This window comes from Aedes aegypti, chromosome 1 (genome assembly GCF_002204515.2).
Source record: "Aedes aegypti strain LVP_AGWG chromosome 1, AaegL5.0 Primary Assembly, whole genome shotgun sequence".
Taxonomy (NCBI): domain Eukaryota; kingdom Metazoa; phylum Arthropoda; class Insecta; order Diptera; family Culicidae; genus Aedes; species Aedes aegypti.
In genome coordinates, this window is record NC_035107.1 from 116,193,686 (window position 1) to 116,265,774 (window position 72,089).

Consider the following 72,089-nt stretch of genomic DNA (forward strand, 5'->3'; position numbering starts at 1 on the left):
TTAAGTGAATTCGAGTTTCTTGAAAAGTGTCCGAAGGTTACCCGCGACGGCGCGAACATTTGGTCCTTCGAGCCGGATTAATTTCGGAATCGGACACTTTCTCGAACAATTGTCGATTGAATTCGTGGGACCAGTCAGAAGTCCCTTGTAGAGTGTTGCTGACTAGTGAACTGAAAGACTATCAGTGCGCGAAAGCCGTCGGCAAAATAATTGCACGGCTCGGAAGACTGTTTCAAGTGCAAAAATTCCTCCGGAAGAGCTTCGGAGTGATCAAAGCCTGGGAAGACGACCAGTGAAAACTTCCAGCGCCATCGTTGATTGGATTGGCGGGACTCCTTTCATTGCGGGCTATTGTGAAGTCAATTCGGCGCCATTGGGAAGATCATCACGATTTGGGAGCAACGAATCAGCGGTCATTTTGTGCGGCAGCCTAGTGGATGTTTTGAAGCGCCGCAACAACAGGAAGTTGGCCTGGAATTGGACTCCTCGGAACGTACAAGGGAAGTAGTGCATGTTGTAAAGTGGCCAATTGTTTGTGGCTTAATAAATTGATTAAACAGTGCATGCGAGTGTTGTCCTCTTTTTATGGTGCATAGCCCTGAGTACTCCGCTATCTTAAGTTGGTCTTGGAAGTCTGCTGGGTTGGTTCGGATTGTAATTTTTCTCTTGGGTCGCCGTCCCCCTCGCTGCAGTCTGTCCGTTGAGCAGTCAATCTGTCTCTTGAGGTCGCGATCTGTGGAACGTCGAGTCGATCGGGAGTGCCAGTGCCAGTGCAGTGTAGTGAGTGTTATATTTGATTAATTACGTCAACCGTAGTTAGTCACAGTGCTGTACACAGTGGTTCAAAAGGAAATTTTGTGCTGATCAAATCATGTCGGATCTGAGAGAACTAACGAAGCGCGAACGTCGATTACTAGGTACGTTGAGTGGTGTAGAGAAGTTCGTGAGGAATTATGAGCAAGCACGTGACGAAAGGCAAATCCCTGTTCGACTGCAAATGCTGGAAGCAACCTGTAAAGAGTTTTACGTGGTACGTGAACAAATTGAGCTGATTTTAGAAACAGCAAGTGTCAAAACGTCTGATGATGAGGACACAAAGCTAGAATTGGACGAGAAGAATGAGCGCGCGCTTAGCGAATTTGAAGACCGTTACTGCATAGCAAAGGCAAGTTTACTATCAATGCAACCTGCACCCCCAGATCCATCTGTTTCGGCTGCTGATAGAGTTGGTCAACCCGGCAACCGCTCCGATTCGTCGTTTTCGAAGGTGAAGTTACCTGAAATTCGCCTTCCGTCGTTTGGTGGGAAGATTAAGGAGTGGGTTACATTTCGTGACAGCTTTCGTAGCTTGATTCACGATAATATGCAGCTCAACGACATGGACCGATTCAGTTATTTGAAGTCTACCCTGTCAGGAGAGGCCCTACAAGAGATCGAATCGATAGAACTTTCGTCGGCAAATTACAGCGTAGCGTGGAAGGCGTTAGAAACCCGTTACGAAAACAAGAAATTGATTGTGAAAGCGCATTTAGATTCGATTTTTGCGATGGAAAGCCTAAAGCGGGAAAGTTATGATGGGTTGAGTAATCTAATCGGGGGATTCGAGAAAAATCTCCAAATGCTCCAAAAGATCGGTGAGCAGACAGATCGCTGGAGTACAATTTTGGCATACATGGTTTACTCCCGACTGGATCCTGCCACTTTGCGACAGTGGGAAACGCATCACAATTCCAAAAATGTGCCAACGTATGAGAATATCATCTCGTTTCTGCGTAGTTATTGCTCAGTTCTTCAGTCAATTGCTCCAACGAAGTCTCTCAACTATTCCGACCAAAATTCGTCAAAGCCGTCCGTATGCCATACCGTCATCAAATCATCCAATAAGTGCCCATTCTGCAATGGATCGTGGCATTCCGCGTTTTTATGCGGCAATTTTCAACGTCTGCTGGTTCCAGAGCGCAACGAGGCTGTATTCAAGGCAAAATTGTGCCGAAATTGTTTGAACCCTGGTCACTTTGCACGCAATTGTGAGAAAGGTGCTTGCCACCACTGTCAGCAAAAGCACCACTCCCTACTGCATGCCGGACCAGCAAGATCCTCCGTTCCACAGTCGCAGTCAAGTCCTCCGGAACAAAACAGACAACAACCACAAATTCCGAACCAACAGACCCACGATGCTAGTACAGCTACACCAAGCACCTCGCGAGGACAAAGCACTTCATCACAAGCCACAAACACAAACACAGCCACAAGCCAAACACACGTAGCACTTCCGATCACACCCACACAAAATATACTTCTTTCAACCGCGTTAGTCAAGATCAGGGATCGCAACGGCAATTCCATGCTGGCGCGAGCACTGCTGGACTCGTGCTCTCAACATTGTCTAATGACAAAGGAGTTTTCGAGTAGACTTCAGTTCAATGAATCTCCGTCGTATTTGTCCGTCCAAGGAATTGGCTCTTCTTCAAGCACTTCAACATGCTTTGTCAGCGCGGTAGTTAGCCCGAGGTTGGACCGCATTTCACCATTTGTGCAAGAGATGCAGTTCTACGTTCTTCCACGTTTGACAGTATCATTACCGATAGCAGCCTGCGATACCAGCAGTTGGACTATTCCAGAGTCATCAATACTAGCCGATCCACGTTTCTATGAACCAGGTCCTGTAGATGTGATCATTGGTGCAGAGTTCTACATGGATCTCTTAAAAGACGAGCAACGAAAAGCGACTGAATACGGTCCCACATTACAGAATACCGAACTGGGATGGATCGTCTCCGGAAAGGTTCCGGGCAGTACTCGCGGTGAACAACAATCGTTAACATTTGTTTGTTCCACGTTCGAACTTCAAGATCAGCTGGCGAAATTTTGGGAACTGGAAACCTGTCGAAGTCTGAGTACGTTTTCTCTCGAAGAGTCGGAGTGTGAGAAACATTTCGATAGGACTACAGTGCGAGACGAAAGTGGCAGATACATCGTCACGCTGCCGAAGAAGGAAGCGATTATCAATAGGCTAGGTCATTCCGAATCCACAGCTATAAAGCGTTTAATAGGGATGGAACGACGTTTCGCTGCAAATCCTGAGCTGAAAGCAATGTATCTCGATTTCATTCGTGAATATCTTGAGCTTGGGCACATGAGAGAAGTCAGTAAGGAAGCTGAAGTAGGAGTACGTCGGTATTATCTACCACATCACGCTGTTCTCAAACCGGACAGTACAACCACGAAACTGAGGGTAGTTTTTGATGCCTCCTCTCAAACGTCGACCGGAGTTTCATTGAATGATGCCCTAATGGTGGGTCCGGTTATACAAGACGACCTGACAAGCATATCTCTTCGGTTCCGAATACATCGCATCGCCATCAATGCCGATGTTGCCAAGATGTACCGAATGATCGGTGTGCAAACTCAAGATTATCCGTTGCAGAGTATCAAGTGGAGATACGAATCATCTGAACCAATTCGCACCTACGAGTTAACCACAGTGACATACGGTACCTCGTCCGCACCATACTTGGCCACAAAGTGCTTGCAGCGTCTTGCTAAAGATGGAGAAGCCACACATCCAGTTGCGTCTAAGGTGATCAGGGAAGATTTCTACGTCGATGATATGCTCTCCGGCGTTGATACCGTTGAAGAAGGTCGAAGGTTGGTTGGAGATGTCATCGAGTTGACGAAGTCAGCGGGTTTCACACTCCGTAAGTGGAACTCAAATAGCAAGGAACTTCTTGAAGCTATTCCGGAAGCATTAAGAGATAGTCGAGCAGTGCTGGAGATAGATTCGTCGGGAACCGCAGTAAAAACTCTGGGACTTGTGTGGGAGCCAAGCTTGGACGTATTCCGATTCTCCTTCCCATCATTCGAATGGTCAGCAATAATCACAAAACGTGTGGTAGTGTCCGATGTGTCTCGGCTGTTTGATCCACTCGGTTTAGTTGGTCCCGTTATCATTCAGGCCAAAATCTTTATCCAAGAGCTGTGGAAATTAGGCAGTGGTTGGGATGAGCCACTAAGCTTAGAAACACAGGCACAATGGCAAGAGTATCGACGTAACTTGGCAGGGCTGGAAAACCTAACCGTTCCCCGATGGGTAGGAACAGGCGGTCATACTGTTACCACCGAACTACATGGATTCTGTGACGCATCTAACAGAGCCTATGGAGCCTGTTTTTATATCCGTACGATTTCCGAAACGGGGGAGGTATGTGTGAGATTGTTGACGGCGAAGTCACGAGTAGCACCTCTCGACAACTTGAAGAAAGGGAGCAAACGACTCACCATCCCACGGCTAGAACTTTCGTCGGCCCTTCTACTGGCCCATCTGTTTGAGAAAGTCAAGGACAGTATCGGTATCGATGCGAATTGTTTCTTCTGGACGGATTCCACAATTGTCAAGTGTTGGTTAGCGTCGTCGCCGTCAAAATGGAAGCAGTTCGTCGGAAATAGAGTTTCGGAAATCCAGCATATCACGAAGTCTGGTAGCTGGAATCATGTGGCAGGTCTAGATAATCCAGCAGACATCATTTCCCGTGGCATGATCCCTTCGCAGCTGCAATATGAGTCGCTCTGGTTCAACGGCCCACTTTGGTTAAGTTCAGACGAGCACAACTGGCCTTCAGATCCGCAAATTAATGAAGATGATTTTGATCCTACGGATCTTGAAGCTAAGACTGTGTCAGCAGCTCTTCCAGCGTATTCTCCGTCTGACATTTTCAGTTTTAAATCATCGTACACGGATCTTCTACGCCTAACGGCATGGGTTCGTCGATTCCACCACAATTCGAATCCAGCCAATAGAAACGATCGTCATTATGGTCAGCTCACCACAGTCGAATTAGAAGAAGCGCTCAATACGTTGGTGCGACTCTCTCAACGCGAAAGCTTTCCGCAAGAGGTAGCAGATTTATCATCGGGAAGGGAAGTTCAAGAGTCGTCGAAGATCTCAAATCTCCATCCGGAGCTCAAAGCAGATGTGCTCTGTGTTGGTGGCAGGCTTCGTCACGCATCCGTAGCGACCAGCCGGAAGCATCCCTATATTCTAGACCATCGACATCCATTTTCGTACATTGTGGTAGAGCACTACCATCGAAAGTTGCTGCATGGTGGGCAGCAGCTCATGATATCATCCCTACGAGAACGTTTCTGGCCAACCAACGTCCGAAATTTAGTACGGAAGGTCATCCATGATTGCGTGCCTTGTTTCAGAGTAAAGCCCAGAATTCAAGACCAGCTAATGGCAGATCTGCCACCTGAACGAGTTACTCCATGTTCTCCTTTCCAACGGGTTGGAGTCGACTATTGCGGTCCATTTAATGTCGCCTATCCACATCGTCGTAATCGTCCGGTTAAAATCTTCGTCGCCGTTTATGTCTGTCTGGTGACTAAGGCAATTCATTTGGAATTAGCATCAGATCTATCTGCTCAGGGGTTCATTGCCACCCTGAAGCGGTTTGCATCAAGACGTGGAAAGCCTGAAATTATCATGTGCGACAACGGCCGGAACTTTGTCGGTGCGAGACGACAATTGGAAGAACTGTGTCGCCTGTTCAACAACCAACAGTTTCAGCAATCCGTCGTCAGAAATTCTGCAGAAGACCAGATTCAATTCCGTTTCATCCCTGCACGTTCGCCAAACTTCGGTGGACTGTGGGAATCGGCAGTCAAGTCCTTCAAACTGATCTTCAAGCGAACGATTGGTTTGCACACACTGTTATACGATGAGATGCAAACGATTCTGACACAGGTGGAAGCAGTGTTGAATTCTCGACCCTTAACGCCGCTCAGTAACGATCCGGACGACTACGAAGCTTTGACGCCGGGACACTTCCTGATCCAGCGTCCCCTCACAGCGATTCCAGAACCCGATTTGGATGGAATCCCCGAAAATCGTTTGGCAGCTTACCAGAAATCTCAACGGTTCACACAGCAGGTGTGGAAAAAATGGTCACAACTCTACTTGTCTGACCTTCACAACAGGACGAAGTGGACAGTGAGAAGGAATAACATCGTGGTGGGAACCATGGTGATTCTGAAGGAAGAAAATCAACCTCCTTTGGCATGGCAACTAGGGCGCGTGACAGAAGTTCACGCTGGTGGCGATGGGAATGTACGAGTCGTGACTGTCAAAACAAAGGATGGTAGCTATCGCAGAGCAATCTCCAAAATTTGTGTACTACCGATTAAAGACAATATTAATCAACCAAATGGGGAGAACTAGGACTCCTCCATCGGCGGAGGTCGATAATTTCGACCTCCGCATACCAGTTAAGTTGTTTGTATTTATCATATTTCGTAAAAAGTAATCCGCTCATCTTTCCCCCAGCTCCGATTCGCCCTAGTTCTGGGCAGTCCAGAAAATCCTAAGCCGCCAATCATATGTTGAAGCGAGGTCGGTATTGTCTTCGGTGGTGGTCCTAGGTTGCATGTAAATGTCGATTCGTTCAAAGCATGAACACAACACAGCGGCGTTCAATCGCCAGCGCTACGGCGCCCGCATTTTTTGATAATCATGGGTAAATACGTTTGATCGTTTGAGGTGAATTGCAACAGCATCGCAGGACCATGCAAATTCCTACGACTTCATCATACATTGCTCAAGAGTCATCGGTGCCATCCGGCACCTGCGGAGGCCTAGGAGGCCTCCGCTCCAGGCAAGTTTTCTTTCAGTGTGATTAAAAGGGTAAAAAAGCACCCTCTCATATTTTTCAGCGACATCAACCTAGGCAGCAATCACCATCGATAGCCACCGAATGCAGAAACTACCAAATCCAACGTATAATGTACCGTCAGTACCACGTCCGTCCACTTCCGTCTAGATGGGTCCAGCAAATGATATCGTCCGATCTGATCATTCAGCAGCCGAATCTCGTCGCAAACCGCCATCACCAACAACCCAACGATACTCAAACAAACTATGACAGAAAATTTCATCAATGCCATCCGGCATCCGCGGAGGCCATGGAGGCCTCCGATCCAGGCAAGTCGTTAAGTCTTACAATTAATATGGTAAAAAAGCATCCGTTCATATTTTCCAGCGACTCGACCAGCGATCGTTGCAGCATCGGAGAACGCAGCTACTATGTCAGACTCTGCTATCATTCAGAAACTATGTACCAGTGTCCATTGACTGGAAGGAGACGAATCAAAATCAATTCCATTCGGCCACCCAGCAGCAGCATCAACCCTGTAGTAAACAAATGGTGCAAATATAGGTCAGGGTTATCGACGTTTGAAGCAACAAGCAACAGCGAAACTGGGTCAGGGGGACATGCACAACAGCAGTAACTAACACCAGTAGAGTGATATACAAAACATCATCCAGTTAGCTAGTGTAAGAAAATCCTTAGCAGACTAAAGCAAAATGTGAAATTTAAATTGTACGTAGAGAAGTTTGGCCGTGTTAGTTAGAGCAGGAAGATTGAAATCAGTATTTCAAGGCGGCCGGCGTATGATAGAGCGAGACGTGAATTGTATTCGACAACTTAAGTCAACATGTGCATCCCTAGATTAGGACAAGAGCGTAAGAGTTTTCTCTTGCTGTTCTCTTGATACGCACACAGCGAACAAACGGCCAGCTGTGCTGTGCTATAGTTGTGTTATATGTAAGCAGATAAACAGAAGATAACTGCAATTCAGTAGTGAATAAATCCGTCGCGGTGTGAAGATCGTTTCCCGTGTTTTTCCCCGAATAAATTGTTGTCATTTAGTGTTCGCGAATAAAGTGATCTTCGTCTTTAAGTGAATTCGAGTTTCTTGAAAAGTGTCCGAAGGTTACCCGCGACGGCGCGAACATATTTTTTGACATGAAGGTCAAAAGCTATTTATTTAAGTACCATTGATACACAGCTTGATTTTGTTCAAAACATGATCGAAATAATTTGTTTTGCTTAAAATTTGAGCTCCCTTGCGCCTATAGTAAACCTATTATTCCTATTGTTCCTAGTGCTACTACTACTAAGAGAAACTATTTTTTATTATACGAAATAATTAATGAATTAAGAACTTTTTTTACATCAAACGAAATCATCTTCGGTAAGTAGGCCTTGACCGGGCTACAGGTCTTTTTTTCTGCGCTTGTCAATTTTTTTCTACTTTCAGGTAAATTTTTACCCCGGAGTTTTGCAATTTGGATTTCGTGTGTAAAGCATTTGAAGAGAAGGTGTAATTGGCGTGCTGTGCTGTTGGGAAACTTCAGATAGCAAGACTCTTCGTAGGTGCTGGTGTTTCAGCCTTTTTGGACTACTTTTACTGGTGTTGCCGAAGTTAATTGAAGCCTTATCCGAATTTGCCGCTCAAGAGTTGTAAACCAAGGATTTGGATTTCAAGTTTTCGTTACTTTTGCTGTTGGAGTTTCGTTCGCTGCAAAACCTTGAGTATAGTTTTATCTTATTTATTTATTTATTTCTTTTCCTTTTCTTGTATTTCTCGTTAGACATAGTTTTTTAATTTCTGTGATCAGTTTTCATTATGGAAACTGACGGGGATGAGGGGGACCCTAAAGAAAATACTGATTGTTCAGAATCCACTTCCTTGACCAAGCCTTTTCGTGTAAAAGTTTATCCCTCTAGTTTTTCTGGGCCTTTTGTCGTATATTTCCGAAAAAAGGAGAAACCCATTAATGTTTTACTGATTTCCTCGGAGATTTATAAAAAGTATAAATCTGTGAAGGAAATCAAAAAACTTTCTTTAGATAAATTGAGAATAGTTTTTGGATCACGAGATGAAGCTAATGCTCTCTTGGAATCCAAATTGTTTTTTAATTCCTATCGTGTGTATGCGCCTTGCGATTCATGCGAAATAAATGGAATTATATATGACGAATCATTGAATTGTGATGACATTAGGAATCATGGTTCAGGTTTTTTTCGGAACAAATCTATTTCTCCTGTCGAGATTTTGGATTGCGTCCGTTTATCGAAATTATTTATTGATGGTAATAATTCCAAATATGTACACTCTAATTGCATAAAGATTACGTTTTCTGGATCTGTACTTCCAGATTACGTAAATGTTGATAATGTAATTTTTCGCGTGAGACTTTATTACCCAAAGCTCATGCATTGTGACCGATGCCTTCTTTTTGGTCACACTTCAAATTTTTGTTCAAATAAACAAAAATGTTCAAAGTGTGGTGAATTTCATTCTTCATCCACTTGTAAAAACCTATCTAATTTGTGTATTTATTGTAAACAGAAACACAATTCTATGAAAGAATGTGCTGTTTACATTGAAAATCAATCAAAATTCAATCAAAAAATAAAAAATAAAAATCTTCTATCTTATGCAGAAGTAATGAAATCGACAGATAACATTACTTCCGCAAATACTTTTGAAATTTTGTCAGATGATGACGGTGTTGCTAACCAAGAAAATTTTGGCAATTATGTTTACAAACCTCCTAGCAAAAGAAAAAGATCGAACAATAAAACTTCTAACAATCATAATCAATTTTTTGAACCTCAACCGTCTACTTCTTTTGATGTTAGTTTTCCTCCTTTAAATGGTACTAATTCTTCTAAAAACATTCCCGGATTTCATAAAATAGAGACAGATCCTACATCTAACAGTAAAAATCAAAATACAAACAATTTATCGGAAGAGAAAGCAAAAGAGGATACTGATAATTCTATTTTGAACATTTTAGAAGAAATAGTAGATTTTTTGGGATTGAACAATTTTTGGAAAAAAATAATTAAATTATTTTTACCTATTTTGGCTACCTTTTTAAATAAATTGAATTCTTTTGGTCCTCTTTTATCTTCATTTTTCTCTCTGTAATGGCTTCAAATAATTTAAATAATATGAACATTTTACAAGGGAATTGCCGTAGCATTATTCCAAAATTTGATAGATTAAAAACTTTGATTTGCAGTTATAATATAGATTTGTTTTGTTTAAATGAAACCTGGTTAGATTCATCCAAATTCTTTCATGTTTCAAAATTTAATATAATTCGAAAAGATAGAGATTCTTCATATGGAGGAGTTCTTATTGGAATTCGTGATGATATAGAATTCAAATATTTAGATTTATCAATGCATTCACAAGTTGAATATGTTGCTATTTCTATTAAAAAAGAAAAGTGTGAATTTTCAGTTATTTGCTTTTATATTCCTCCAAATTCTACGTTTTCTTTATCGCAAATCAAAAATATATTGAATGAAGTTCCTCCTCCATTTTATATATTAGGCGATTTTAACGCACATAATTTTGCTTGGGGTAGTAACAAGACGGACGGTAGAGGTTCATTGATTATGGATTTAATCGATGATTTAAATTTGCATATCCTAAATGATGGATCTTTTACTAGGACTGTTGTACCACCAAATCATCATTCATGCATTGACTTGTCTTTATGCTCTAATAGTTTATCTTTAAAATCTTTTTGGAAAACTATTGACGATCCTAATGGTAGTGATCACTTACCAATTTTAATTGAAATTCAAAATCCTGTTCGTGGTAAATTAGTTAATGACTCTAATCTTCCTGATATATGTAACAATGTCAATTGGACGAAATTTACTGATCTTGTATCCTTTTCATTAATTCATCTTATTGATTCGGTATCTCCAATTGACAATTACAATAATTTTTCAAAATTAATAATTGATTGTTTACTTAAATCACAAAATAAAAAAAATGTTTCGCGACTTATTAAAAAAATCGCCCTTCTTTCTGGTGGGATAATGAATGTTCCATTGCTTTGAAAACTAAATCTGATGCTTTTAAATTATTTCGTAAATCAGGCTCCAGAAATCATTATTTTGCATATCTTAAAACTGAAGCACAATTCATAAGACTAACTAAATCCAAAAAGAGAAATTATTGGAAAAATTTTGTTCAAAATTTAGATAGAGAAACTTCTTTATCTACCTTGTGGACTGTTGCCAGAAATCTAAGAAATTATGATCCCGCTGTTCCTACTGTTTTAGAATATTCAGAAGAATGGATACATGAGTTTGCTTCAAAAATTTGTCCTGATTTTGCCCCACGATCCATTAAATTTAAAAATAGTTCACTAAATTATTTTCCTGAGCTTTGTTGTCCATTTTCATTACCCGAGTTCAATTTAGCATTATCAATTACAAAATACTGCCCCAGGTATTGATAACATTAAATTTATTGTGTTAAAAAATTTACCTGATGATGGAAAAATTCGTTTACTTTCAATATATAATACTTTCCTATCTCAAAATATCATTCCTAATGAATGGCGCTTTATCAAAGTTATCAGTATCCTAAAGCCTGGCAGAGATCCATCTTCAGCTGATAGCAGAAGACCTATTAGTTTATTATCTTGTTTGCGTAAACTTTTGGAAAGAATGATTTTGAATCGTCTTGAATTGTGGGCTGAAAACAATAACATTTTTTCATTATCTCAATTTGGATTTAGGAGAGGTCGTGGTACTCGCGATTGTGTTTCACTTTTAGCTTCACAAATTCAACTTTCATTTAATAAAAAACAGGACTTAGTTTCCACTTTTCTTGATGTTTCTGGAGCCTATGATTCTGTTCTAATTGACTTATTGTTTGAAAAGATGAATAATTTCAAAATTCCCAGTATGTTTTCTAATTTCTTATATAATTTATTTTCTTTCAAAATTATGAATTTTTTCCATAATGGAGACTCAAAATTATTAAGATATAGTTATTTTGGACTTCCACAAGGATCATGTTTAAGTCCATTTTTATATAATTTGTTTACCAGCGATATGGCATCAATAATTCCTAATGGCTGTTATTTGCTTCAATTTGCTGATGATAATGTTATTTCTATCAGCGGCAAAAGTAGAGAAGTCATTAGTCATTTTATGCAATGTGCCTTGAATAATATTGATTCATGGGCTCATGAGAACGGATTTTCGTTTTCTGTTCAAAAAACTAAATATATAATCTTTTCGAGAAAACATTCGAATATTTCCATTAATTTATATCTTAATGGAATCGAAATTGAACAAGTTGATGAATTTAAATACCTTGGCATATGGTTTGATTCTAAATTAAATTGGAACTTTCAAATTAAACAAATTCAAAAAACATGTTCGAAACGAATCAATTTTCTCCGTACTATTACAGGTACTTGGTGGGGTGCTAATCCATCTGATTTGATTACACTTTACAAAACTACTATTCGTTCAGTAATGGAATATGGTTGTTTCACTTTTGGAAGTGCTGCACAAACACATTTTATCAAACTTGAAAAAATACAATTTCGTTGTTTGAGAATTTGTTTGAAACTTATGAATTCAACTCATACTCAATCAACAGAAATATTGACTGGTGTTGTACCACTTAAAATTCGATTTCAAGAACTGAATTGTAAATTTTTGATGAATTGTTTATCAAATAATCATCCAATTATCAATATTTTGAAGTCCTTATTCGAGATTAACCCAACGAGCAAAATATTGGAATCTTACATTCATTGCTCATCTGAAAATATTGTACCAATTTCATATAATAGTTTTTATAATTTTGAAATTAATATTCACACTTTTCAACCTTTGATTGATTTTTCTCTATTCCATGAACTGAAACAAATTCCAAACCATCTTTATTCTTCTTTTGCCAATATTTTATTTATGCGTAAATTTGATGGAATTACTTCTTCACAATTTTATTTCACTGATGGATCTTTAGCTCAAGGTATCGCGGGTTTTGGAGTATACAATGAATTTTTGGCTCATTTTTTCAAATTAAAATCTCCTTGCTCCATATTCATTGCAGAATTGATTGCATTATACTTTACCTGTAACTTGATAAAGGATTGCCCACCAAATGTTTACATTGTATGTTCTGATAGCTTGAGTTGTCTTCGTGCTTTGAGTTCCATCTCTTTCAATTTCAAAACTCATCATATTTTATTCATGATGAAAAAAATATTATTCAATTTGCATAGTCAAGGATTTATCATTAAATTTGTGTGGATTCCTGCTCATTGTAGAATATACGGTAATGAGCAGGCTGATTCATTGGCTAAACTTGGTGTTGATCGGGGTATAACTTATGATCGTGATATTTTTCCTTCTGAACATTATACTAAATTAAAAATACATTCCCTTGATAATTGGCAAACTTGCTGGAACTCCAGTAATAAAGGAAGATGGTGTCATTCAATTTGTCCAAAAGTCAATCATTTTCCTTGGTTTAGAAATATACCAGGATCCAGAAATTTTATTTGTACATTTTCGCGATTGATTTCAAATCATTATATTTGTAACAATCATTTATATCGTATCAATATTGTAGATTCAAATTTATGTGAATGTGGTGAATCTTATGAAGACATTGATCATATTGTACTTCAATGTTCTAGGTTCATTCTACCGAGAAATAAACTATTTAATAATATAATAAATTATGGTCATCCAATTCCTGTATCTATTCGGGATATACTGGGTACAAGATGTTATCATATACTTAAACTCTTATTTGGTTTTTTGAATGAAATCTCATATATTGCTTGATACTCGTGCTTTGTGTGTGTTTTTTTTATCTTTATTTTCAGATATGAAGATGGATTCTTTTTTGGCAGACCCCCTCCCTCATCCTGTTTTGGAAGTCAACCCATACTTCATTTAACAATGGATTCATATTGCAGTTTGTGGCTCTGCTATGGTCATATTTTTGCCGTATGAGCCTTTAGTTTTAAGTTCATGTTTAACTTGTTTTGTAATGTTGTATGAAAAGATGAAGAGGTTTTGTGCCTCTTTGAGAAAGATTTCGGTACGAAATCACTCAAAGGGGTTTTTCCCTCTTCCAAAATTTTTGTTAAAATAAATAAATAAATAAATAAATACATCAAACGAAAGCTTTTGATCTACACTTTGAAGGAAAAATATAAAAGTTTTGTTAAAAAAGGGTTAGGTTAATATTTTGCCAATGCTGTGATGCTAGTGCTACTATAGGAACAGAAATTATAAATAGTGCTACTATAGGTACATGTATTCCTATAGCGGCAAAAGCAATAATAAATACATATTTTTTCCACAAAACCAAGATAAAAAGCTTTCAGATGATGTAAAAATGATGGCGCTAGCGTTATTTTTCGATTTTATACGAATATTTGTTCTTAGCTATGTGGCTATTGGTACATCGACCCTATTGAAATTTTATTTTGAAATTTATCGTTCTTGTAAAATTACGTTCAATAACACTTAAATTGTTTGTGATTTGGACAACATTATGTTCAATTTGACTGCAAATAACGTCACTTAACACGTTTCAGACTGTTAAGCCGAGAAAAACACCCATGCCAAAGTGAATCATGGAAGTGTCCAAGTGGTTCTGCATCCTGTGATGAAATTATTCTAAACGAAAATGCAGCATACCAAAAATCCCGACAAGATTATTATACTATCATGCCCGCATATATCCCGTAAACACACCTTACGATAGGTTGCACTTCCACAGTTATTAACTGAGAACTTTCTTTGCCAGGTTTTTTAGTCTATATTAACGAGATTTTTTGTTCTGGGCTAATTCATCTCGGGATCAAGGCCTTTATTTCCCTTCCGAAGGAAGTCGTCACCATGACTTTTATGCCATAAAGGACTACCTATCTCGGGGATTGGTTTCGATCTCAGTTCCTCGGCGTGAGAGGCGTGAGTTATCACCACTACCCCAGGCCCGTCCCCTTTGCAAAGGTTGCCATTTGTGCATTCCCATATTGTGTCTCAGGTGCGATGACACCTTCAGAATGGCTTTGCTTGGTAGCCACGGACTTCAACCACAAGTCTAAGGAAGGCCTCATGTTCCTATTATTGGTGCAAGGATTTTTGCAGAGAAATTGGATATGAATCGAGAATTTTATACTTTTGAATCATAGAAGGATTTCGTAACTAGGGTAATTCACCAATTCTTGAACGGTTAAAATGCTCGCTTATTGTTGAACACGCCATAAGGAATACACGGACTGTTCAACAATAGGCGACGTTTTTAGTCGTTCAACATTAGGCGAATTGCCCTATCGATTGATACGTAAAACCCACATATTTCATAATTTTATCAGCATATTTTAGCTGTTTTCCTCAACACTTGGAGTCAACAAAGGTTGATCATGATAATGCAAAACATCAATTTTTGGAAGCCTTTCACACACATTTTTCACGATTAAAAGGTCTATTTTTAACCCTCAAAATTCATAAACTATGTTTTAACTGATTTCCAATCCAAAAAACTTTTTTATTTTGTTTTCAGCGATCGCCGTTGAAATTTTCTTGGTGTGGTGAAGTAACTAATGGAGTGTAATGGAGTGCATCTCATTTATTTTGTAATAAAATAATATCGCAGTATATTAAGCAAAATATGCAAGAATATGTGAACCAAATTTACTATAAATGCTTCAAGGACCTAACTTGTACCTTGTATCACGCTATTGCCGGGCATATTGTAGAGCTCTATCTTCGTCGGTCTTGGGCGATACTTTTCCAGTTGCTCCAAACGTTTAGGGTCATCAAGTCCTTTTCCACTGCGTACACTGAATATTATTTTCGCAATTCTTTCTTCCGACATTCGCACTAAGTGACTAACCCCAGGGGAAATTTGTCGGCGAAGTGAACGTCAAACATAATACTGTTTTTTTTAAATTGGTCAATATTTGAACATTTAAATTTGGACCAATTTTTAAAATTAAAGTTTGAATATGGTAGAGCAGTAATTTGAGCGGGAAAATTTGCCAAAGTAGTAGCAAGGACACGCTCTATCGTGTTAATCGATTAACACACGATTTCAGGACCCTATGCTTGCCATTCTTAAGATGTATCCGGATAAGACATATGGTGATTGCTTCAAATACTACACACTAAATTATTGTTTGATGAAATTTGCCGAGCTGACATTTTTAGTAAACCGAATTGCTGATCTTCAGAACAGCACTCTCAAAATCAGCAGATTCATACTGAAACTCTGGGGGGTGCGGACTCGAACAATCAGGTTGTTCAAAATGAACACAATATTTTTCACTGGTGCTTACCATTGTTTGTTTTTTTGTCTCGACATTCAAAGTGCACACTTTAAATGCTTCACACAAAGCATCATCAATTAAGGCAATAAACCTAATAAACAGAATTAAAGGTTTCTGGTCGTATTAACTGACATATCTTAGAAAAGTTGTAAGAACCGGTGGAAAAAGTAAAACTTTGTCAACATTTATTGGTCTTTGTGTTATATAAATTCAATAACATTTTTTAGCGTGACGAAATTATGACCAAAAACTTTTAGGCATACTCAGATAATTTTTACGACAATTTTTGTTCGACAGCAAACCTGGCTGCTTGTTGATTTTCAGTTCGTATCCCCCAGAAAAACAGCTGAGACACAGTAATTTATTTTGCAAAAATATCTGCTCGGCAAGTTTCTGCAAAATATTGTTGATTTCAGCGAAAAAAATTGGTGTGTACGGCTATTTAAAGAAAATACTCCACAATATTGCATTCAAGGATACGCACAGCACATAGGATCATCAGAATGCTTATAAGTTTGACATCAAAATGTATAACACTCATAATTCTCATAATTCTTAATTGTAGCATCGATTGCGTTTGATAAAACTCAGGTCATTTTGACAGATCATTCACAGGTAAGACAAAGACAAGAAGTAATGCCATCCTTCTCTTGCCATTATACAATCTATCGAAATGACCTAAGTATTGTCAAGCTTAGTAAGGTTATGATTTCTGGTGCAATAAAGAATGATGTATTCACTTTACTTATTCTTTGAGACCATAGTTGTTACAGATTGTATGGATTCTATTTTTTGCGGTAACCGCTATTTTCAAATCCAATGAATCTTTAGTTAGTATACTCACTTAATTTAGAATGCCGAATCTCGGCTAATTTTAACCGAGATCCGCACAGCCGAGTAGCCGGCAAACAAATTTCCTGGGATCTCAGCAAATAAAAGACGAGTATCAGTAAATCGTGCTTTTTTGATTCGCCTTATCAATGTGTGCCACTGATAGCTCGTCGATTCTGCCCCGTTACCCCGAATGCCTTAATCATGAATTCCATTTATCCGAATGTACTATTGCGCCGAATCTCTCTGAGCTAAGAAGTGTCCTTTTCCTTTTTATATTTGAAAATTTTATCTGCTTGCGTATTTTTAGTATATCTTGATCCATAATATATCAAAAATAGAACATCAGAATATATTCGTACATCTTGGACGTTTACAGATTTCCGGGGTGGCCCATATTGCATAGGAATTTCTGTATGAAGTCACAAGGCCGTTTGGCCTTATAGACGTTTCGCATGAAACAGTTTCACATCGCAGGCAATCTCAAATAAGACAAATAATTCTTATTATGTCTAATGTATCCATTACATAAATGATCAATTATGTCAAACGTCTACGTTCAAGATTATGAGAAATATCACGATATTTCTCGGTAATTTGTAAGATAAAATGGTTCATGCTTCAAAAACAATTAGCTTTTGATCGAGTTACACACTTTACGGTTTTCCCTGCTTCAAGAAATAGAGAATAATTTTCCCTGAAAAATAAAACTATGATCAAAGAGAATGTGGATAATTCTACATTCTAGATGGTTTATAATGTTTATATTAAGAACCAGTCACAACACTTATCATTTGTTAGAAAACGTAAACCAAAAGAGTAATCAACCTTAATGACATACTTACGCGCGATTCTTAAAATTGAGAGGTGAAAACCAAACTCTTCCAGTCCTTGTTCTCTCATTTGATCTTATATGTCCGACCAAAAAAAGCTATCAAACTGCGGCGCGAACTACTTCTCGTCCTAACAATGCAATGTCATAAACACGGGAGGCGCAGATCCCGAAAAAAGAGTTAATCTGTCATGGTACGCTGACGGGTGTAATAAATGGGTTGAAAATGAGGAATGGAACAAAAAAGCGATCCGTAACTAGGGGGAACCCTTCAAAGCCTAGTGGCAGTCAGTGTGATGTTTCTTGGCGATTTATTAGATAAGTGTTTTCACGCTGACTCACCAGAAGAGAGGGACGTGGTGGTGTTGATGATTTTCTACATGGTAGTCATCGGGTGGTTATTACCGAGTTAATATTTAATAAATTCGATACACCGGTGCGCATCCTTTGAACTTTTCGTGTGCTGAAGGGTTGAAACATTGCAGTAAAAGCATTGCAGTGCTGTGCCGTTTGGGATGGTAACAGCTGGTTGTGAGGTTGGTTTCTTTCCAAAAAATGTGCTAAACGAATCAATCGATTTTTAAATTATCATAACAAAATGCTTTCGAATTTATTGACATCTCTACTTAGAAATCTAAAACGTATATATATCGCTTACTGCTCGTACAGTAAAGAAAAAATAATCATTCTTATTTGTTCCTTAATATTTGGTAGTTCCTTTGAGATTCGGTTACTTATAGATGTATAAAATAATATAAAATAAAATTCTCGCTTATAAGGTAGATTGTTTATGAATATAGCCAAAAGCAGGTCAACATAAAACGACGATTGCAGATCAATAATGCAGATAACAAAAATTAAACCGCCCAGAGCCTTAAAGTCATGTTACAAAAATGTGCTTGTTCTTTGTGCACCGCATGGTACTGCAAAATTGGAGAGACAATAAATTGATAATTTACTGTGGAGCCTTTTGTTGATTACCTCAGCATGGTTTTTGTCAGACTTACATGTTGAAAGGGCGGAATAACCAATGCAACCCTCTACCCATCAGTGGTGTGAGTTAACAAAAATTTTTCGAAAGAAGTCTTCCTGTGTACCGGATGGCTCCGATTTGCAAAGTTTGCTCCGCCCTTTTCACATATTAGTTTAGATTTGTCTGTGTTACAAATATAGACAAAATTTAATTGAATTCCGAAATTCAGGCTATCGATAATACATTTCAATAGTATTCCGAATAATGACATGGAATCAAAAATAGTTGTATCGATTTTAAAATGCATTCTTTCTAGTTATGGATATTTATTTATTTAGTTGATTCCCATTACTGAAAACATGTCGAATATTTTAACCATCTAGCAATATTCTAGAATATGGCCACTATCGGCATTCAACTACCAGAACATTTTAGAAAGAAGTTGAGATTGTATTCTAAATTCTATTTTCACCACTGCATAGCACATTCATACATCTATATCGTGATATATGGGGTTTATGGAGAGTATTGAAATCACACAGTTGCCACTAATTTACCCAATTATTGCATAATACAGGATATTTATCGCCTCCACATGCCCGTGGCTCCAGTTCCAACCCCAACCCCAATGCCGGAGCTATTTCGGCGCATCTGCTCAAACTCGTCCTGGGTTGTGCGTTGATAGGTTCGTTGCTTGTCTTCGAAGTCTCTCAGTCGTTGGTTGTAGCGGTCCAGTTGTTCTCGTAAAATGGCGTCCTCCTGGGCGGCTCGCTTTTCATCCAGCTCCAGACACCCGATACCGTCCAGTCGTTCCATGTCCAACCAACCGCGGAACCGTACACACACGCCGTTCATGATGAAGTGTGACTTGATGTGAACCTGCGAATGACAGAGAGGAACACCAGAGAGCAGCTGTCAGAATCCACATTCTTTGAACTAGTCACCAAATTCTAGAACTCAATCGGTAAACGTGCTAAGCGCTTAACCCTAAAACCCTGCTTTAAAAGGGATCATCTTCAGAAGCTTTCTATGCACGCTCTAATAGTTATCTGTTTGACATTCTTGAAACATTTGTCAATCCCTCTCGGCCCCGTTGCGTTGCCGCCACGCCTCGTTTAACGATTCATTGAAAAACGATCGCTCGTAAGGCGGCAGTCCCGTGACTGTCGCTGTACTTTTGTCACAACAATAATTTAAGATGCAGTCTCTACTTGGATTTCCCCGCGCATACGATCTTCTCCCGCACGTCATGGATCTTGTAGGTCGGCTGTCGCGCCCCGTGTAGATCCCCGGGACCTCCACGGTAGCTAACGTAAAACGTTTTCACTTACTGGCCGTTGACTGAACTCGTGTCGAACACGAGACGATCTCTATTTCCATGGCCCTTCTACATTTTCCGCTTGTGCCGCATAGTAGGCGACGGGAAACTTATTGTAAATTGACCCAATTAGGAGAAGTAGGCTGTGAAGGCTGCTGCACTTGAGTTCGGGAAGGCAGCAGTCTACATCCACGGTGCTTCATTTGTCGTTATTAACAAAAAAAATCCATCGAAGCTTTAAACGCCAGTTCATGCAGTTCTATATGCCTGTACTGATTCTTAAAAAAAAATAGTTGGACAAATTTTGTTGTTGTGTCCTTTTGAAATCGTAACGGTCAAAGTGGTTTATGCAATTTGTATTTCAATACCGAAAATCGTCTCTGAAAATTTACAATTATCTATAATAATTTGATATCATAAAGTATTATTTGCAGGCTCAAGCGCTATGCGACATTAAGGAGCCGATTCAATTTTCGTGCTACTTTCGGAATAAATTGTACAGTAAAGTCTTTTCTGGAGCTGGGAATTTCCCCGGTAGAAAAACTGCTTACAAGTAGTGTTGTCAAACATCCTTGATAAGCTCAAATCAAAGACGAAATAGAGACTTTCATGTCTCTTGTACTAGTCCAAAATTTTATGGCTCCTCCTCTTCTTACCTCTTCTTCTTGGCATTACGTCCTCACTGGGACAGAGCCTGCTTCTCAGCTTCTTAAGTGTTCTTATGAGCATTTCCGAATTTGTTAACTGAGAGCTTTTTTCACCAACCAACCAAAGTTGCCATTTTCGCATTCGTATATCGTATGGCAGGTACGATAATACTCTATGCTCAGGGAAATCAAGGGTATTTCCTTTACGAATAGATCCTGGACCAACCGGGAATCGAACCCAGACACCTTCAGCATGGCTTTGCTTTATAGCCGCGGACTCTAACCACTCGGCTAAGGAAGGCCCCATTTTATGGCACTAAATCTAAAAAGACAAAAACCTCAAATGCTGTGAAAAGTGTACTGTAATCTGTCAAACTTGCGAATGTGGTACGAAAGAAACCAAATGTAGTACTAGAAATGGTGCCAATTGCGAGCCCGACTATTATGTCATTATTTCGACTTCGCTCAAATCCGCTAGAGCAGAACTCCATGCGCTCTTGGAGCAAACTATAAATTGAATCGATTATTATGAGCCGAAGCCAGAGAGTCTTGAAGAAAGACTTAAAAATGACGTCAATCGTTTTCCGAGATTTCTAGAACTTCCTCCTCCCTCTATTACGCTTTTTCCAATACCTAATACATGTACCGTAATACTTTCGTAGACTCCTGCTGGCCCAAATTACTACTCGGAAAAAAAAATGGTTCGTCCGTAGATGCTATGTCTTACATCCGGAAGTGTGTATTGAATAAATATTCTAAAACTTCTTCATCGGAAGAAGTAAAGTCACCATTAGGCAATCAAATTTTGTTGACTTGGAAATCCTTAAATTTTACAAATATTTTGTTCAGCTGGCTGACTTCACTCAAACTGGAAACATTTGCACGAAGATTTTTCCAACCGGATCGTTCAGCAGTTCGAATAGTCTTCTTGTGAGTCTTGCGAGCCGACCTGAACGACTCTGATACAGTTGAACGGCGTATGTTTCACATTTTTTACGTTGTTTCCTGAGCTTAGTCAGATCGGAATTCCACCATGTAGTCTTCACATAGCACAGAGGACAATCTTCTTCAAAAGCTTCCATAGTGTAGGGCGTAGTAGTATCAATGACATCTTCCAAATGACTTAGATTTGCAATGCAGTATCCATGAAATTTGGTCGCAACTTATGCAGTAAAGCGAACCCCCTGGGCAAAGGCACAACCTTGTGATCAGCTTGATTGCTGTCAGGTCTCGGGGCTTAAATGTATCTTTACTCTGAAGAGAAAGATGCACACTAGTGGTGCCAATGGTGATAATAATCAAAAGTGTTTTCTAATGAACACTATTGATTAGCATCACCGTGAACCGATACTTTACGTGGTCTATGATGAAGCGGCCCTTGTTTGTTTTTTCTATACGTTTTTTATTTATACTTCCAGACACTCATCCGGAGCATTATTTTATCTATTTTAATGTGCATCAAAACTTCCTAACATTGAAGAAATCGTGCTGAACAGGAACACGCATGGCCGTACAAGGATACAACAGAGCCTTATTAAACCCGTTTCTTATACTAATAATATCACTATTTACTAATTTACTAATTAAATCATTCTCTTCTCGTCAACTAGCGTAAATTCAGGATTAGGTTTTTCATTATAGCATTGAATATATTATAAGAATGCCGTCAGACTAAAAAAACTTGTGACTAATCGCTATCTCTATTTATAGGTACCCGTAACCGTGAATAGGAATAGTAACTCATGAGAAAAATACTAGGATATAAGTGAGTATGAATCACTAACACCCCCAACAATGAAAAGGTAAGCACACATCATATTCGATTACCCTAAAACAGAAATAAAATTATCAGTGATTACTACAATTTTAATAATCTGATAGTGTCGGTTAGAGTTTTCAAACAACGTCAAGAACAAATTTCTTCTTATAACAGATCCTAGCAATGACATATTATCGGCGCGGTAAAAATTAGAAACAGTTTATTCGCCGAGGTTGAATTTTTGTAAGTGTAAGTGATTATAGTATAATCTGTTCTTGTGCGATGCGCTTCATTGTTGCAGGACATGGTTCTTATTATTATACGGCCTTCAGCCTTCGGCGAGATCACCTCAAGAAGATATATGAATAATTCCGTTGCTGGTTTTGATCATGTTACTAAGAAAATAGTGATAATGTGATAATATAGTGAGATGACGTTATTGTGTCGAATAATTTTGTGTGGTTAATGGTAGTAAGCTACTAAGATTGTGATTATTAGTGATGATAGTTTGTGATATTGTGAATATTAGTGATATAAGCAACAAGAATCCTACTTTTATTTTAATGAAGATTGTGATATTGAGTGTTGATGCGGTTTATTTATTACAGTGATTATTTTGAATGAGACGTTCTATACTTTAAACTTGATGAAGCAGTAGTATCGTGTTGTGGCTGGGTTATAAATGTGATGTTAATATCAAAATTGGTACAGCTAATGGTGATGTTAGTAGAAATTCTGTTGATAATTAGGATGGTGATATTAATATCAGTGAATAGTGCTATGAAGTAATCTAATAGTTATCAAGTGAAGTGATAGTGTGAAAAGAACGTTTCCCACCTTCTACCGCAACCTTCTGAGACAGATCGCAACAGTGTCTTCTTGGAAGCCATCTTTCCGTGTACGTCTGGTGAACTGCTTCAGAAGGATTACGTCCTCTTTCCTATCTAAAGTCTAGTTTAGAGCTTAGGACAGTATTCACTGTACGGCTAGCAACATAAAAAAAAAAAAAAACTTATGCAGTAAAGCGAACCCAGTTTGTTGACAGCGGATTTCTATAACGTTACATAGTAGTGTTTGATCCGTTGAACCTGTGAGTTTCAATTTCATGTTTGCTGAAAGTAGCAAAAACTGGGACCAGAAGGTTACCTAGATAGAAGTACCCCCTACGAAAGTGAGGTTATTGAACTAGCGTTACTTGAGCTGTACCATTTTTGCATGAGTCTGCACCAAGGTTCCGAATTCTCACTCACTCTCACGATAATAGATTTATCCATCACAGCAATTTACAGCGATAAGCTGGGATGCGATTTTATCCGTCAACCAAAGCGAAAAAAGATATTGCTCTGCGTTAATGCGTGCAAATATCAAATGCGGGAACACCAAATGTGGTGTCAAAGATAGATTTTTCTTGCTAGGGCGGCGGTGATTTCTATAATGGTTGCTAGGTGTTCTTTGATTGTTTTGTATTACCGCATTTGGAGGACATTTAGTCAAGATTTGCATCTCAAACGCAAACAGCAATAATTACACATTTCCACAGCTGTGAGAAGTTTGTTTTCTCTTTCTCCTATCTCTGGACAACTTTTCCTGTATTCATCGCCACGAGCAGCAGTTGCTTTTATGCACCAAACTTTCCAAACCAAACCACCACTATCGTTAAGTTATTGTGGTAGCATGGATAGCGTGCACGCATCGTGGTTGTTTTTAGCAATGTTCTAGGTTTGAATCCCGTCGCCGGCCCCAGTTTTTGCTTATCCACATAGTGATAATTCTCGGGAGCAGTTGGTGAGCGAAAATATGATAGAGTGATAAAGAAATTATCTCCAGAGTGGAATGATTTTCGGTTATCCTCCATCGTAACTGTAGGGAAAATAAGTATGCGCGAAAAAATATGTTCACGTGAGGAAGCGAAAAAGCTTTCTCCTTACGTGCCACAAATCGTAGATTTCGCGTCATGGATACGAAAAATCAGAACCCTGGTCTGTACAAATTGATGATTGTTGTTCTCTTATGTTGAAGATTGGTCTGAGCTATCCTAATCGTAGCCACTAGCCAAACTAGTCAAGGTAAAACTTTTTGCAATTTCAGCACGAAAAGACCAGCAGCGTAAAAAAAAAACAGATTGGTATCCCTTAAAAGTCGCCAAATGCGAAAAAGTACAAAATAAACTGTGTGAAACACGTGGTGTAAAACCATATAGGTAATAATTTAAATTAAATTACAACAACGTCATAACCCGATTATCTTGAAGAAGTAAACCCGTTTTTTTTTTTATTTTGACATAAATGTGAGCTAGTTTCGAAGGAAGAGGTCCAAAATTTCCAGTTTAACTAGGTTTCTGAACAAAAAGACTTCCAGGTTCCTATGTTTATAAGACAATCTTTAAATCGCTAACGAAATAAATTTATCGACTACCTACGAACTTCAAATACGATTAGAGCTCCCCAATTTATTTTAGAGTTGGCGGATTTCGCTCAAACTTTCGTAGTAGCTTCTGATGGTACAATTGAGGTATTACTCAATTTACAAAGACTTTTTTACTTAATTTCAATTTACTTTACTTATTTTACGTAGTTCGTAAATTGATTTGTGACGATGAAATGAGAATTGATGCATTGGAGTGATGAGCATATATTATAACATATTATTGATCATAACTTTCATAAGGGTCCTTCATTAACCACGTGGTCATTTATGGGGGCAGGGAGATCTGGCCAAAAACCACGGTTCATACAATTCTTCATTTTTTTTTTTGTTTGTACAAATGACCACGAGAGGGGAAGGGATGTCTCTAGGTCTTAGAATCTACATATGTAATAAGTTACATAGTGGACGATTATTGATGCAGTACGCACCTTTAGTAAGTCCATGAACTTTTTTTATAAGAGCTCTATTTAGATCAATGACACATAATAATTCTAAAAAGAGTGCCTTGAAAAGTGTTTGTGAACAATCACGGTCACCCGGAAACATCCTGATATAGATCTTCAAATCAACAAGCACAATTTCTTACTTATTGAAGAATTTTGAAATTAGGAAGAAATGTTTGAAGAATTTAAATATTGGGGAATACAACGAAGTGCCAATTTATTTAAGTCCTTCCGGAAATATAGTTTATAAGATCTTCAAGATCTACCAGCATAATAACTGATTGTTTGATAAGCGACACACGTCCAGTAGATTCACGTTATCAAGAACAATAAATTGTTGTGTTCAATGGATGTTTTTCAATAGCATCCTGGGATATAGATCATGAGATATAGATCATGAGATCTACATCTGTTGTAGGTGACATATTACTAGATAGCCCATACTCAATGGAGTACTTGGAGGATCAAGATCACTCTGAGGACCTGGTTTAGAATCTCATCCCCGAGATAGATCCTTGGAGTCCTTGGAGGTTCAAGAACATCCATACACATCAATATAGGACTCCATTTGACTTTCATGATTGTCTATGTCATAAATAAAAACCATCATTATACAACTGCTTAGGCTTGTAGATGCTTAAGCCTGTATTCCACTGAGTCCTTGGAGGTCCAAAAATGGTTAAGAGCCGGTGCCAAATTGGAAAACCATCAAAAGATTACTTATCACACCAGTAGACTGAAGATATTTATTCCATTGTGTATGACATTAAAAACAGTCAGATGATTTTCGGTATGAAAATGCAACTTTAATGTACTAAAAATCAATCATTTCAAAGGTTACGTCTAATGGGTTTCAAAGAATTGGTCCAGAGGTGTAAAATAACTGGCGCTAAAAGTTCTGATTGCATTTTATTTTATAATAACGATAAATGAAGCACCGTGGCAGCAGCCTACATCGTCCTTTCCTTCAACGAAATTTTTCGAGAGTCATCGCCACTCGATGACGACGACGACCTTCAGAAAACCATCGGTACGGCCGGAGGTAATCTGATACTTTTCAGCATCGCTTGACTTTCTGCGCCCCTTTGCATGTTTGTTATGATCCCGGGCACACGATTCCGAAATGGATCAGTTCGATAAACATGTTCAAAACGCGTCAGTTGTAGTTTTAGGTAGCCGCATAAACCAAGTGTACAGCGCTTTTGGGACCTTTGGGACCTAATGAATGGATCAAGTGGTTTACTCGCAAGTGTCTGTGTCGAAAGGATCGTAAGGGCAACACAACTACGTGTGCCAATTAAGGGCACGCGAGCCATCTCTCCGTCCTTAGGCTCTCCGGCTGATGCTCAACTCCTGTTCCGATTCTGGCAGGCGAGCAAACGAGAATGCGATTGCAACTTGCAATCTGCATGCATTGGCGTTAATAGAAAGCGAACATAGGGGGTCACGGCCCTTGACTTTAGAAGATCATTAATTCAATAAAACTTTAAAAAAAAATTAGCTTCGAATTTAAAAATGGTTCTAAATTTGAACCTTGACACTTTTGATCATGTTGGACGTTCACTAAGTCGACAAAAATGCCACATGGGTTTACATTTTAACACTGGGATTGTTCCTATCTGACATTTTGGAAGGGACACGAAACACAAAATACACCCAAAGTTTAATTAGAAATCACGTATTTTTGGCCTAAACTCAAGCGTTTGATACTAAAACTAGGATAGGGCCTTAGGATCATATTCCTAATGATTTAAACGTTTTAAAGCTTGGAAATATGTTTTCAATTCAGAGTTTACCTTCAAAATTGCCAATCATTTTCGTTTTTAATTTTCCGGATGTGGCCAATCCCAAGTTTGGAAGGGCCCAGGCCCCTCCTTATTAACGCCAATGCTTGGAGTTGGCTGTCAGCTGGTCTTATGCGTAAGAAACTCAGGCCCAAGAAGCGCATCAAACCAATTTGGCGAAGGAGGGCAACTAATTACATGCCCCCTCGTCCGTATGCTGTCCAGAGGAGGAAGCTGTCACAGACACATCATCACTTATGTTACAGCATGGTTCACATTACTGCAGGAGAGTTTGCACAATTTGAATATCGAGCTGACGTACGAATAACGTTCCTACTGAATGGGAAAGTTAATTGTACGGTGTGGGTACACAGTCAGCCGAGCCAAAGGCTGTCATTTGGTGTTATTGTTTGATGTTAAATGAGTGGAACTGAAGTGGACCCCTTCTGCAAAGTAGTAATGGTTGAAGCCGTTTTTTTTTGTTGTATTTATGTCCGGAAATGAATCTTTTATTCCGGGCTAATGGTTGCTCAATGAGAGCATAAACATGTTGTTTGTACGAAAAAAAGTAGCCTGAATGTTTGAAGGTGCTAAGGTGAAACACGTGGTACGAATCAGGAGCAATTTGTCGGTTGGTGCATTCTGCGATGAGTAATGATTTGTAAATAAGAATTTAGAAGAGCGAATATGAATATGTTCATTTACGCCAAAGTGATGAATTTATGGAAAAAAAATCTTACAGAGCCATGAGTTTGAAATTTATAAAATTACCCATTGGGTGTTTTCCATGGGCGTAGCCATAAGGGGGTGGCAGGGGAGGGCCCCTGGCTGATGAAAAAAATCAAAATCAACTGGTTTGCTACATACATGCACATCAATATTTTTTTCGAATTCCATGTTTATGTAAAATTGCGCCATGATAAACTTTTTGAAAACTCTAGGAATATGGGTAAAAATCAAATTTCATTCAAAGATGTTACTCAACGTCATTTGAGCACTTCATCAACAGTTCGCAATGGATGTTTCGGAGGCTTTTGCCAAGCATCTGTTAGGTTATCTTGATAAAAATAATCTAGGAATTACTCGACGAATTCGCCAATGCATCCGATAAGAAATAACTCCACAGATTCGCCAAAAAATCTTCATGAGATTCCTATTTATTTTCTGCTATATATTTTTTATTAAGTGGATTTATCCAATAACCATTCTAATATTAAAATCGTTCTTGGGAGTAACTCGAGTTTCTCAATCGAGTCACCATCAATATTTAAGATATTTTTCTGTCTCTCAAATCAGTACTAGAAAATTTCTAAAACAATTTCAGAAAGCATTTCTCTCAAGACACTTTCAAAAATACGTTCGTTTTGACCAACCACTGAGAACTCCTTCACGAATTCTTTTGTAAACATTTTCAGGAATTCCGATTTGTTTCTGGAATAATTGCAGAATTTACACCAAACCAGGAATTCCACTGATAACATTTATAAGCAATATCTTTGGCAGGGGTGCATTTAAGATTTTTCCAGTAATTTGCTTTGATTAATTTTAAGATATTATCCTAACAATTTCTATTCCCTGCAATTTTTTCCAAGTAATCCTTCACGGATTATTCTGAGAATATCCAAACATAAAGTGAAGTGGGGTAAAAGTTCGAGTGGGGGAAGAGTTTCTTTTTGAGATTTCTAGCTCGACTTAAATCAAATGTTATAAATGCCATGGTGTTTCGAATGCTATTCAAGAAGACAACTTCCACTCCAAATATTATAAAAATCGATTGAGATTTGGAAAAGTTATACCTATTTGTTGCTTTAAGAAAAATTGTAATTTTCGGTCGAACTCGGTCATTGCAAGGAACAATATAAAAATAAAATCTTGTTCGATTGTTTATGTAAGGGGGTTTCTAGATCCATCATAAGGATGCTTTGAGTCGTATTAGTTCTTGCATAACTTCTTGGAAACCAGTTTTGGCCTACAGTTGAGCAAAAGTTCGAATCAGCGGGGTAAAAGTTCGACCCATACATTATCTCGCGGAAATAAATGCAAATTACCTAAAATCTACATATAACCTTTAATTTTAGCGAAATATGTTTGATCGTGTGGAAAAAGTCACCAAAATTTCACCTTTTTAGTTAGATTTGTGAAAAACTGCTATTTATAGGTATAATACCATTAACCTTGTTTTGGGCAATTTTTTGATGAAAATTTAGTGTGTATTTTTCATTAAACATAAGTTTACGGTTGGTATAAAGTATGCCTGTCAACAAAGGAATCAATAGTTTGTATATCAGCCAGCGAACTTTTGCCCTACACTTGATTCGAACTCTTGCCCCACCGGTGGGGCAAAAGTTCGTTTAAGACAATCAATTTTCATAATGTTATAACTAAAAATGGGAAAACATTTCGACAAAAGTTTGTTCAGCAAAATTGTAGCCAATATGTTGAAGGTTCACCGTGTGGTATTAATTTCTTTACAACTGCAATTGTTTTTCTGAAAATATTGATTATTTCACTTTTGCCCACCTTACTCTAAAACAATTTTATAACGAATCCTGCAACAGTTTCTCCTGGCATTTTCTGGAGTTCCATCAGAGATTTTTGCCAAGTTTTGTATTAAACAATTTTCCCTGGAGGTATTTTAGGTAAGTAATCATTTCATCAAAAAAATATATGGAAATTTCCAACAATTTTGAAAACTTATGTTTTCATATCCTCCAGATAATATCTCCAGCAATTATTCCTATAATTTTCCTAGAATATTTTTTCTCAGAGTTCTTACAAATATTGACACAGGAATTCTTACAAGTATACATTAGAATATAGATTATAGGAAAACAGTTTTTTGGGACATTATTCAGTGCTTCCTTTGGGATTTATTTTTTAACTATAATTTATCTATAAATATCTGCTTTTTTTTGTTTTTTTTTGCTGGTGAAAATTAGTTTTGGCGGTGCTACGCCACGTGCAAATGTTCTGTGGAAACATGTTTTTCGAAGTGATAGATGTGTTTTTTTTTATCGGAGATTATATCTGAAGATGTTTTGTGAAGTTTTGTTTTTTACTTTTATTCGATTTGCTTGCGTTTTGCTCGAGAGTGCTCTGTAATGGCCGCATAAATTGAATTCGTTTCGCGTGACTTGTTTTTTTTTTATCTCCCATGCGTGTTGATTCAAAAATTGAATGTGACTCGTAGATGATCGATTCGGGATGGATTGAGAACTATTTTGATGGGCAGTACTAAGTACGGCTCACGCTATTGTTCTTATTAGAGGAGCGACAGATTGCAGCGGATTTTCGACAAAGAAATTTGGTGATTTTGTTCTGATCAGCAGCGCATAATCACAATGCGTAAATACTAACCATTTGTCGGCCAGAACGTCTACCGAACGTATCCTATGGCACTACCTTTTCCATCAATATTCCACAACATCCCGTAATACCTATGAGAGGTTGTAGAGTTCCCTGCATCTTTCTTAAGTTGGTGTTCAATCAATCATCATTTCCCATTCACCAGCTTTCGCAAGGACGTGGCCAGGACAGCTCTCGATTATTGAAGGTTGCGTCAATCTTGTCTAAGAGTTAGAGGTTAAACCCAAATCTCTGACTTCGGTAACGGACGGGAAGGAGGCAACCCTCAATGGTCTAGGACTGTACCACCGACGAATTTGTGCGAAATGCTTAATGCTAATGTTAATGCTAATAATTTATCTATGAATATCTCCAAGAACTCAAAAATAAATCTGCAGAATCCAAAAAAAATGTCAACACAAAAAGTCCTGGATAAATCCATCTTAGACTTTTTGAAATAATTGGGCAAAATTATGTTGAAACCTTCGTATAAAACGCTGGATGAATCTTTTAAAATATGCTCAAAAAATGTTAGGAAGAATACTTGTGAAAATAACTATTCGGGATATCTGAAAAATAACTACAGAGTAGCTTTATATAAATCTATGCATGAATTTTGGTAATCTAGGAGTAATTCTTGATTCCGAAAAAATCAAGAAAGAATTTTAAAAAAAATCTAACAATCTTACAGTTTGTTTTTCAAAGATATACCTGAAAGATTTTTTGCAGAAATCATTAAAAAAATTTAAAAATTATGCAGAGAATTTGGTAGAAGAATCCTTGATAGAATTGTGGAACATGTACGGTAGAGTCCCAGTAAAAATACTAGGGGTAATGTCTTAAGAAATATCTTAACGATATCCAAAGGAGCAAAAATTTACAAAATTTCAAGTATTATTTTTTAACAAATTTGAATTTATACTTGAAATAAACGTTTGCAGTATGCCTGAAAAAAATCCCCACCCCCCATACTGAATCTTATTTTTTGAAGGAATTCGAGAGGAAAGATTTGAAGGAATTTGTTGAGAAATTTAATGTATCATTTGTGGAACTCTTAGAATAATACTCCAGGACTCCAGGAAGCAAAATTTGAAGCAATTTACGAAGGAATCTTAGCAAAAAAAATCGATATAAATAAAAATGGAATAGTGTTCATATGTCACGAAATAATTTGATAACGAATCAACGGATTTACCTAATTCTTACACAGTTAGCTTCTTGAAGTGTTCCAACGTGTTAGTATGTTAAGAAAGTCGGTTAAGTATGTGAACTTCACGGCAAAATTAAGAAAAACAGGGGTATGAAACTGGCACTTCTTTAGTAGAATGATTCAAAGTTATCCAACAGCTTTCTTTGGGACAAAGCAAGGTTTGTCGGGTCAACTAGTTTAGTATATACAGTATTGGACAAAACATTTGCAACTTTTTCGATTTTCCATAGAAAATGACCAACTTTAGTGAGCTAGATCTCAGTTATTAATGGACCGATTCAAATGAAACTTTCACAGAACATCAGATATAACTTGAATTTTAACATATATTTTTGAACAATTTTTCCAATAACGAGTTTATAAGTAATAACGGTTTGACTATAGTGTAACTTTCGACGAAAAATTCAAAACTTTTTATCTCAGAATCTGATAGCCCTACACAAAAACTGTCTTCAGCAAACTTATTCATCTCGTCAAAATCTACAACTTTGCTGGAGATACCATGAAGCAATTCCTTCAATATGTTTATTTATGTCAATTTTAAAAAATCGTCAAAAAATTCACTTTAGTCAAACCGTTACTGCTTTTTAACTTGTAATTGGAAAAATAATTCAAAAATATATTCAAGTTATATCTGATATTCTGTAAAAATTTCATTCAAATCGGATCATAAATAACTGAGATATAGTTTATCAAACTTGGTCATTTTGTATGGAAAATCGAAAAAGTTGCAAATGTTTTGTCCAATACTGTATATCATGAACTTGTGTATTGCATTTGATTTGCATTAAATAGACAATATAATCAGAGGAAAATCTGAAATTAAATTATGAAGAAATTTCTATAGGAATCCCTTGAAATTTTCATGGCAAATTTCTAACGTATTGCATACAGAAGTGCTTTGAAAAACTAATTTGGGATGTCTGCAGAGATTTGTGTGTTAGATTTTGAATAAATGTTGGTAAGATCTATCGCAAGAAATTTTCTAATGTTGAATTTTCCTAATGCACATGTTACTAAGAAGCCAAATTGAACCCAGATGTGTTTTAACTCCGCTTTTCCAACTGTGAATGAAAGAGGAGGTTTTGTGTTCTTCATTGTTTAACGTTTTTTGCAAGACAGGTGCCGAGATTGTGTAGGTATAATGATCGTTTTCGCGTAAAATTTGTGAATGAACTTTTAAAGTCGTTTGGCTCTCCCTGACGGAAATTTGACTACGCCATGGTGTTTTCTCTCGAAAATTTGGGTAGAAGTAGCTCAGAGTGTATGGTTTACACTTTTTGTTTATCGCTGTTAGTTTTTCGAAAGTTGGAAAAATGGCGTCATCCGAAGAGAAACGATATGGCGTCATCCGAAGAGAAACGACGCGAATTGATTTTGTGCGAGCAACTGGAAAATCCTCAACTCTCTCATCGATACATTGGAAAACAACTCGGAATCGTTCAGTTAACGTTGAGTCATGTTTATGAACGTTACTATGAAACTCTGAGCAACGAACAGAAGTATCAGTGATCAGGATCACAAGCGTGTCGTGAAAGCGTTTAAGCAGAATCCCAATGCCTCTGTCAGAGATGTGGCCAAAAGTTTACTCTAACCAAGTCTTTCATCCGGAGAGCCAAGAGCCGGTAGAAACTGCATACGTACAACGTGCAGAAGGCCCGAAATCGTGACAATCGGCAAAATACGGTGGGAAAGTTATAGACTTGTAGATCCAAGCAAAGCTTAATTGTGTCATCATGGATGATGAGACTTACGTCTAGGTGGACTTCCGGCAGCTTCTGGGGCTAATTAGCGCTAATCTGGGAGGGAGAAACCAATACAAAATTTCTGTACGTCATAGTGAGCCGGGATTCCGTTGTCACGAACTGTCACTCAAATAGATCTCAAACATTGGACTAACATGGAAAAAGCGCGTAACTGATTAAAACACATTTTCGCATTTCATCAAAAGTGACAAAAATTGAATGAAAATCAATTCATGCACATAATGCAAGTAATGTCACGTGAGCACCTTTCAACTGATTGAATATAAAGTATTGAAAAATGCATGGTTTTACTTTTTCCAATGAAATTTAATATTTGGTGCATAGAAAACTGTGGCCCTTTTTCCATGTTTGTCAGGAAAGATCGAAAGCACACAACAAAAGAAAACTAGCGATTTTTCCCAAACCTGGCTTGATTGTTGTTGGCAAGCTGGAGTTATCTTGCAGGTCAAACAAACTTTGTTCTATATTTCGTGTGTAGTATCGGTGCCTCCCTCCCAGGCGCTAATATTCTTCACCGACCAGCACGAGTTTGATGTTCTGGAGGAAGTAAGGAAGCCGAAACATTCAAAGTATTCCAAGAAATACATGATTTGGTAAGCGATCTGCTCATGCGGCAAACTAACATGTGCCTACCGGAACCTTAACAGGGTAGATCTACCACGACGAGTGTCTACAGAAGCATCTGTTTCATCTGTTGAAGCAACACGAGAGTCTTACGATCATATGACCGGATTTAGCTTTGTGCCACTTGTCACATGTTGTCCTGGAGTGGCACGAAGCACTCAAGGACATGAATATCCCAATGCACTGAAACTAAGGCTTATCGAAGAATATTGGGCTGTTATGAAGATAGTGCACTAGCGCATGCTTCATGAAGCATCCCAAGGAGGTCAAATCTGTGGAAGACATAATGAAAAGGTGGGACTCCGTGCAATAGAAGCTGCAGCCAGATGTTGCACAGAACTTAAAGTTAAGCGTGTAAGTGTACGGTTATGGTATTGAAATTGAATGAAATTAATATACCAAAAGCTTTCTAATGGGTTTAACGTCTGAAAATTTGAAAAGGATTGGTAAACTAGGCAGGCATGATGATACCCTATGCCCACGCCCAAAGAAGTCAGACATTTCCATTACGAAAAGATTCTGGATCGCCCGCGAATTGAACCCAGACACCTTCAGCATGGCTTTGCTTTGTAGTCGCGGACTTCACCACTAGGATAAGGATACCTACAACATAAGTCTAGGAAATTTCCAACTCAAAGAGATCCAAACTTGAGCCATTCTCAGATATCGTCAGCGTGGCTTTGCTTTAAATCCACAGACACCACCGTACGTCTAAGCCATATCAAAGCGCAACATCACAATAAAGGTAGGAAATCCCATCTACAATGAACATTACCGTCTCAATAATGTCTATCCATACGCACAAACCCATTCAATGTTGATCATGGAATCCATGAATCATGGAACGGAATCCCCCTGACGAAACAAACGCGGCGCGCCTTTACGGGTGGATCACGGCGCTCAGGAAGGTGAAGTAGCGCGACAATAATAATGGGACAGCCTAATTTGCATTTTACTCGCTGTCGTTTCCATCTATATGGTATTCACCGTCAATGAATCATAAAAGAGTAAGAAAGAGCATTTGGACTCACATGTCCCCAGAATTGTGGAACATTTCAGGCATCTGAAACGTTAGAAATCCCAATGCTGCTACAGTATATCACGTCCCCGCTTAGAAGAAATGTTATGTCGCTTCCGGATCACTCAGTCAATTAGCATTTCTTGCCTTTTTAAAGAGGATCATTCTTTGGAAGACCATGAAATCGATTCCTTCGAGTCCGATCTCTTTTAAAGCTGTATACTTGGAAAATGGACCACCATCAACCACCCTGTGAGCGAAACAGACGGCTCTCAATGCGCATGCCCTTGTCTCGAATTGCAGCCGTAGACAAAGATGGCTCCCCGTCGAGTGCGCAACTATTTATACGCAGTCGAAATTTGTGCAAAACTCATCCCTCTCCAAAAATCCGTCAGTCTATAGTCAAAAAACCATCCTAATGATCATCATGTGCGTGTGCCTTTTGCCTGAGGCCCTATAGGGTGACGGTCGTATTTTGGACGGTTTGAGGATATGATTTTGAGTTTTTGTCTTTGGAATAGCCACAAGGCTCCTTTAATGTATGATGTATGAGGGCGAAAGGCATCATACTGCATTAGCATGTATCGGTATTAGTGTAAATAGGCTTTACAACCATTTGCTGTATCTTAGTATTCATTTTAGCCCTTTGTAAGGCTTTATATCATAGTCTTAGGAGATTTCTATACATTACTTGACTAGTCATGTAAATATACACTATCCACCATAAGTATGGAATCGTTGCAATACTGAGTATTGCAGTACTTTTAAGTTTAGCATCACCCAAAATCCAGTGCTAAAATTGTTTTCAACGAAAATAAAAAATCGCAGGGGCTCAAAGACGCATTTTTTATGATGACTTCAAAAATACATTGGTCTAGCACTTCAGAATCACGAGATAATATTCATTTTAGGTGATGCTAAACTTTGCAAGGTGCTGCAATATTCAGTATGAGTGTTGCAATACGCGATTCCATACTTATGGTGGGTAGTGTGCACACATTTAACAGTTAACGTTTATTGCAACAAAATCGTAACAATTTCTTTGGAAAATGGCCCAGAGTGTCAAAAATATATAAGAGTCCAAATTACATTGGTTACCCTATTCTTCGAGCACTTCACCCCCGACACAAGCCGGAAGTGCCGTTGCGTTAGTACGAAAAATCGATAGCCACACAAAAAGTTCGCCGTGTGCTTCTCCTCTCGCATGATTTGTCCCTTCTCAATTCGAAACACGTTTCCATACAAAAGACCCATACATCATCCCAGTTTCGTGCTGTTTGTCAGTTTTCAAGAACTGAAAATTTTGAGCATTGGCGGCGGTGGTGGGTCAATCGAATACCCAGAAAAAATACCCGCCCTAGCGAATTCGATTCGTCACACCTTTTCCAAATTGCGTCCCCAATTATACGCGCCTAATTGAGTTGTCAATCCCTGCACCCGAGTGATGATGGGACATCTCAACTAATAGGTTTAGCTTTACCTAATACAAATTTAGATCAAAACAATAGAATTTATGGTACTTTTATTGAATGTTTTTCATGAAATCTGAAGTTTTTTTTTTCTATAGTGTTCTTATATATTCTTATTTTGCTTTATAATATGTTATAAAACCAATTCTCGCGAAAAATCAATTACAAAACGTTAGCCTGCAACTCTTAGAATAATGGTCACTGCATTTATTAATTTCAATATAATATTTTTTATAGTTATTCTATTTTTTCAATTATTTTTCTTGAATTTCTTGTTAGAATTCCGAAGACCAATATAGATAAGCAAACCTTGAAAGCATTATTTCTTATAACAAGATAAAATTGAACTTTGATTGCATTCCACCCAATAATGAAATGTTCTGGAAAACAATAGATACATAATAGAATTTATTCATACAATAAAAACCATTCTGAATTTATAGTTTGAACAATCATTGTTTCAACTTTGCTGAAACATACAACAATGAATAAATTATAGACTATTGAACACCATACATTTTATAGTGTTTGAATAGGTTCAGCCTCGAAATTAATTGTAAATTTTTATTCGGGTCGTTCCAGTACCCACCTTGCCGTGTTCCTTGTCGAAGTCACACTCCTTCTCCAGCCCCAGGTGTGCCGGATGGTGATGATGATGATGGTGCGGGTGATGATAGAGACCGTGGTTGGGATTGAACACTAGCTGCACGTTGATACCGGTGGTGGCGAACGAGATCTCGGTGTGACCTTCGCAGCATCCAGCTCGGAAACGGCCCCGCCTTTCTTCGATCGGACGGTCGCGGAAACCGGTGTATCGAACCTAGCGGGTCATAGAAAACGAGGTGAAATTATTAATTGTTGCGTTATAGTAGAGAATGCAATTTAATGTTGAAATAAACATAGGGACGTTCCGATACTTCCGATATATCGGAATATCGATATTTTGCTTTCGATGTTCGATATTTTTGTATCGATATTTTCTATTCGTTTTATCGGTAATATCGATATTTCCTTCCGATATATCGTACATTAATACATTCAGCGACAAAAGTTAGTCACTGAAGGCTGTTTTTCCATACAAAATGCCCAAGTTTGGTTTGGAAAAGTTTTTCAGCTTCAAAAGTTACATAAACTTACAGAATATTACACCAACCAATTACAACTTACCGCTTTTCGACTAACTCGAAAAATCTCTTGGTTACTTCTATGTTTGAACAACCCTCTGAAACTCTTTGGAAAAGGTCTGAAATTAAATGATCTCAGTATGTACACAATTTAAGGTTATTTGTAGTTCGTCATTAAAATTATATCCAATTCGGACTACCAAAAGCTGGGACACAGATCTCCAAACTTGGGCTATGGAAAAATAGTATTTGATTACTAACTTATGTCACTAAGTTTATGTGCGTCCCTAAATAAACATGCGCAATATTATCGTTGCAACTATTAACTAGCCTTTGTGTTAGGCTAGAAACTTTTTACTTCCCATCAAACTTAAACTTCTTCTTTCTAGCGCTACGTCTTACCGCCACGATTATTTGGGCCCTAACTCTTAAGTAACTTACAAATTTTCGAGTTAAAATCGATGAGAAATAGGGAGCCAGAATTTCCTTTGGCACTTTTGATTCCTTTCGGTAGGAATTTACAAAGCTACTGAGCTCATGTTTGAACACATTGTGCGTCTCATATTGAAGTACTGCTTATATTGTAATGTTTCAGACTTCGGTCGATGAACCCCCATGCCAAAATGAATCGTGGAATTGACCAAGTAGTTCTTTACCCTAAGTGTGATAAATTGTCCATGCTGCCGACGGAATTCCCACAAACTTACGTAATTCGTGTCGTGCTCGCTGAACGTGCTAGACAGCACGTCGATATCGCGCACGCCTTTTATGACGTCGATTCCATATCGGTCTGTTTCATATGTGTACATCGCAGATCATCGCACGCGCGATACCTTCGAACAATTAAGGTGACGCTACACATAATGCATCAATGGAGGAAATGTAATACATTGAAACCTGCCTGAGTTGATATTGACTAATGAAGCCATATTAAAAACAAAATTCTATGGCGACTAATCAGTGATTCTCAACCCTGTTCTATCAACTATTTTTATTTCTGATAATGAATAGTTCTCGTAATAATTGAGCTTAATGTTCCAAATAAACTTGGGACTAGAATAACTTCCCGGAGAAAAAAAGCTGAAATTATCAGATTTAAGAGAAAGAATACGCAAAAAATCGACAAAATTCTAAAATACACGCCACGGCATAAAAATTAACAAGGCAAGCTCTTTACTGATATAAATATCAAGTTTGATTGTAAACATGTGACGTCACTTCTATCGTACCGTATACCTTCCGGACCACTAGATCATTTTTTTCGTCAATTTGTTCGAGGTGGATAGGAATGACGTCGACAAATAACTGTCAGTTTTCGGAATGTATCACCTTCTTAATATAGTACACCGTGATACAAGCTATTAGGTGACACACTGAATTAGAGCAGTTCACGGTAACTTGATATTAAACCCAAGTAACATTACTAGCTGAATAATAGCTCATTCAGCAGAACTGTGCTTAACATTGATTTGTATAACTCTTATTCAGCAAATATGTTTGTTGGGATAGGACCATCGTGTTACGGAGATATCGAGTTTCATTTAGTTTAGCTTGAAGCTTTCATCATTAATAATCTTCTTCTTCTTCTTGGCATTAACGTCCTCACTGGGACAGAGCCTGCTTCTCAGCTTAGTGTTCAATGAGCACTTCCACAGTTATTAACTGAGAGCTTTCTTTGCCAAAGTTGCCATTTTCGCATTCATATATCGTGTGGTAGGTACGATGATACACTATACCCAGGGAAGTCAAGGAAATTTCCAATACGAAAAGATCCTGGACCGACCAGGATTCGAACCCAGGCACCTTCAGCATGGCTTTGCTTTGTAGCCGTGGACTCTAACTACTCAGCTAAGCAAGGCCCCATTATTATCGTTATCAATAATATCCATAGAAAATAGAGGTTTCGATTAATATTGACAGTTCGAGAGACAATCAGAAGTTCGGCAGTCAAAACTTCGACGAAGTTCGGCATCGGCATTCTAATTTAGTGCTTCGCCGATGCATAAGGAATGCCTTTGTCGTCGTAGCACTTCATTAGAATGCCGACGCCGAACTTCGTTGGTGATATTTCATTTATCTTATGAACTTTGGTCTAAAATTAATCTGAATGCACAATAATGAGGGTTTAATTCTTATACCGCGATAACAGGGAATATCTCAATAATGGGCAAACTACCCTATCATGTACGAAAAAATCATTTTACCTAATTTTTGAGTTGACTTTACCCAAAATTAGGTATAACGATTTTCCTCTCAACCCAAAATCTCTAGGAATTCTCCCTCTTCCCCCCCAATGTTGACAAAAATAGAGAGAGCTGCACCTACCTAATTGGGGTAGTTTGGCCCAATAAGCCAAATTTGGGTAAATGCATTATTCTCAGGCTTGGGTTGAATGATCTCAATTTTGCGTTGAATCAAACCAAATTTAAGCAATGTTTTCTTATGGCTTCAAAGGCAAAGTAGGTCAGATAGCGTGTTTCGAAATTATCTGGATTTTGAGATATACTGATTTAAAATTGCGGTCTACTCATTATTATGCGACTTCTATGTACACTTTGTTGATTTTACCGCATTATAAAGGGTCATACTGTAACTAACAACTGTCGAGTATTTTTCTTAAGAAGATTCTTGAATACATGTTACAAAATCATAGCATATAAATCACAATTGTTGTACAAAGTACAATAGCGCGACAGCCCGAAGGTTAAGATTCTTGTGGGCTATGAGATCAATGTATTACATTAAAAGAACACTTCATGGATTACTCCTGAAACTTCTCATACACACTCCGAAAAAATCATGTGATTTTACGTCTTTTGGATGCACATAAAAGAAGCGAGCCGAATGACGTAAATTTATGTTACATTTCAAATACCATAGCGTCTGATTCGGGAAATGCCCATTATAGTGCCATCGTTTTCGTGTCTTTGACCATGTAAAATTACATATTTTGTTCAGTACATCTTCAAGGACACATTTTAGTGTCGCTTTATCATTTACATCATGTGCCACTCAGTCATACTATGAATTACGTCCACAGTGATATCCATTATTTTTAAGAGTGTATGCTTCTTGCTCAAGGCGCATCAAACTGCATATTGCTTCTAAGGGATCGTCCATAAATGACGTAGCATTTTAGGGGGAGTCTAGGATTTTGTGACGAGCCATGTATTAGGTATGGGAATTAGGCTACGATGGGGAGGAGTGTCAAAAATTGGACAAAATATCATTTCCATACATGACGAAACGCTGTTTTGGAATATTGATGCACAGACAAATTTTTAAATTGGAGGTCGCCCCCCCTTCTCCTCCAATAGTTCTAGAGAGGATATAATTTAGTACCTCCCCCTCCCCCTAATAATTTTGACAAAACCTTATAATTTGAAGCACCCAACAATAAGCAATGAACTCAAATATTTTTTAAAATCATATATTTTATATGGCTTCGTAGCCGTTTGGTTAGTGTCACCAAGGCATTTAGGCGCATCGTGCTATGAAGTGTGGTTTCGATTCCCGCTTTTCGTGAGGAACGTTTTTCGGCCTTCGCGAAACGCCCTGGGAATCGAGAAAATTTCCTTTATGAGAAGATCCTCGACCAGCGGGATTCGAACCCACGACCCTCAGCATGCTGAATAGCTGCGCGTTTACCGCTACGGCTATCTGGGCCCCTTCTCACATGCCAGTGCAAATTATTAAATCTTCAGGCTCATGAGCTCAATTTCAATAATTTCTACAAACAAGCTAAAAGTTATAAGAAATTTTTCGAGAGCAAAGCATGTTACTCTTTTCCAATGAATCAAAACTACGTAAATCATGAACCCCAACATTTAGAAGCATATTTTTTATTGTATTCAAAATTTATCTTATTTCTTCGAGGTGATCGAACATTTGAAAAAAAAAAACGTCCGAAAAAATGTCTAAAATTGATGCTGATTTGTTAATTTTAGGCTTATTTGAGAAAAGTTGTGAAAAGCGATACGTAAGTGACGTCATTGATAAGCTTCGTTTCTTATGGCGACTGACAGGATGACACGCACACTAAAATATTGTTTGAATGACCTCAATAGAATACAGTGAACACATGTTCCTGCTAATTTTCTTAATTTTGACCGAAAAATCTGCTATTGAAATTAAATTAATTAATTAATTAAATTAATGACGGATCCTGCCCCCTCTATAACAGGGAGGTGTGCATTATAACACTAACCTGAGATGCAGGCTCTATTCCAATTGGGACGAAGAAGAAAAAATACACAAATACATAAAAGAAGCCGTCTACTAATTACGTAACGGGTTATGGGGGGGGGGGTTGGTTTGAGATTTCCTACGCGCCATTCAAATTATTTTTAGTTTTCATGCAAAAAATCTTGTCATATGTAGGTGGTTAAAAAACGTCCAAAACTGTCTTATGTAATTAATGGACAATCCCAAATGTGTTGTTTATAGAGGATAGATGAATTAATTATAATAAAAGCCGCCCTTCGTATTCATATTTTTTTCAACTTTGTGTAAAAGTGTATAGGGTGATGTGCTAGTATTCATCGTATTAAGCATTGATCAGTGAGAACTGCAATTTTCCCAGTATTCCAGCAAATAATGTTGATACAAACTGATGCCAAACAATTCTTTCTCAAAACGGCTTTAGCATTGTACAATAAGATTTAGATAAATCTTGATCTCTTTTTGGAAATAATGCAAAGAAAATGCATCTTGCCGTATTCTCAATCCGTCATATCGTTTTCATTTCTGTCGAAATCAGTTTCCGGATTTGTCTCACTACTTACGGCTCACTGTGATATATTTAGCGGCCAAAACACGACTTATCAACGCTATAATAACATGTTTTACTGAAATACAGTACTTTTATTGCATTTTTGGTGTACAAGTGTACAAACCATGACAGCTTTCACAAAAATACACTTGGAAAATAAATCTATGTTGCAGGTAAGTTGGAATATTTATTTATTTATTACGACGAATTATAGCGGTTTCGACGAAGTAGAACGAAACCCTACACATCGTAAGGAAAAACATAAAACTTTTGTTAAACTGCTCAAAAAAGCTAAAACTTTGAAAAAGTTATGGGACCAGGTCAGTCCCACTCGGGCTCAGATTTGGTACCACTTCTAGTACTGCATTTGGTCCCTCGGTAGTGCAAAAGGTACCCAAGTTTGACAGATCGCAGTACACTTTTCACGGAATTGTAGATTACCTTATGAGCCATAAAATTTTGAACAACTGCAAGGGACATGGAGGTCTTTAATTTGTCTTTGATGGGACCATCAACTAAAAATCAAATTTCTTAAAATAAGTTCAAAATACTGTTTTACAAATTTTATATCAAGCCGGCAAGTTGTTTCAGCAAAATTCGTATTTTTATTTTTCAAAAGTATTTGTAATAATAATCCGAATACAACTGCGTTAGTTTTAGTCCGAGAGTCCGAAAAGTAGATTTTTTATCGTTTGTTCTATAAGACATAGTTGCGAACAAATCAATGGCAAATATCACACAGATTTGCTATAACTTTTTGACCAGGAAAAGCTCAGAATCCAGATAATTTATTGTCAATATATCATGATGGAAATTGGTTTGGAGCAGAAAAAATCGCGGTTTACAAACGGACACTGACAAGCATGTTCAACTTAACATTGAATAAAAGAACATTAATAAAATAAGTCCATCGTTTGAGGGAGGGGTTCTACGACACACCCTTTTCCGGTATACCCCTCCTAAATTTGAAATACTCACTTCACTATCCCGACTGAGCTTCTTAAACAAGTCATCAGTTTCGAACTTATTCTTCTGATCTGGCACCACACGTGGCATTTTGAAGATAAACCGTGGCTTTGGCTGCTCATATAATCCAATAGTATCGAAGGGGATCATCCCCAGTGCTGCAGGATCGTTCATCATCTTGTTGCTGGATTTCAAAATTTACCCTTCGGTACACTAGTTAAAAAAATCACGACCCAGATGTCTATCCAATGATGTACTTTTCCCTTGGTCACTACAAACTTCTTCAAGATAACACACTAACGAACGCGTCAATGAACCGGAAGCGTCTGGCGCGATAGGCGTACTGTGACGTCACGCTCACACACCCCCACAATGTGTAACGTAAAGGGGGCTTTTTCTCTACCTACTACACGAACGTCACACGATCGATAACGATTTTTTTTTGTTTGCTTGGCTTTAAAACGTGAATGTCAACTACCCGGATCGAAATCGGCGAGACCCGTCCTGAACAAATGCTCTGCGGAGACTGATGAGGGAATCGCTGCAGCGTTATTCAAGCCCAACACTACGATCTCTCTCCCTTCCACAACGGGTAGGTATATAACGACCAGGCTTAAAAACGGAAGGGTGAGAAACTCCACCCATCAGGCGGTATTCGTGTGGTAAAGCTGATGAAAACATAATGAGGGAAACGAAGGAGACTTGTATAGCCGGTAGGGTGAGGAACGTAAATGACCACGCCCCATCCTAGCTACTACATAGGTGGCGAAGGGGAATTTGATATACAGAAAAAAATGTATTATGCTAATCTGCATTAGCATGAATAAGAATAATACGACTTTAGCAAGCATATTATTATGTCTGCGAAAAATACTATACGATGAACAATGAAGAGCAGTAACGTTCCTTTGAAAGCGAGGAGTAGAAGAGCATGCCCCAAAACGCCCCCGTGAGCTATCACATCCAAGATGTGAGCTGAAGACCAGGGTTTCCCAACCGCAGACCCCTAGGAGGTTGTGATGACTTTTCAGGGGGAATCGTGAAGCCATTACAAATAAGTGTAATTGATGTAGGATAAATAATATATTTTGGACAGGCTTAGTTAAGTCTGAAAACGTCGTTAGACATACTGCGTAAGGTATTGTAAAACAGGGTATCTTTGATAATGACGGCAACTTTGATCAAAATAGGATGTGTACGAATAATTTATTGAATAACTATCACACTTTAAATCCAATAAACTTCAAATTTGGTGTGTATGTTCTCTGATGTTACACAACTGTCTAAAATATAATGAAAAATATGTATTTTCCACAAGTGAATGAAAAATGACTGTAATTGAAATAACTTGTTTTTGGGCATATTTGCCAAACCATTCCTAGATTACGGAAGATAAGCACTTGAACTTGGAAAAAACTTGTTTTATGGATTGAAACCAGCCTCAAATGCTGATTGAGTCATTTTTCAACTTCGACCTCCTCATCATCTAGAACAAATTAAGCTTGTTCTATAATAAGGGCGTAAGTCGCATGATCGATTTCTTTTCCCCAATACTCTCTGATAGCATCAACGAGAGCAGCGTAGCAGCAGGGTAACTTCTCACAGGTAAGTAATTTCTACAGCAAATTTAACAGGTAGGTATTTCTTCAGCAGATTTCTTCGGTCACAGGTAAGTTTAGGTTTTCCTTTCAGGTTCACATGCAGGTAAGTAATTATTCTTCATATCACTTTATACACCATTTCAGTTTAACGTTTAGTTCACTTTATTATACTAGGTTCAATTTTACTAGCTAATTATTATATTTCTTCCACTATTCATTTGAATTCACAGTCTTCGCACTGAGCAAAACAAAGATAAAAAGAGGGCTTCTCTTGCTTTCTCGAGGTCTTTTATAGGTGATCCATCGGAAGTAAGTTGTCCCGGAACGTGTAGGAGGCAACTGTCAAATTGGGCCATGATGATCCGTTTAGAACAGAGTTGACCTAATTGGGTGATTCCTGAATCTGACGGATAGGTAGCGCAGATAATTTCGGTTTGTACAAACATCCTGGCCCCCCAGAAATCTTATTTCTGTCCATTATCGGCAAATCAGGTAGTTGTCCTCTTCGATGATGTCATACGATTTGCTCCGAAACAACTGTTAGGTTTTATACGATTGTTGCACTAGACTCGATGAATTGCCGTCTCGATGAAGCGAATGGGTTGTCCCTCGTGAATGTCGATGAAAGGTTGACGTTTTGCCTTCGTTCTCCGTTCGTTGCTGATGTTGTCATTCGTTGTTTGTTGTCATTTTACGCACTGCAATCGCTGCTCCAGACCAGTTTTGATGACGAACGGGAAGTTTCTGGCAAAAAAAAAGACCCGGTAGCGGGATTTACCAAAAGATAAAGTGGTTGGACAGGGATCCAACAGGGCCTTGAATTTATTTAATTTCAGGTTTCGCAGGTTCGGATGCACGGTGGTAATCGGACGATGAAGCAATTTCTCCTACGGCTGCCGTTTCATTCGTCGGTGCAATGGGAAGTAAACAAAGCTTCGACACCGGACGAGTGAAATTTCCTTGTGGTGTTCGGACGGTAACTACTCTTGTGATTCCGTCAGCTCCGGGGTGAAGTTTCAGGATTCTCGCAGTAGGCCATCGCATAGGAGGAAGGTTTTCATCTTTGATGATCACCAGTTGATTTGGGGCAATTTGAACCGGCGGTTTGAACCATTTAGTTCTTGCTTGGAGAGTCGTCAAATATTCTGCATGCCACCGGTTCCAAATGCATTGCAAAATTTTCTGCGTTGCTTCGTACTGTCGCAGGCGGTTGAATGGTATATCTGTGAGGTCGACATCTGGAACTGCCTTCAATGATGATCCTACCAAAAAGTGTCCCGGCGTTAAAGGATCGAAGTCCGACGGGTCGTCGCTTAGAGGAACTAATGGTCGTGAGTTGAGGCAGGATTCGATCTGTGTTAACAATGTCTCCATTTCGTCGTAAGCTAAAGTGCGCGCTCCCAGCACACGGACAAAGTGTTTCTGCGCTGATTTTATGGCAGCTTCCCACAAACCACCGAAGTGAGAGGCTTTCGGTGGATTGAAGTGCCATTTGATGCCAAGCTGGGTGCACTCTTGAGCCACTGTTTGCTGGTGTTGATTGTTTAGGACCAATGTACGAAGCTCTTTTGCTGCTCCCACAAAATTTGTCCCATTATCGCTGTAGATGTTGGAACACAGGCCACGGCGAGCAACAAATCTCCGGAGTGCCTGAATAAACTTCGCAGTGCTGAGGTCCACAACCATTTCCAAATGCACTGCTTTAGTGCAGAAGCATACAAAGACAGCAACGTAAGCCTTCCTAGCAGCTGCTCGTCGATGAATCGGTTGAAGGTAAATTGGACCCCAATAGTCCACACCGGTCGATGAGAATGGTCGAGAGGCCGTTATCCGTGGGGCAGGCAACTCAGCCATGAACTGCTCGAGTAGTTTGGGGCGAGCACGAACACATATGACGCAATTGTGGACGATTCGACGGGCCAAACTCCTGGCCCCCAAGATCCAGTATCGGAGCCGTAGGATGCTAAGCAGCAATTGTGGTGCGGCGTGGAGGTGTTGTTCGTGGAAACTTCTAACAAGTAGTGCAGATATGGGATGAGAAGACGGAAGTATTATCTGATGCTTAGCGTCATATGGCTGATGAGCTTGCTTTAGGCGACCACCAATGCGGATCATTTGATCGGCTGCTAGAATAGGGTGAAACCATTTTATTCTAGATTTGGTTCCTACTGGTTTAGCATGCTGGAGTAACTTCCATTCTTCTCCGAAGTGTTGTTGCTGAACCAGTTTGATTACAGATGCTTCTGCTTCTTTCAACTCGTCCATGTTGATTTGAATGTTCTGCAATCGCTTGTCCTTACCTAGTTGGCAGTTTTTGGCGAATCGACGACAGTATGCGACCACTCGCATCAGTCGATGGTAGTTCGAGAATCTGGTTACTAGTTGATCGACAAATGATGGTTCTGAAAGGGCGGTTATCATAGCCGGTGATGTCTTGCGAGCTTCTATCGGAGCTTCGATGTCCTTTCCAGGGTCGATTGGTTGAATAGGCCATTCACCTTCGTCTTCTCGAAGCCATGGTGGTCCATTCCACCAGAGGTCACAGTCGAGAATCGATTCAGCGGTCATGCCACGAGAAATGTGATCTGCCGGGTTCTCATGGCCAGCGATGTGATGCCAGGTACAATTCTCCGTCGCTAACTGAATTTTTGACACACGGTTGGCCACGAATGTCGTCCACGTGGATGGTGGTGATTGAAGCCAGCTAACAACCGTAGTGGAATCCACCCAAAAGTAAGTTTTGACCGCAAGTTGGAGGGATGATGTAACCTTCTGATACAGCTGGGTGGCGATAAGAGCTCCGCATAGCTCCAATCTGGGGATACTCTGTTGTTTCAACGGAGCTACCTTAGACTTCGTTGTCAGAAGAGCTACCTTGACGACGTTTTCCGCGTTTGTGGATCGTACATAAGCGCACGCTCCGTAGGCGTGCTGCGACGCATCTGAGAAAAAATGTAGCTGAATGGTCGTTGGATTGGAGCATAAAATGTGCCGTTGAATGTTAAGCTCATTCAATAGAGGAAGTTGAGTGTGATAAGTTCTCCATCGTTCCTTCATGGTTGAAGGCAGCTCAAGATCCCAACCCCAGGTGTTGCCGTTATCATCTTTCATTGTCCAGAGTGACTGCATGAAGAGTTTCGCTGTTGTGACAACTGGCCCCACCAGTCCGAGAGGGTCGAACAATTGGGCAATGAGCGATAGCGCAATTCGCTTGGTGAGTGCTACGGTGCTGTCTGCAAGAGGTAGATTGATACGGTATCGAAGGACATCAGAAGCTGGTTCCCAATAAACGCCCAAAGTCTTGATGCATTGATCCTGAGGAAGGTCGACGGATGATGATAGAGCACGATTCTCCGGAGGTACTCCTTCAAGCACTGCGTTTTCGTTCGAGGCCCATTTGCGCAACTGAAATCCTCCCTTAGTCAGTAATGAATCCAACTGCTCTCGAAGTTCAACAGCTTCAGTGACGCTAGCTGCGCCGGAGAACAAATCGTCTACATAAAAATCTTTGCTGAGAGTCTCTGCAGCTTCTGGAAAACTGTTTCGCTCGTCCTCAGCCAGCTGTTTCAGGACCCGTGTGGCAAGAAACGGGGCGCTGGCCGTGCCATACGTTACCGTTTTGAGTTCGAAGGTACTGAGGGGTGAATCAGGAGAAGATCGCCAGACTATACGTTGAAGTGGTGTGTCTTTCTCGTCCACCAGCACCTGTCGGTACATCTGTTTGATATCGGCGATGAGAATGACAGGATGCTTCCGTGAGCGCATGATGATGGATCTCAAATCTTCTTGGACGATTGGTCCAACCATTTGAGCCTCGTTCAAAGAAGGTCCGGACGCTGACTTGCATGATGCGTCGAAAACAACGCGAACTTTCGTAGTTGAACTGTCTTCCCGAATTACAGCATGGTGAGGAAGATGAAAAGATGATTGGGAAGTATTATCGTGATTAGTGATTCGTTCCATGTGACCGAGGCGAAGATATTCATCCATAAAGTCGCAATATTGCGTGCGCAGGTCCTCGTTGCGAGCCAATCGTCGTTCTAACAAATGAAAGCGTCTCACTGCCGTACCACGATTATCGCTTAAGGTTGCCAAAACATCTTGCTTTAGTGGAAGGCGCACAATATAGCGCCCTTCGGAGTTGCGAGAAACTGTCTGCTGAAAATGTTGCTCACAAGCAGCCTCTTCGACGGAGTAGTTAGGTGTAGATGCATCTTCTTCCAACGCCCAGAATCTCTCCATTAGTTCAGGTAGATTAGACGTTGTTGCTACATTGGCGACGACAGGTGAAATTTGATGACAATGAGCAGCTCGACCTGCTATCACCCAACCAAGAGTTGAATTCACGAGGATTGGTAGCGATTCGCCTAGTTGAATCCTACCAGTTGGTTTGAATATATCGAAGAACACTTCGGCGCCCAAAATGAGATCGACTGGATTGGCCTTATAGAATGCTGGGTCAGCGAGCTGTAGATCAGCTGGTATTTTCCACGACGTCGTATCGATCGAAGCGGACGGTAAGTCAACGGTGAGTTTAGGTAGAACGAGAAATTCTACGTTCGCGCTGAAGTCCGAAGTACGAGAGCGAATGGTTGAAGTGAACATCTGGCGTGCCTGAGTTGACGATCGACCGATTCCCGCTATTGGAAGGAAGATTCTCTTTCTACGAACTACCAACGATTGGGACAGAGCTTCTGTTATGAAGCAACGCTCGCTTCCAGAATCCAAAAGTGCTCTAGCAGCGTGCTTCACTCCGTTGTCGTCGATCAGGACGACTACCGCTGTTGCTAGGAGGACGTTTTTGCTACCCTTTCCTGCTGAGGTGTAGCTGGTTGGTTCGATGGCTGTTGCTGAAACGGTTGTTGTAGACGACTGCTCTGCAGAATGCGACGGAAAATTGGATTCAGAAGCTTTCGGTTTGCTGCTGTTCGATCCCTCACTGGCGCATAGTTGGGTGTGATGACGATTGCGACACTTTCGACAAGTACTAGACGACGAACAATCCTTGGCAAAATGTCCCTTCCGAAGGCAATTACGGCACAGTTGATGACGTCGCACCTCTTTCTCCTTTTCTTCTACGTTCATGTTCGAAAAGGATGAACACATGTACAGTGGATGATGGTCGCTACACAGAAGGCACTTCCGAGGGTTAAGTTGGGTTGCTCCGTGGCTAGCGATTGGACGGTTGGTTGGCTTCTTAGTAGTAGTCACGATAAGATTCTCGTTGGGTTTGACTTGTATGTTCTGAAGCACAGTAACTCGACGCTGGATGAATGCGGTTAAGTCTTGGAAGGAGATACGGTTCTGAGTGGAGGCAAACTCTTCCCAGTCTCGACGAGTTGTGGGGTCTAAACGAGTGCTCAGCATGCGGACAAGTAAGAGATCCCATGACTGCGTTTGTTCCCCGAGTTGCTGTAGGACCTTTACATTTGACTCGAACTTCTCTACAAGTGAATGGAGTTCTGCTGCAGATTCTCGCTTCAAGGTGGAAAACTCAAACAGGGCGTCGACGTAGTTCTGCTTCAAGCGTACAGGGTTCTGGTAGTGGTCCTCAAGCAGCTTCCAGGCAACCATGTAGTTGTTTGCACTGATCTGAATCGTTTGAACGAGTTTTAGGGCATCTCCAGCTAGGGACGATCTCAAATAATAAAATTTTTGAATATTTGAGAGTTCTGTCGAAGAATGGACCAACGAAATATAGAGGTCGTGAAAATTTAACCAATTATCCATGCTCCCACTGAATACTGGTAACTTTACGTCGGGGAGTCGAACATGGGAGGCGGACTGAGGGACTTGAGCAGCTGAATGATAACTAGGCGAGGCGCACAATGTAGTAGGAGATTTATTTTCGGCGAGGAGGAATCCCTTCACCTTATAGTAGGCCGATTCAAACTCTGTGCGCTGCTTGAACAGCGCTTCCACACCCGCTTCGTCCATCGATTCTAGCTCGGATTGAGTTTTGCTGTAGTCGTTCCAAAGCGTCGTGAGATTTTCCAGCCTCACTGGAATTTCGTGAACGTCCGTCTCCGCATCGTAGTTCTCCATAAAGGTCTGGATCAAGGAGAACGATGTTTGGATGCTGCGTACGCGCAGCTTCAGCGTCTTGATCCGGCGCTCCGTTGACATGGCGATCTTAGACAAGGCAATTCAGTGCCTTGTATTGATGGAAAGTAGCAACACGCGGGAAGGATTTCAAGCAGCAAGGTGAAGATGGCGGCGAAATCGTTCGCAGGCCGATGAAATGCACTTCCTTTGCGATTTCAGGTTCAAGATGGCGAAGCAATCCACTGGAGAAATCACGGTTCGGACAAGCGGAGTGTCGACGCTTATCCGGCTCGAAGGACCAGATGATAGCATCAACGAGAGCAGCGTAGCAGCAGGGTAACTTCTCACAGGTAAGTAATTTCTACAGCAAATTTAACAGGTAGGTATTTCTTCAGCAGATTTCTTCGGTCACAGGTAAGTTTAGGTTTTCCTTTCAGGTTCACATGCAGGTAAGTAATTATTCTTCATATCACTTTATACACCATTTCAGTTTAACGTTTAGTTCACTTTATTATACTAGGTTCAATTTTACTAGCTAATTATTATATTTCTTCCACTATTCATTTGAATTCACAGTCTTCGCACTGAGCAAAACAAAGATAAAAAGAGGGCTTCTCTTGCTTTCTCGAGGTCTTTTATAGGTGATCCATCGGAAGTAAGTTGTCCCGGAACGTGTAGGAGGCAACTGTCAAATTGGGCCATGATGATCCGTTTAGAACAGAGTTGACCTAATTGGGTGATTCCTGAATCTGACGGATAGGTAGCGCAGATAATTTCGGTTTGTACAAACACTCTCTTCTGACAAGACGCAAGTTTGTCCGCAGTTTTTTCACCTCAGGGCGCAAGATTGCATCACTGCCTAGCGCCCTAAAGTGAAAAAATGCTAACAAACCCGCATCTTGTTACCTTTATTCACAGAAGAGAGTATCGATGAAGAGAAATCGATGATGCGACTTACACCCTTATTCTAGCACACGCTTGAAATAGGTGGGTCTTAGTGGCGTGTTAATCTCTTATACTCTTCCGACTACAACCAGAGTACAATATGGTAGATCTTAGCTCGTAATCTCACCCCCTAAATCCATTGTCACCCCCATCGACGGTACACATTCCATAGACAATAATTTCGTGAGCCAGTATCAGGGGGGTTGCGAAATAAAATCAAATTTAGTAGTTTCGACTATTTTGTCGAATGCTTCTTAAAGACTTGTCAACTTTTTCACAATAGTAACCAAGACAGTAATTTTGGATTAGGCAAAGATTTAGTTAAGTTTGAATGGGTGAAGTATATGTTTTGAGATCCTGACATAATCTTGGCTTCCGGATTAAAAAACAGGATATTCTTGAAAACGAGTCAGCTCTAAGAATTATAAACCAAAATAAACTGAATAAAACTTTCTATAATTTGAGTTGGCTGAAAAATATTGCGAAAGATCATTCATTCATCGATACACTAAATAATTAAAAAAACACCAAAATATGAAATGAACTGCTACACCAAATATTCTTTTAAATTTTCAACGAATTTTAAACATTTGTGTAGGCATAGAGGAATTAGGGGCATAATGGCAATGTTTTCATTTGACCCCCGACTAGATTTCAAGATTGATATTCGTGGTATAAAAATCATATCAAATGTCAGAAAAGTGAGATAGAATATTGGGTCGAAAACAAGGCTGGTAAAAAACTATTGGGACAAAATGAACACTTACGTGAATTTAGAGACTCCAAAATATTTAATGATTGTCAATTGTTCTAATATGTAAAAGGGCTCTCCCTCAGTCATACTTTGCTCAAAAATGAGATTCATTCATCGCCTTGCCTATATGCCATTTGAAGCTGAGAAAACCTTAAAGTCATATTTCAAAGGATACCGTCAACCATTTTAAATGCATGTCCATTTCGCCCCGTGTGTTGATTATGATAGTAATCCCCGCTATATATTCTCCTATACTCCTACGTGTTCATTGATACACTAAATATTATTTGCAGAATTTCCAGCAAGTTTTAAACATTCAACTATCCTTAAATGCATGTCAGTCCCATGTTTTTTGGGCATTTTTTTTTTCAAGTGTGACAATTTTGCGTTTAGGGCAGCGAAACGAATGAACTAGGCCGATTTAGTTTGAAACCTCGATAATAAAAAAATATTCTGCAAAAAAAGCACAATATTAATCGATCAATATAAATATATGCGCAAATTGTTTTTAGCAAGTACAATAATTTCAGTAGATTGAACTTTTTTTTTTTCAAAAAATTCTTGCCATTCGTTGATAAACCAAAATTTACCCAATAATTTGAAATAAAGACTGTTTATTTTATAACGTGGATTTTATTGATAAAATCGTAATCGGTTTTCTGTGCATTGTTCGCCTACTATTCTTGGATGTTATGAAAATAGAAAATCCATCAAAATGTTTTTGGTTCAAGAACTAAACAGTTTTTCCAAAAACACCTATGAAAAACTGTTTTTCGAAGTTTAACATTATTTTTCGCATATCAAAAATTATCATTATTATGAACAAGTTGTATCTTGTTATCCTTTACTGTTCTACTAAAAGTAGAGCTCTGAAAAGTTCAATAATACTCCACCATTCTCTGACACTATGTTACTCTAGTAATTTATCCATTTATGGTCAAATTTGCCGATACACCATCCCTTTACTCCCAGCAAAGAAGGAAAATAAAAAGCATGTTCAACATCAGTTTATCTAAATTAGGAGCTTAATCGTGAGTATTAATTGCATTTTTAAGTATAAATTTTACTCTTTATTGTTGATTTTGCTAATAAATCTCATACTTTTTAAATCATGTACGCATTTTTATCGATCTACAGCAAATTGTAAGCGATTCTATCCGAATATTTCAATCGCTTTCCAAATCTCAGAATAACATATCATTAAAATAATACATGTGACGTGGGGACCAAAAAATCAACTCTATGAAAGCGTAGGTCATTTTTCATATTCATACTATATTAGTACTTACGTCAGGACGTACTCAGTGAAGCCTATAATACATTTTTTATGCTATTATCGCACTGCTGTTACATTCACATGCAGGAGGTTTCAAAACATTCATTTGTGACATTCGGGTTGCTACTAATACATTCTTACTTCAGCCATGAATGTATCACCTGACATGGATAAGAGTAGCGTGCCATTATTTTTAGCCTCCCATGAACGTTATGCTGTCGTGGATGACGGGAGTGCGAAATGATAGCATATAAATCACAACTGTTGTACAAAGTACAACATAACTGGTACACTTTCCCTATCACGTGAAGAAATACCCAATACGTTCTGAACGTTGTTCCTTATTCGTGTAATATTTAATTATTTCTGTGACTTGTTTATTATCACGACATTTTACAATTGCTCGCTGAAACCAGGCCGCCGTCGGCACCCATCGTTAGAATCAGGCCCGGATTTGGGGGGGTGCCAAGGGGACAAATGCCCCGGGCCCCCCGATGAAGGGGGCCCCCGAGGAATGAAAATTAAAAACATAAAACATTTTGAAATACTTTACATAATTTTCCCATTAGTCAATTGTAAATATAATTCTAACGTAAAGTCAGCTTTCCAATATATGAGTTATTATTTTTTCTTTGTCTAATCTCACGATATGGTTTGGTCAATTATTATCCTTCAATATATTACAAAAAAATCATGAATATTCAACCATAGAGTTAATCTGGCTCCTATCAGAACTTTAGAATTTAAACATATATGCCATTCTATCATAAACTTGAAGCGTAAGGAAAATTCTTTTGTGACGCGGTAGTCATTATTTTTAAATAGTTTTCAATTTTGTATTCCGTAGTTGATGAAGTTTTCTTCGAAATCAGTAAAGACTTGAAGTAAAATTTGAATATAATTGATAGAATATACAGTAAGAATAAAGTACACGAAGACCGATTTTCATACAAAAATGATCAAGATACAACAGTTTCTAACGGGCTGATTGACCTGAAAATTGAACTATATCACATGAATAACTTGAAATTTGATTTAGTTACTGGAAATTTATCAAAAAAGAAAGAAGTTAGTTAAAGCAGTAAGTAGTAGTAGTTCAAGAAATTGGAAGCTTTTAAAAACTACTATTTTGAGAAAAGTGACAACATTTTCAAATTGGAATATTTTTGAAATGTGAACATTTATCATAAGGCATATTTTCTATTTGCAAAATATCTAAGTATCAAAATTTTGACATTTTTGTCAAAATGAGCGGAGCTTAAGACCTTAGACACTTTTGCTTAGAATTTGATGATTTATTTCCAACATGCAGTTCAAATTTCATGTCAATTGGCGTCGTGTACTTTATTTTTGCTAGTACTGTAAATACTTTCTTTTTTTATTTTCAGAGGGTGCGGCAACCAGAGAAAAACTGGAAACTTGTACTAAATAGAATCAAAAGGAGCTTTGGAGAAAACGGCTTTGAAGACTTTTAGCAATTTTTCACTTTATACAAATTATATATAAGCCCTGAAAACGAGCCAAGCTCTCACGAATTATTATATCTATCCCTTTGTACGCAAAAATTACCTCAAAACATTATTGGAAAGCTTCAAAACAGTCAATTTTTTCAATGTATTTCACAAACGAGCTCACAAACGAAAATGTCTCGTATACTGCTTTGAATTTGGGCTCTCGTTCAAAACTCAAATTCAATATGTTAGTTTGTGGAATCCTAAAACGTGCTGAATTTTGTATAAAGGAGCCCCCTGTATATGATCTGACCCGGGCCCCCTGAAGCCCAAATCCGGCACTGGTTAGAATTCCAATTTTATGTCACTGATCGCTAGACTTCGATAAAACTTAAGGGTGGTCCTTTCGGTTTTCTCAAATTGGTGGACCCCTCGTACGCCAGCTACCCTATTAAACATTTGACAGTTCAACAGCCGACTAAATTGGTTGAAAAATCGGTCGATTGTTGCACCGACGCTTATGGAAGATTAACACAGGGATCAACCGAATATCACCCGATTTAATAGGGTGGGCCGACGCAATCCTACTAAATAGGTGGATAAATCGGTATTTTAAGTAAAATCCAAGCAAGTTGACCTACTAAACATCAGATTTTCTCGGTCACCCGATTTAATCTAGCGATTAGTCAGTTGATCGCTGTGTTAATCTTCCATAAGCGTCGGTGCAACAATCGACCGATTTTTCAACCAATTTAGTCGGCTGTTGAACTGTCAAATGTTTAATGGGGTAACTAAACAGTTTGCGATAAAGCCCATTTTTGATAAATGTTGGGTATTTCTTCACGTGATAGGGAAAGTGTACCAGTTATGTTGTACTTTGTACAACAGTTGTGATTTATATGCTATCATTTTGCAACAAAGATATCTATCGATACTAAACCAAAATGTATTCCTCAAGAATATTCTTAAAAACAATACTCGACAGTTTTTATTTACAGTATGACCCTTTATAATACGGTCAAATTAACAAATGTACATGGAAGTCGCATATAATAAACGCACTATATACGGTTCAAGTAAACTACAGTTTGCAATCGGTTTATCTCAAAACCGCTAGGTGGCATTAGTGGGCATGGAAGTTTTACTTTTGTTTTGCAGGTAATTCAGGATCCTGACCGTTTAAAAGGATGGCGTCTTCGGCAAAGTTGTTGGGTAAGTTAAGGACTATCATTGTTCGAGCTAGTTGATTCAAAATTTTGCCACCAGGCGGCGCTAGTGAGCATGAAATTTTTGTTTTGCGGATACTGCAGGATCTTGACTTTTTAGTTCAGAAGCTCAGGGACTATCATTATTTTACAAAATCTCGAACTTTAAGGATTAAACAAAGAATGAATTTGAGCTACTGAACAACTCTACCGAAGACGCCATCTTTCTAAGTGATCAGGCTCCTGAGATATTTGCGAAACAAATGTTTTATGCTCACTAGCGCCGCCTGGTGGCAAAATTTTGAATCAACTAGCTCAAACAATGATAGTCCTTGAGTTACTGCACAACTTTGCAGAAGACGCCATTCCCTATTAAACATTTGACAGTTCAACAGCCGACTAAATTGGTTGAAAAATCGGTCGATTGTTGCACCGACGCTTATGGAAGATTAACACAGGGATCAACTGAATATCACCCGATTTAATAGGGTGGGCCGACGCAATCCTACTAAATAGGTGGATAAATCGGTATTTTAAGTAAAATCCAAGCAAGTTGACCTGCTAAACATCAGATTTTCTCGGTCACCCGATTTAATCTAGCGATTAGTCAGTTGATCGCTGTGTTAATCTTCCATAAGCGTCGGTGCAACAATCGACCGATTTTTCAACCAATTTAGTCGGCTGTTGAACTGTCAAATGTTTAATGGGGTTTTCCTAAGTGGTGCCCTGAGATCGGCGAAACAAAAGTTTCATGCTCACTAGCGCCACCTAGTGGCAAAATCCCGAATTTCTTGGCTGAAATGTTGATAGCCCTTGAGCTACTGAACAATTTTGCCGAATACGTCATTTTTCGAAGTGGTCAGACTCCTTGGATATTCGCAAAACCAAGGGTGTTGTACAAAATACAACGCGCGACTACTCGCGCTACAAAAATTCACGCGACGACCGAATGGTTAATCTTTTTGAATGTATCAACATCAAGATATAAGCTATATCTCACTGCTAAAACACAAAAAACTTTTCAAAATGTTAAGACATTCAAATTATTACGTATGACGAAATAGGGAACCACTATGGCCATAACTGGTGCACCTACCCTATGTCTTATATTTCGCTTGGAACACATAGTAAACTTAGTGGCATCGTATAGAGAAAGGATAAAGCTTTTGTTTGAAGGTAAAACAATTTTGGCGGCCATTTTGAATTTGTTAGAAAAATCGTTTTTTTTTTTTCACCATTAGCGCACCGCTAGTTTTTAATTTTGAGATCACCATCAGAAAGCTAAGGAAAAATTGCGTAAGATAAGCTACAAAAACTAGGTGAGCAATGGTATTTACCCTATGAAATGAACGATTTTCTAAATCATGTTCTACGATTTTGACCTATATGGCGAGTGCAATCAATGCAAACATCATTTTTTGTAAGGTACCGCGGGGCAAGTGGGACATAAAAAAACGATAGTTCAAACAAATTGTTCAGAATAATTTCAAATGTCAATATTTTACAAATCCAACAACACGATTACATTTCGGGAACATATTTGCTGGTTTGTGCATGAATTTGATCGAATAATTTCGAAATTGTGAAAACCTTAGAAGAAAGATGTACAATGAGTTATTAGACGCAGTTGCCTCGACAAACGGGGCAAGTGTGACACATCCAGTTTCGTGCGTAAAACCACATCAGTAAGTCAACCGTTGCAATGATGGAATTGTTAAATCATAGATATTTTATTTTTAGTACATGTTTGATGTACATAAGGGATCAACCATAAAATACGTAACGTTTTAGGAAGAAACCCTGCATTTATTAATATGTCCCATCGCATTTAATTTTAGCTGAAAATTTCTCACAAAAAGCGTAAAGCAATAAAAACATGTTCAAAATATATCATTTATAAGTTATCAATCGAAATTCAGCAAGTAAACTTTCTTTAATTGACGAATATTTGAATATGTTCTGTTATTATTCTTATGCATGGCGGAAAACCACTTAATGGGATGGAATTGTTTTCCACAACTACTGATTTTGGTAGAAATAGCAAATAAAGCTCAATAAAAATATAAAAGTAATCTTTCTCATGATGTATTTTAAATTTTATTTCTATCTTTGCTCAATTTCAAATTCGCTTTTCAAAAAAAAAAATAAATAAATAAAAAAATTGTCACTTTTTCTCCCTTTTTAGCAATTTTTTAACATAAGATTGATTTTTTTTTGGATAGAAATCATTCGTTTGAATGTTTTAATGCTACTTTCTATGAAAATGTTTGAAACGTGTAGGAAAAGTTTCAATTCTGGTGCTTGTTTTGATATGTCCCACTTACCCCGGGTATTGAGATATTTTGGGGTGAGTTAGACCATAGAAATTTTCATATGAAATGAAAATAAAATACATGTTTATCGTAAGTAGCTTATAATAATACTTAAAAATGTATGTTACCAATGGTAATTCGATTTACGACACAATTATGTTTTGCGAGCCAATGCAGAACGTGAAACGTGTCACAATTTATAATGCAAGTTGAAAATGGCGCTGAGCTGACAAGTGTTACAAGGGGCACATGGTAATAAAAATAACAATATATTTTGTACTGAATACATTCCTTATTATTGTATCTTCAACTTTCTAGAAGAATACCCCCTTGAAAAAACTTTCCTAAACGAGTTATGACGGAAGGTCCCACTTACCCCGTATTCTCACTTGCCCCGGGGTACCTTACAACAAAGAAACAAGTTTTCAATCATTCGCGATAGATAAAGAATGGGATTTTTATTTTGAGTGAAAAAAATTGGCGGTCATCTTGGATTTTGTTTTGTACGTATAAAATCGAAAAATGAAACCAGCGGCATTATTTTTACATCATCTGAAAGCTTTTTTTCTTGGTTTTGTTGAAAAAATATGAAAACTACGAAAACTCATATTTGTGTATTTATTATGGCTTGTGCCACTTAAAGAACACATGTGCCTATAGTAGCACTATTTATAGTTTCTGTTCCTATAGTAGCACTAGCTTCACGGCGTAGGCGAAATACAAATTAAAATCGTATTTTTACAAAACTTTCATATTTTCCCTTTAAAGTGTGGATGACGAGCTTTCGATTGATGTGAAAAATATGTTAATTGGTCAATTGTTTTGTTTAAAAAAAATAGTTTCTGTGTGCTACTATAGGAACAATAGGCAACGGAGCTTAAATTTTAGCAAAACTATTTATTTCGATCATTTTTTGAACATAATCGAGCTGTGTATCAATGGTACTTAGATAAATAGCTCCTGACCTTCATGTCAACAAACATTTTGCAACAATTTATAGAAAAAAGGCCGTAAATAGCCACTAGTGCGACTATAGGGGACTGGCTACCATATATACTAAAACTAGATGAGGGTCGTTTCGGTTAACTCAAATACGTAGACCTCTCGTACGCCAGCTAGAAAAACAGTTTGTGAAAAGCCCATTTTTTGTAAATCATTGGCATTTCTTCACGTCACATTTTTCTTGGAACACATAGCAAACTCATTGGCATCTTAAATATTAAGGATTAAATTTTATTTTATTGATTTAGTAAACATCTAAACAGATAACACTGAATCAATAATTGCACGCTCAATCCTTGGTTTGTAGCCGCATTTCTCCATAATCGGTTCTACGCCACGCTCGCCAAATCGTTGTGCACATGACCCGCACACCTAGTTCGCAGCGCTCCACTCCTTCAAGGTTCCTTTTGGAGAAGAATGCAGCGAGGACTGCAAGGCTATACAGCACGGTATGCGGCAAAACGTAAAACGTTATAGGATGAAGCTGAAACAGCAAACCCGCATATTCCGGGACAAAAAGCGCCACCTGGAAGAGGTTGAATTCCAACAGATGGAGTTGCTGTAGCGTTCTCAAGAAACGCGTAAAGGCCTAAACGCAATGATAGCGGAACGGCAACGGAAAGCGGAACCGGTTCGCCAGCATGAACTATACTTTGCTTGTCGATTCAGTGTTGGCTCACTTTCATCCATTGACAGCTCAGTCGAGATGGTGTGATTCTTGCTGGCGAACCGGTTCCGCATTCCGTTGCCGTTCCGCTATCATTGCGTTTGGGCCTTAAGTTCTATCAGAAGCTCAACGCATCCCGCAAAGGCTGCATGTCGTGAACTGAAATGTGCAGGCATAAGGATGGGAGCATCTTTTCGGACGAACGCAAGGGATCGAAAAGTGGAAATACCACTACGACGAACACCTGAATGGCGCAGAGAACACATACATAGAAGTTCAGGAGAGCGAAGGTGACGGCTACGTCTGCACAGCGGACAATGGAATCCAAGCAACGCCCCTGACAAGGATGGTATCGGAGCCGAACTCATCAAGATGGGTCCGGAGAGGTCGGCTGCTTGTCTGCATCGGCTGATAGTCAGAATCTGGGAGGCGGAACAGCTACCGAAGGAGTGGAAGTAAGGATATAACGCCCCATCTACAAAAAGAGCGACAAACTGGAGTGTGAAAATTATTGTGCAATCACTATCCTAAACGCTATCTAAGTGCTATTCGAGGTGGTCGACGAGTTCGTATACCTTGGATCCTTGCTGACGGCAGATAATAACGTTAGTTGTTAAATACTAAATTGCCCATAAACGCATAATTATCCCATGTGAATCCAGCAAACATGGGAATGACATGCGTTTGTTGGCAGTAAAGCGCATCATCTGTGAAAGTCGTGCCTACTATGCTGCCCATAAGTGGGAAACAGTCACATTCGACATTTTTGAAAAAATGGAGTTAATACCATGAAGAGTCATCACATGATAAATACTTTCGATCAACTTATTGAAATCTGTTAGATTGTTCTAGAAAATTTGAAAAAAAATACCAAGTTGTTTTGTCACATTGGTAATCCAAACTGCATAACAGTCACATTGAGATTATAAATGGGCCTCGTAATGTGATAGCAATGAAATTTCTATCAGAACCATTTTTTGACAGTTCACCTAGTATGCGATATGAGTTCTGCAAAATATCAGCCTCAAATAAGCACTTTTGATTTCCTGGTAATTTTTAGAAATTTTAGTTTCCTCCCATGTTGGCAAGGTTTTATCAAGTTAATTGATGTAGAAGCAAATAAATAAATAATAAATTGCAGACTCATCATTTGTTCATTCATTTAAAGGCAGATTATGTGAAAAGAAATGAGCTGTGGCAGATTATCACCTCTATTCTTGTTTACGTTCGAATGCACTTTTGGTCGGTTTAACGATCAAGCTATCAAGGTAGGTAAAAGATAGAGTGAAATTTTTGAGAAAAAATATGACATTGTTCAATTTTTATTAGTCATATGAGACAAAACATCACGATTCAAAGCGTTCCTTAGAACAACACCAGATTGTAATAATTGTGAATGAATAAATGCTTCATTTCAAGATAATTTTACGAGAGTCACCAACAATCAATTTGGACATTCGCATTTTCACCCCTAATGGCGATTACCTACATTCAAAAGAGTTCCTATTTTTAGGTTCTCTCCTTGCGTCGTCAGTTCGAAAAGTTTTTAAATTTAATTTCAATCGTAATAGTCCAATTATCGACACTGTAATGAGATTTTTCTCCCATTTGGGTTGATTCGATTAAGCTGGAGCTTCGGGTGACGAATTTGTGACATTGGAACTAACAGCTTCCCGTAGGGTTTGTTTTCGTTCGAGTTCGAATTACAATTGATTTTTTTTTTTATAATTCTGCTGCGCTCAAGTCGGGCAGGAAAGAGTTTCTCAGTAAAACCATTGTTGTTGGAAGTAAAAGTTCACCCCTTAACAAATGGGAGCTTACGTATCTTTGCGCTACTGAGATCTCCCGCTGTTCTCGAGTGTATGTCAATGTGTTGTTACTAACGGGGTGTGCCAATTGGCTAACAGATGTCTCTCCTTAGGTGAGTATTGGTGCGATTTTTTCGAGAGAGGTGTCATATTTATTTTCTGAAAATATTTTGGTGTAATTAGATCCTTGAAGTTTTACCAGTTTTACTGAATGACTCTAGTGTTTTATTTCGTAAGGAAGGGGACTAACATCACAGACAGACAGACAAAACATTTGGATTTATTTCTTCGTCTAGCAAAATAGCGCTCATTTCTAATATTTGGTAGTGTGCCACATGCTCACTCCAGAGTCTATGAATGGAGAGTTGCGCGAAGAGGCTTCTTTGAATGGTTGTTCTTCTTCGTCTTCGAAAATAGCCCCTATCTGTTTTGCTGGTTTGCTCGATAGGTAGACGGTTTGACAGTTCGATAGGTAGATTTGGTTTCACTCTTCGCGCAACTCTCCATTCATAGACTCTGGCTCACTCGTACCACTCGTAACGCTTTCGTTCGAGTTTGACGAGAGGCGAAAAACCGGAAGTTTAGCATTGGGCGTTCATGTTCCCAGTACTATATGTTGAATCTGTTTGTCTGTGCTAACATTTCATTGAAATAACTGCCTCGGGACTTCTATGGATTCGAATGACAATGACTGCTAGGGTGTTCTAAAGACTCAATATTAAGAAGAGAACTTCCGTGATCGAAATCTATTCAAAGTACTCTTGCATCGACGATTATTTTCAGAGGAAAAAAAATCTCCAAAATTGTGGCCCATATGAACGCATGAATAAATTACCAAAGGAGCGTAACGGGCGAGAAAAACAAACTAATCCTACACATTGTTTGCTTGTGCATATTGTTGCAGCAACGCTTCAGATTTATCTTGATTTCGTAACGAAGACATCCGAAGTGAGAGGGACAACCGAAGATTGCGAAGGATGGTAAATCGGATTATTACTTGTTGCGAGCGGAAAAAATAGCAACCCAATAGGGTCCAATATCGTTCCAGATCAAGGCGGCACGACATCAATCAGTTTGGGTCGGTGCTAAGATTGATGTTTTACAATCGGACTTTTGCTAGCCAACAAAAGCACAATTTTTGAAATCTCAGGTAGATTTCGTATGTGAGAATGCATTTTCAAAGAAGTTTATGCAAATTTAGAACAATAGCCAAATGGTGCACTTGTGCTAGAAACCTATGCACCGTGTAATATGAAGATAAGGAAGCATAGGATATAACTCAATTTGGCCTTGCGGATAGAATAGTTAGATGGGCTTCCAGATGTTCTCAGTTTTGGTAATGGTTATGAATGGCAGAATTTGGAAGAAAAACTGATTGGTTATTACTATCCTCATTACGTCTCTATTCATCTTATGGCTCAAGATTTACACGCTAAGAATCAGCTACGCAGTGCGTGTGTAAGTTATACGTAGCTGTATGTAATGTAATAATGATAGCTGTGTTGCTACAGCTACCTTACCGGCAACACTGGCCACCACACGTTCATCGTACCGTTGAAGCTGTGTCGAACCCCGAAACGAATACTGCATTTTAGGGAAAAACAGATTCGATTGTTTACCTTTGCCATACTACATTTATTTCCATCCTAAGTAAATAAATAGAATTATTAGTTAGTTATAACGCTGTAAGTAAACTCCTAAAACACTACAAACTATTTGCTAATACCCAATGTTATGTAGGAACATCCAAATTTCATCCAAAAAAGGTCCGTTGTAACCACTGTAGCCAAAATAAGATTCTCGTCAGCCGGTGGGTTATAAAGAGGTTATTATATGCTTTAGATTAATTATGTTTCCATGATTAATTAAGCAGGTGAAGGATATAGAAGAAGAGCAAGTTAATAGTTTAATCGCTTGAATTACACTCCCGTGCATAAGTTTGGGTTCACCCCCTAAAAAACATACAAAAGTGTTCTGTCCATATCTCTGTGATTATACGTCCAATTGAAACTCTCTAAGTTGCATTCGAAAGGCAAAGAGTTATTTTTACTTCGTATGTATTTTTCCAAAAACATTCTTTGAACTTTGTATACTAAATTTTAACTTAAAGTTGTGACATTTTTCAAAGAACACACTGAAAAATCATATCTAATTTCCTCAGCATTGGGTAGACCAAAATTTTAAATCAAAGTGTCATTAGAATCGTAATCTTATATTCTTTGAAGAGACCCCACGAAATTTTGGCGGAAAAATCTGAAAAGTATCCAAAATCAATGAAACAGTCATTCAAGTCATCGTGCAAAAGTTTGGGGTCACCCCTCAGTATGGTGTATCGTGCAAAAGTTTGGGTTCACCTGAACTTACCTCAATCTGTGAAATCTTAAACCAATCATGTACGCGCCATTATTTGCGCTCAAAAAAGCTTTAAACTATTAAAATCGGTTGAAAAATGGCCGAGATATTGACAAAAATTATGTGCGTGCGGATCAGGTGAACCCAAACTTTTGCACGATTTGCATCATACTGAGGGGTGAACCCAAACTTTTGCAAGATGACTTGACTGACTGTTTCATTGATTTTGAATACTTTCCAGATTTTTCCGCCAAAATTTCGAGGGGTCTCTTTAAAGAATATAAGATTACGATTCTAATGACACTTTGATTTAAAATTTTGGTCGACCCAATGCTGAGGAAATTCAATATGATTTTTCAGTGTGTTTTTTGAAAAATGTCACAACTTTAAGTAAAAATTCAGTATACAAAGTTCAAAGAATGTTTTTGGAAAAATACAAGAATAACTCCTTGCCTTTCGAATGCGGCTTAAAGAGTTTCAATTGGACGTGTAATCACAGAGATATGGACAGAACACTTTTGTATGTTTTTGAGGGGGTGAACCCAAACTTTTGCACGGGAGTGTATATGGTGCACTTTTTAATGTAAGTTTAAATTGACACAGAATTGTTAAAAAAATAATGAATTCGATTTTCCAGCTTGATGCCCGTAATAAACTTGCTATCAAGGACAGTGTGGTTTTGTTCCTGAAGTAACAAAACTTCAAGATTAAACATCATGACCACTGCAAGGCCTAGTGGATCGTCGTCGGATTTGGAGCAATCCGCAATCTTTACTCGTGTGGCGTGTAACAACCCAGAAGTGGCGGACGATCTAGTTGCATGCGACAAATGCGACTAATGGTGGTATTTTACGTGTGCTGGGGTCAGCGAGTCAATTTCAAGTCGTGACTGGATCTGCCCGAGATGCCGCCCACCCTCTGTTCCGGCTTCGGTCAGGTCAACGACTTCTAGAACAAGAGCAGATTTGCAACGCAAACGCTTGGCAGAACAACAGGAACTGGAGTTAGAAAGAAAGCAGCTAGAACTACAGAAGAGGCATTCGCAGGAACAGTACGAATTGGAAGAGTCGATTGTGGGAGCTGAAGGTAGCCGCGTGAACGAGATTGAGGCTCGTGAAAGGCAGGTCGAAGCATGGGTTAACGAACACTCCTCCACCGGGCTCGCATCCGCAGTACCACTCGACGGATCTTTAAATCTGTACCGTCAGTTATCCCATGATGCTGGAATCGATATTCCGACCAATAAAGTCGGACATGTTCCTGATCCACCACTTCAGCTTCCCATCGCTACTGAGCCTGCAAGCGAGGTATTTAAACCGTTTGCTAACAATTCAGTTCTACGTACTCTGCAACATCAGCTGGCTCAGGGCGGACAACAGCCTCTTTCAGCAGAGCAATTGCTAAGCGTGGAAGCCCAGTTGCGAAAATTCCGATTGGAGATTATGCAGCAGGAAGAAGAAGCCTCAGGTGGCGACACCCAGCAAGATCGAAGATTCCGATTGTTCGCAATGCCCTCGAACCGCCAAAAATTTCAATAGTGAGTTCGAACCAGACGAGATTGATCGAGAATGGAATCTCGGATCAAAGACATCACAGTTCAACTCTGCTCGCCCAGGCAGACGAACCTAAAGGAACCAGTAGAACACGTCCACGAATTCACTTCGCTCCTAAGCGAAATGCTGTGAAACCATCGTTGATTGAATCAACACGGATTGAGCAGACGCGATCCAGACACGCGCAATCAATTCATCCACCACTCAACAGCACGCTGCAGCCGATGGGTCCATATTTCGAATTACAGTCGACTCTCCACATCTCTATGGGACCATCGAGATAGGGAGAGATCGAGATATATATATATATATATATATATATATATATATATATATATATATATATATATATATATATATATATATATATATATATATATATATATATATATATCGATATAGAACACAGTTTTAATGAATACTAGATTGAAAATCACTCCGTTACCAGGAAAATCAAAAACAAACAGACGTCATTTTGTCCTCGCAAATTGTTTTGAATCCCTGAAATCTAGTCTAGTAACCTTTGATAATGGGCATATCGACATACGGAGAGATAATCGGGAACGAAAATCACATCGAGATAGAGATATCGAGATAAGGAGGATACAGAGATATGGAGAGCGAAAATGTATGCAGATTGAAGGGACCGAAACAATCATCGACATAAGGAGGGATATCGAGATGTAGAACATCGAGATGTGGAGAGTCGATTGTAGATGCTACCGCTACTCGTTTCAACATTCCTCTCCACGAAGATCCCCGCCACAGTTTTTTTTTTAAGACACCGACACGTTAATGCTTCCAGTGGACGATTTGCCCTTTGAAGGAAGCACCACACTAGACAACGGACTAGCAACTCAGTTCTCCCGAGAATGGTGCTTTTTTAAATGCCACCGTAAACGTCGGTGGAAGCATGAGGCTCGGGGACAGTTCCTTTGCAATTCCGAACCCCGGTGCGACAAGTTTTGTACAGACACCAAATCCCACGGGTCTCCCTGTGAACTTCAACCTCGGTACGGGCTTTCTCAACAGACAACCCCCAGCGGTAAATCACGACCCAGTCAATTTACGTCGGCCTTCCCCCGAACAACTAGCAGCCAGGCAAGTTATGCCGCGAGATCTCCCGAACTTCTCTGGAGATCCAGAACAATGGCCGATTTTCTACAGCAGCTTCCACAACTCCTCAGTGGCGTGTGAATTCAACGACGTTGAAAACCTTTCCCGTTTGCAGCGATGCTTGAAAAGGAACGCGCTCAAGTCGGTACGATATTATCTTTTATCTCCCGAGTCAGTGCCTAACGTGATAGACACTCTGCGTACGTTGTACGGTCGCCCGGAGATCATCTTCAACAAGTTGATGCAGTCTGTACGTGAAACAACCGCACCAAAGTCAGAGAGGTTGGATTCGCTGATCGATTTTGGAATTTCGATTAGAAATCTGGCGCAGAATCTCATCGCCGCGGGGCAACAAGCACACTTGTCGAATGCAGCGCTTCTTCAAGAGTTAGTGGAAAAATTGCCGTAGATGCACCATCCTAAACGAGTCTTCGTCGCTATGATGCCACTGTTTCACTCCTTGATCTTCTGTGGAACGACCAGCTGTAGGTTTCCAGGAATTCCAGCGGAAGAAAATTGTGAATTCGAAAAGCCGTGCCTATTTTGCGAAAATGTCGACCACCGTCTGAAAAGCTGCACAAAATTCCAGCAACTCTCGATCGACGATCGGTGGAAAACCGTTCAACGATTAAAGTTGTGTCGCAGTTGCCTCAATCCTCACGATCGTCGCCCTCGCAGAGTGTCCAGCCGATGTGGAATTAACGGCTGTGAGTTCCGGCACCATCAACTGCTACATGGAAAACCTGACGCATCGATCAAGCCAGTTGGGTCCTCAGCGGAGAACCATGTTCACCACCATTGTGGCCAGTCCGTCCTCTTCCGAATCGTTCCCGTGACATTAGCATTAGCATTAAGCATTTCGCACAATTTCGTAGGTGGTACAGTGCTAGACCATTGTATGAGGGTTGCCTCCTTCCTGTCAGTTACCAAAGCCAGAGATTTGAGACTAATCTCTGCTTCTAAGACAAGATTGACGCATCCTCCAACAGTCGAAAGCTGTCCTGGCCACGTCCTTGCGATTGATGAGGAATGGAAAGGAATGATTAATTGAACACCTACTTAAGAAAGATGCAGAGAACTCTACGACCTCTCATAGGTGTTACGGGATATTGTGGAATGTTAAGAGAAGGGTACAAACAGATCGGAACAAACTCACCAAATTCCATCTTCGAATCTCCTGAGCGAATCATTGCTTGTTATTCACACAACCAAATACGCGTGAAAATTTGGTTGCTTCTTTCCACTGCAATACAATATCACCATCTTCTCGCTGCCAGGCAACCGGAACGCGAAAAACGAAATAATCACCACTACATACATTTCGCGACGTTAAAAAAAACACCGGCAGTTTCGAGCCCTCGCTTTACTACTCTCTCTTCCGGATCGTTCCCGTGACATTGTACGGAAAATCCAAAGCAGTAAACGCGTTCGCCTTCTTAGACGAGGGATCTTCTCCGGCGTTGATCGAGCAAAGTATGGTTAAAGAGCTGGGAGTAGAAGGGCCAACAGTTCCACTGTGCCTCGGGTGGACCGCTAACATGACGAGAAGCGCGGACGAGTATCAGATTGTGTCGCTGGAAGTATCAGAAGTGGGACAAAAGAAGAAGTTTCAGTTGATGCACGCGCGCACAGTCGAGAATGTTAACTTGCCGTCGCAAACACTACGATTCGCCGAGCTGCAAGCGGGCCACCCCCACCTGAAAGGATTGCCAATTCGGAGCTACCAGGCCATCGAAGATATTGGAAGGTCTACGAAACCTACAGCTGGCCGTCCCACAGAAGATCAAGGAGAGGAACAGTGGCGTCATAGCGACGAAGACTTGTTTAGGATGGTGCATCTACGGCAGTTTGAATAAGGTAGAGAAAACGAATGAATACAGTTACCACGTGTGCGAGTGTGAACCCGAGGAGAAACTGGATCTCCTTATCAAAAATTACTTCAACGCCGAAGATTGTCCGACAAACTATCCGGAGAAGCTAGAGTCCATCGAAGAATCGAAAGCACGGCGAATCATGGAGGAGACCACAATTAGGGTGGGTGATCGATTTGCGACGGGACTGCTCTGGATGTCCGACTTTGTAGAGTTGCCAGACAGTTACTCCATGGCCTTTCGACGCTTGGAATGCCTTGAGAGACGAATGTCTCGCGATCCGCTTTTAAAGGAAAATATCCACCGGCAAATTAGCGAGTACCAGGAGAAGAGGTATGCTCACCGAGCGACTGCAGACGAATGCTTGCGAATGCTGATCCCAGACGGACATGGTATCATCCGCTAGGCGCTGTGTGCAACCCTTAGAAACCAGGAAAAGTGCGCTTGATTTGAGATGCAGCCGCAAAAGTCGACGGGATATCTCTAAATTCCGTTTTACTCCCCGGTCCAGACCTCCTCACATCGCTCCCTTCCATGCAGTTACGCTTCCGACAGTATCCAGTAGCAGTTAGTGGTGACATCAAGTAGATGTTTCACCAGGTACATGTCATCGAGCGTGACCGACCGGCTCAAATCTTCTTGTTCCGTGAAAATCCTGGAGACAAACTCAGCGTATTCATGATGGACGTTCTCACCTTCGGGGCCATTAGCTCCCCTTTATCCGCTCAGTTACACGGTACCCACGGGCCTCGGAGGCGATTCGTAAGTGCCACTATGTTGACGACTACTTAGATAATTTTGAGTCAACCGACAAAGCAAAGTCAGTGGCGAGCGAAGTATGGTGGATTCACTCGAAAGGAGGCTTTGAGCTGCGGATTTGGACCTCCAACCAAAAGGCTGTTCTAGAATATCTAGGGGAGCATCCGACGCTATCTCCTTGGTGGATATGAAGGCTATGAAGGATGATTCAGAACGCGTGCTGGGAATGCTGTGGCACACTGAAGACTGGAGATGTGCTACGGTTCTCAACATCCTTTCGCGAGGAAATCGTCACACTGATCGAAGCAGGTGCAAAGCCAACGAAGTGGCAAGTCCTAAAGTGTGTCATGAGTCTGTTCGACCCCTTAGGGTTGCTGGCTTGCGTTCTCGTGCACGGGAAAATAATGATGCAAGATATCTGGAGGAGTGCGATCAAGTGGGACGAATGCATCGACGATTAGATCAACGAGCCGTGGGTGTTACTTCAACGAAGCAAGTGCTGCTCTGTACGATCCATTGGAGGCCCACATTTTCGTCGATGCGTACGCAGCGTTGGTATATTTCCACATCATCAGGTCAGACAAAACAGAAACGTGCGCTTTGGTGTCGGCAAAACGAAGGTTACTCCTCTCAAATACGTGTCAATTCCTCGTTTGGAGTTGATGGCGGCGGTTCTGGGAGTACGCTTCCTTTATTAGTGAAGGAGAATCACATCGTTCAGATTCAACAATGCGTCTACTGGTCGGACTCGCAAGTAACGTTGGCTTAGATACGGTTAGAGCATCGACGATACCGCCAATTCGTAGCCTGCCGCATCGGAGAGATTCTATCGACGACCAGTGTTAAACAGTGGAGATACGTCCCGAGCAAACTCAACGTTGCCGATGATGCCACTAAATGGGGTGAAAAGCTGTGTCTTGAAGCATCAAGTCGGTGTTTTAGCGGCCCACCATTCCACAGTGAGAAAATCGGGCTCCAAAACGCGACTAAATGCAATATCTCAGCTGGGTAACGGTTCCAGGAAATGATTTTGGCCATTCTAGATCGGAAAAAGGCTGCTAAATCGATTGGTGGTGGTCCCATTGACCGGAGACTTCGCCCTGGCCACCTAGAGCCCTGGAATCATCCTGAGTTCCTTACAGCAAGTAGAATTAATGGAACTGAAATAAACTGTCATGAATACGTTTTGCTGCGAAGCCGCACACGAAAATATTCTTACATGGGGGATTTAGTGAAATGAATGAATGACCGTTATGGCCATTTTATGGTTCCGGAGCAAACCCGGAACATCCGTAAAAAATTGGCAATATTAAAAAACTATATTCTGATAGTTCCTTTGTCTCTTGTTTGTTAGAAATAAGTATTCTTACAATTCGTATTTAATATTCTGAATGTTTGCCCATTACGGCCATTTTATGGTTCCGGAACTAACCCGGAACACCCAAAAAAATGGAAATACTGAAAAAAAAAATTCCGATAGTTCCTTTGTCTCTTGTTTGTTAGAAAGTGGTTGGTTCAACTCTTATTTCGTGAAAATGTTCGAGGGAAGTCTCTGTAAAAAGACCTGCTACCCACCCTACAGCAATTTCTTCAACTCACAAATTAATTTGTTTGTTCAACAACTTGAATATTAAACATAAATAGTATAAGCATAATTTGAATTATGGAACCTAAAGAAGAAAATCGTCAACCGATTTTTGTTGTTGACATTGACAAAAAACATTGAATTTAACCTGTATATATAAAATCTACTAGGATGTAGAAAAAAACATTATCTACATGAATTTAAAATTCAAATTGGTTTACGTTCATAGGGAATTCGAAGTATTTTTTAACGTTATTAAATAGTTTGACTCTGATAATGAAACCCTTATAAAAACATTACGAATATCTAGCCTATGTTAAAGTATCAAAATGTTTTTTTTTCTGGGAAAAGGGCCCCACAAGATAATGGTCTCCGGGCCCCCACATTTGTAAACCCGGCCCTGGAGAAGGGTCAAGATGTCAGTCCGCTTTCAGACGGTCGTGGTTGTTGGACGGATGGGCTCGTGTTGTTCTTGAGCGGACTGACGAAAGTTTTTGATGAGGGGGCTGGGAATCA

The 72,089-nt window shown here is 39.3% G+C and overlaps 1 protein-coding gene across 1 annotated transcript; it reads right to left on the bottom strand.

The window, feature by feature from the left end:
• Positions 1–18,330: 18,330 nt before the first annotated feature.
• Positions 18,331–43,810, bottom strand: LOC5567106 (protein big brother). Its single transcript, XM_001651442.2, has 3 exons — positions 43,284–43,810; positions 37,000–37,230; positions 18,331–19,479 (listed from the first exon to the last, which is right to left on the bottom strand). Exons 1-3 carry the CDS (start codon positions 43,446–43,448, stop codon positions 19,183–19,185), a joined length of 693 nt encoding a protein of 230 aa, XP_001651492.1. The 5' UTR covers positions 43,449–43,810; the 3' UTR covers positions 18,331–19,182.
• Between the last annotated feature and the right edge of the window lie 28,279 nt (positions 43,811–72,089).

Excerpts from the sequence above, each read along its gene's own strand:
- LOC5567106 (XM_001651442.2), bottom strand. The coding sequence starts at position 43,448 with ATGATGAACGATCCTGCAGCACTGGGGATGATCCCCTTCGATACTATT. Across the intron at positions 37,231-43,283 it reads AGCTCAGTCGGGATAGTGAA|GTTCGATACACCGGTTTCCG; the intron begins GTGAGTATTTCA and ends ATGACCCGCTAG. Across the intron at positions 19,480-36,999 it reads TCGACAAGGAACACGGCAAG|GTTCACATCAAGTCACACTT; the intron begins GTGGGTACTGGA and ends TGTCATTCGCAG.